This window comes from Rutidosis leptorrhynchoides, chromosome 2 (genome assembly GCF_046630445.1).
Source record: "Rutidosis leptorrhynchoides isolate AG116_Rl617_1_P2 chromosome 2, CSIRO_AGI_Rlap_v1, whole genome shotgun sequence".
NCBI classification, from domain to species: domain Eukaryota; kingdom Viridiplantae; phylum Streptophyta; class Magnoliopsida; order Asterales; family Asteraceae; genus Rutidosis; species Rutidosis leptorrhynchoides.
In genome coordinates, this window is record NC_092334.1 from 526,323,919 (window position 1) to 526,396,007 (window position 72,089).

A 72,089-nucleotide genomic window follows, 5' to 3' on the forward strand; every position below is an offset into this window, starting at 1 on the left:
CCGGTGCGTTAGTGAGACCAAATGGCATGACAAGGAATTCATAACTACCGTAACGAGTCCGGAAAGCGGTTTTGGAGACATCTTCCCCCTTAACCCTTAATTGATGATAACCCGAGCGGAGATCGATTTTCGAATATACACAAGACCCTTGTAGTTGATCAAAGAGGTCATCGATGCGAGGAAGAGGATATCGGTTCTTAACCGTCAATTTATTTAGTTCACGATAATCAATGCACATTCGTAGGGATCCGTCTTTCTTTTTAACAAACAAAATCGGAGCGCCCCAAGGTGAATGGCTAGGTTGGATAAAACCACGATCAAGTAGTTCTTGGATTTGACTTTGCAATTCTTGCATTTCGGATGGAGCGAGTCTATATGGTGCACGTGCTACGGGTGTGGCTCCCGGAATAAGATCGATTTGGAATTCAACCGGTCGATGAGGCGGAAGACCCGGCAATTCGTCGGGAAATACATCGGAATAGTCACTAACAATTGGCACATCATCGATGTGCTTCTCATCGGACTCGACTTTCTTAACGTGAGCAAGGATCGCAAAACAACCCTTACGGAGTAGTTTTCTAACTTTAACACACGAAACGAGGTTGAGTCCGGTGCAACTCTTATCGCCATAGACGATCAAAGGTTCACCATTCTCGATAGGAATTCGGATTGCGTTAAGATCACAAAGAATGTGAGATTTCGTTTTGACTAACCAATTCATACCGATTATTACATCAAAGCTTCCTAGTTCCATGGGTATCAAATCAATTTCAAATTCCTTACCCAAAATGTTTATCGTACACCCCCGGTAATATGTGTCGGCACTTAATAGTTTCCCGTTAGCCACTTCAATGGTGTAAGTGGTATCTAATGGAAGAGGTGGAGTGCTAAAAGAATGAGTCAAAGTCTTGGATACAAAGCATTTATCGGCACCTGAATCGAATAAGCAAGAGACATAAGAATTGTTGAGGAGAAACGTACCCGTGACTAGTTCAGTGTCATCCCGGGCTTCCTCGGTGTTGATGTTGAAAGCTCGGCCGCGCGTGTTGGGGTTATCTTTCTTCTTTGGGCATGCATTTCTATAATGACCCGTTTGACCACATTCGTAACAAGTGCCCGTCTTTGGTGCATTGGGCCACTTTCGAGCAACGGGAGTGGCACTTTTACAATCGTTGGCCTTATGACCAACTCCTTGGCACCGGTGGCAAATTAACTTGCCACATTCACCAAAGTGATGTTTGTTGCATTTGTTGCAAAGAGGTAGATTCCCGGCATAACCCCTCTTGCCGTCGGAAGTGAAAAATTTCTTGGCAAAGTTGTTGTTGCTTGATTGGGGAGCTTCCCATTTTCTTTTGTTGCCGCCCGATTTATCCTCGGCCTTAGGTGCCGGAACTACGATTTCGTCAACCGTTTCAATTAGTTGGCGAGCCATGTTCATAGCGGCTTGATGAGTAGTGGGTTTGGATGACATCACCCCTTGTTTGATGCTTTTTGGAAGACCGAGCATGTAGAGCTCAATCCTTTGAGATTCGGGGTTAACAAGATTAGGACACATCAAGGATAGTTCGGCGAAACGTTGATTATAAGCTTTAAGATCGTTTCCGACCGCTTTCAAAGCTCTTAGTTCTTCCTCAAGCTTTCGGGTTTCTTCGCGCGGAAAATATTCAACAATCATCTTTTCCTTTAGATCGGCCCAAGAGAGGGCATGAGCTTCATCGGTACCCACCGATTGAACATAGGTGTTCCACCATGTTAGAGCAATTCCGGAGAAAGTGTGAGTGGAGTATTTGACCTTGTCTTGGTCCCGACAACCGCTTATGCTAAAGACGGCTTCCGTTTGTTCAAACCATCGGGTGAGCACGACCGGTCCCCCGGTTCCATCAAAAGTGTGAGGTTTGCACCCCATGAAAGCTTTATAGGAGCATCCCTCGTTTGAGTTTCCGGCTCCATTGTTGTTGTTGTTGTTGTTGTTGTTGTGGTTGTTATTATTATTGTTGTTGGATGAGTGACCGGCCATGGCCGCATCTACGGCGGTAGCTATCATCCGTTCGAGAGCTTGTTCGGGAGTTTCATTGCGGCGTACACGACGAGGAGCCATTGTTCCTTCAAGACACAAGAATATCATTGATTAGTATTCTCAATAATACTAACCGTGATATAGAATAAAGATAAAGAGAAGTTTTTCCTCGACTCGCCTTAAATTCTTTATGTCATAATGTCGGAACGTTCATATGAGTCACCGTAATATAATCCCGGAAATTATATTACCCTGATTCATATGTGCATTCTACATCATTTCATATAGTCAAGGTGGCGCGTCAATCAAATTAAACAACGTGAGATTAAGATGAACTAAGAGTAGATATGAGTAGAAGCGTTCGAGTATAAATGCACAAGTAGTCAAGTAATTCCTACTTCAAGTCTATATGCCGGTTGTAGTCTAGACTCACCAATGTACCCTATGACTCGAGGTTGACACTAATGAACTCTAAATCCCTACAACCAACGCTCTGATACCATCTGTAGCGACCCGACCAAATCATGTTTGACGGCGCCATCTACTTAGGTCCCGTTACGTGGTCATAAGTCTTTAAGACAAAGTTTGACCAAAATATGTCGCCTTCATTTCAAAATAAAGATTGTTCCCAAAGTTTACAAGAATTGTTCAACCAATAGTTAAGTTACAACGTTATAATACGAATGAAATCTAGGCGACACGGTTTAAAGTAAAGTCAAAAGACGCTCCATGAAATGCACATATACTCGACATCCAATGCAAGTATCAAATAATGAGCGGAAGCATGTGTCATGTATCGTTCAAGGACCTGAGAAAAACATAGAAATCTGTCAACGAAAACGTTGGTGAAATCATAGGTTTAAGTAAGTAAGTACAAGTGAACCACAAGATTTGCATCAATGAAATAATAGTAATACATTCCAAAAGTTTGTTTCACGAGCACCCAATTATCAATGCTTAACATTTCCTTCCATTGAACCCCATCACTTAGTGCTAGAACATACACTGTTTCTCGAAAATATATTTCATTCGTAAACGGTAGCGAACCGTTTGAATGAGGGTTTGTCAAACCCATATGGATCCATACAACATAAGTTCTCGCTTACACCCGGCAAGTGTAACTAATGATAATCGAATTGAGGATTTTGTTCTAAACTCGTATGTAGAATGTTTGTTTTCCTGTACTTGTGTTCACTTAGTAAAGAAATGTTTATGTTTTCTCATCCCAAATGTAAGTTCAAAAAGAGTAAAAGTGGGACTATGATCTCACCTTGAATGCACGAGTAGTAGAGTACTTCAACAAGTAAATGTGTGCAAAGACAAAGCTAGTCTTGACCTAAACATATAGGTTGTATCAATAACGGTAAACACAAACGGTCAAAGATGTTCAATTAGTCCTACGGCTCGTTACGACTCGATTAATATAGCATGTGAATCAATTTGTCAAGTTTCATGCACGATACAAGTAGTTAAGTATGTTAGAACGATTGTATAATCGTTTGGTTATGTTTGACTAAAAGTCAAACTTGGTCAAAGTCAAAGTCAACGGGGTCGGGTCGGGTATCCGACAATTTTCCCATGATGAGAAATCATTTATGAGCAGAATGGCCAAGTTTCATGTTAATCGGAGTTACGGTTAAGCGAGAAACATTTTGTGAAAGGAAAAATAAAAACAAAAATGAGCTGGGCATATGCGCGGCGCGCAATGGGTTGCGCGGCGCGCACCCAGTGCAATTTCTGGTCAGAACTCAACCAAGAAGGCAAGCATCTGAGATTTCTGATTCTGCGCGGCGCGCGGGTAAATGCGCGGCGCGCAATACCTGGGAATCATGCAGTTTGCAAAAAAAAATGGTCCAAGTCACGAACCAAAACTCAAATTAACATATTTTATGAACCGAAAACATTTAAAATGCATACTATATATCGTTGGAAAGGTAATTTGACAAGGAAAACAACTAAACACGTTTCATCAAACAAAAACATCAATTTCAATAACCGATTTTCCGTCAAGTGATCATTACGAATCCATTTTCAAAGTTTCAAGTTCATCAAATGCATTTTATGATTCGGGCAACCAATTTACATGTATGATATGCCGTTTCGAAGGTAATCATACACACATTGCAACAAAATTCTTATCTACAATATTTCATAGCATTTGGTGCATCAAAAGTTCATCTAAAGCTTATCAAACCCTAATCCAAGTTCACAAAATCACTAATCATGTTCTTGGAGTTTCCTTAATCAACCTATACATCAAAACGAAGCTAATGATACTAGTAACACTTTTAATACATCAACTTTCAACATCTAACAACATGTGATCATCCAAAATTCAAGAACAACACACCAAAATTCAAGTTCATGCTAGTTACACTAAAACAACGAGATCGAGCATACAAATCATATATTCATGTTAGACTTGAGCCATAGACACTAATTAACACTTTTATAAGTTAAAAACATCAAGAACACAAAATCTAGTGATTTTAGAAAGTTACCCAAATGAGATGAAGTTGGTACCAAAATGAAGAGGATGAAGAGAGGATCACAAATATGTAATTTATTTTGTTGTAAGCCTCCTAGATCGAATTTAGATGATGATTGAATGAATTTGGTTTTGAGTGTGTGTGTTCTTGCTAGAGAGAAAGAGAGAGATGGGAATGAAAATGAATGGGTGAAAGGGGTTTGACCCTTTGACCTAGTCAAGGGTTTGATCCCTTGTCAAGTTTAGTCCCTCAACTTTCGTTCGGGTGCGGGAATTACCTAAACGAGATAATTTAAAACGCGTATCAACGGGAGATGTTATAAACATATAACGGACTTTATATTAGTATAACGGAAAAGTAAATGGAAAAAGGCGGGATGTTACAAACTCAAAGTGGAAGTATGTTTTCCAAAATGGTCATCTAGACATCGTTCTTTCGACTGAAATGACTACCTTTACAAAAACGACTTGTAACCTGTATTTTCGACTATAAACTTGTAACGACCCTACTTTTTTCGTTATCTTTTACCGTTTATTATTTAACGATCGTTAATTGTTATTCGTGCCACGTCATTTCTATGACCTATATTATTATTTTTGTAATAATATATTAATTATTATGTGTTATGTGAATATTTGTATTCATATCTTAAGTTGTATGTTTCTACGTGTCGTGGATTTCTATCCGGCGAATCTTTTCAGTTTTCAAACCAACGGTTAAACTTTTGGGATTTTTAAATCCAAATAATTTTAAATATGATATTTTGATGTCATATGAATATATATAGTGTTTATATATTTTATTTTTCACGTGTGCGTAATTCCTCCAAAGATTTAATCGCGTAACGGTGTTTTCGCGAATCGGGCTTCGTTCGGGCTTTCGGACCAAACAAGAAAATTAAGGACTAAAAATTTGGGTTGTATGGGCCCATCCCACAGCCATTTTGGCCAAAAACATGCCCATGGCCCAACCCTTTTCATTTTATTACTTACATTCTTTTTGGAAATCAATTTTTCACATTCATTTCACCAAAATAAACCCTAGCAACTTCTCTCTTCCATTTCTTTCACCCTAGGCCGACTCATAGCTCATTCATACACCAAAAATCTGCCACTACAAGATCATATTCATTTGTTCATCATTTCTCAAGGTTGCTTACATATTCGGGTGTCATATTTCACGATCTTTAAGCGTCTTCTTCTCGATTTTTGATTTGGGTATGAACATGAACCCTAGATTTTCAATTTTCATTTATTTTTACTGTTTTTAATCTTATGTTGATGCTATATTAATTGTATGTTGTTGGATTAATTATTGTATGCATAGAATCACTTGTTATCGCATGTTTTCGGTTTGATTAAATTGGGGCAGCAGTTTATTGGTTAAAATCAGTGAACTTAACTGTGATTTTTGACAAAAAAAAAAAAAGTGTATAGATGAGTCTCTCTCATTTAGTACATAATTTTAGGCTTTTGATTCACCTCTTTTCGAGTTCCGGATCAAAAGTTATGCTTAAATTGGTGCTTTGATGAGATTAAAATATAAAAACGAATGTAATCAGTTGGGGTCTGACTTTGTGACCATTTTTGAAGGCTCTAGGGTGTACTAGTAGGTTAGGATTGATTATTGAGTGAACATTCATGTTCGGGTCATCGAAATCCGAGCCACGGATCACCCGGAATGGCCAAAACTAGATTTTGAGCGGATTGAAGTTCCAAGTTGCTTCATCGCTGTAGGTCACGACTTGGGGACTGATCTTAGGGTGTTCTTGAGTTCACTAATGTTTCGGGTGGTTTGGTTAGACGAGGATATATATAAGACTCGTCGAAAACCGACACCCGAGGCTCAAGTTATGACCCGGCGAACTTTTTAATTAAAACTTATGGTTATAAATTAAACTTATGATATAAATAATGATTTTCATTATTATTAAATTACTTATGATATAAAAGTAATTAAATTAATTTAAGACTTATGATATATATATTTATTATATCATTTATTAATTACTTATGATTGAATTAAACTTTTAATTAAACTTATGATTAATAATACCTTTGTTATTAATGGAAAATACTTATGATAAGTATTAAACTTATATTACGAGATTATTATAATAAGACTTATAATAAGGATTAAATGATTATTTAATTATTATAAGGCTTAGTTATTATTTAATTATAATTTAATTATTAAATACTTATGATTTAATAATTATAATTAAAAACTTATGATATGATTAATAATTCATTATTAATTAATAATACTTATGATATGATTAAAAATCTATTATTAATTAATAATACTTATCTTATGACTAATATTTAATTAATCGATTAAATACTTATGTTATATTAATTATATCATTTAAACTTATGTTAACTTTAATAATTCATTTTAATTTAATTAAACTTATGTTATGACATAATTATACATATTTAACTTTTATTAACATTATAACTTATATTATTATTATAACTTACACTTTTAAAATTAATGTTGACTATGTTTGACCAAGGTTGACTTTTGAGTTGACTTTCGGTTGACTTTGACTTTCGGTTGACTTTTGTTGACTTTCTAATTAAGGAAACTTTCCTAACTTAAAAACTTTCTAAAAATAGAAACCTGCTAAAAATAGAAACTTTCTAAAAATAGAAAGTGTGTGTCCGTATGCTGTTCCGATCAAACCTATGCAGGTGAGTATTGTTCTATGTCTACTTGCAACATGTACAATAGCTATCATACTAAGACTTGACCTAAGTTAGTTATTTATATCGACCTGCTTTATTTATAGGTCGGCGTTGTGATCATTCCTGATCACTTTACTTCGTTTGCTGTTCGCTTATTTGTGTGGTTACTTCGTTTGCTATTAAGGTGAGTTATAGTCCCATTTTTCTATTTTAACTCTTTTGGGATGAGAATACATGCAATTTATTTTATATTTTGGACACAAGTGGAAGTTGATTTAAATTATTCATTGTGAGTTAAACAAAAATATTTCCTAGTCTGGTAACTGTAATCACTGGTTTCTACTGGTGAACGCGAATCCTACGGATAGATCTATCGGGTTTGACAACCCCATTTCGAGCTAGTCGTGCTAGCAATTTATAATCGGAATGTTTAGTACTTCGTATTTAGTTGAAGATACACTTGTTCGGTGTATATTATTTATTGTGTTTGGCAAGGGTAAATAAATGGTTAAGTGGTTACCAGGTGACTCACGGAAAATGGAATAATGTTATTATATGTTTTCTAGCATATAATTTTGTGGTCCAAAAAGGAGTTTTATGTTTTCAAACATAAATTTTGATGGTTTAAATTAAAAATTGTTTGCAATATTAAACCTATAATTCACTCAACATTTTTGTTGACAGTTACTCGCATGTTTTATTCTCAGGTTCATGATTGATTGCTCCCGCTGTGCTTAGAGAGTCTGCATATTTATGATGACAGCTTTTGTTAAACATTAACTTGCATTCTATTTTGATACATTAAATAGTGGATGTTGTTGACATTGTTTTGGTCAACTTTTGGTTAAGGTATTTATGTATAGTTTTTCTAAACTTATACATTTTGGTAGGTTTTCTTTATAGGAAATCATTTTTAAATAAAGAATGCAAGGTTGTTTTATTAAATTCATATAGAGTTTCGATCAAACTGTGGGACCAAGATAACGATGGTCGTCAAGTGTACTTTGACGGGTCGTTAAAAAACTTATACTTTTTCTGTTTAGATTCATAAACTTAAGTTCAATATGAAACCATAACAACTTGAATCACTCAAAACGGATTTAAAACGAAGAAGTTATGGGTAAATCAAGATTGGATATTTTTGCTTGTTGTAACTACGTGAAAATTGGTAACAAATCTATATTAATCATATCCTAGCTAACTCATATTGTATTATACATGTATTCTAATATATTATGTAATCTTGGGATACCATAGACACGTATGCAAATGTTTTGACATATCATATCGACCCATGTATATATATTATTTGGAACAACCATAGACACTCTATATGCAGTAATGTTGGAGTTAGCTATACAGGGTTGAGGTTGATTCCAAAATATATATATACTTTGAGTTGTGATCTAGCCTGAGACGTGTATACACTGGGTCGTGGATTGATTCAAGATAATATATATCGATTTATTTCTGTACATCTAAATGTGGACAACTAGTTGTAGGTTACTAACGAGGACATCTGACTTAATAAACTTAAAACAGTAAAACGTATTAAAAATGTTGTAAATATATTTTGAACATATTTTGATATATATGTACATAATTGTTATAGGTTCGTGAATCGACCAGTGACCAAGTCTTACTTCCCGACGAAGTAAAAATCTGTGAAAGTGAGTTATAGTCTCACTTTTAAAATCTAATATTTTTGGGATGAGAATACATGCAGTTTTATAAATGTTTTACGAAATAGACACAAGTAATTGAAACTACATTATATGGGTGAATGATCGAATCCGAATATGCCCCTTTTGCTTGGTAGCCTAAGAATTAGTAAACCGATCTACTAATTGACGCGAATCCTAAAGATAGATCTATTGGGCCTAACGAACCCCATCCATGGTTGCGGATGCTTTAGTACTTCGATGTTATTTTATCATGTCCGATGAATGTCCCGGAATGATAGGGGATATTCTTATATGCATCTTGTTAATGTCGGTTACCAGGTGTTCACCATATGAATGATTTTAATGCATGCATACTGTTTACAAGAAATGGAAATATGAAATCTTGTGGTCTATTAATACGAATTGATAAATATATAGGCTAAACCTATAACTCACCAACATTTTTGTTGACGTTTTAAGCATGTTTATTCTCAGGTAATTATTAAGAGCTTCTGCTGTTGCATACTAAATTAAGGACAAGATTTGGAGTCCATGCTTGTATAATATTGTTTGAAAACTGCATTCGAAGACATATGTTGTTGTGTATTACTATTGTAAACCATTATGTAATGGTCGTGTGAATATGCTATACTTTTGATTATCATTTTTAAACCTTTAACGATAAATTAAAGGTTATGCTTTGTTTTAAAATCGAATGCAGTCTTTGAAAAACGTCTCATATAGAGGTCAAAACCTCGCAACGAAATCAATTAATATGGAACGTTTATAATCAATATGAACGGGACATTTCAATTTACACGCATAATTTAAATCTTAAAAAACTGTCTGAATATTAATTCATGTTTATCACGAAAAGGATAAAAATAACTCGTTCATTAAAAAAAAAAAAAATTACTCCCAAAATACGAGAACCCTAATCGAATAAATTTCAAATTGTTTATTAACTGTCCCTACTATTTACAAAAAGTATTCAGGTTAATACTTCGTAGTGAGTATATAAAAATTATGACGTTGGCATGTAAAATCTTTCACCAGTAGGAAGAAGATTCCCTGAAGCAACGCAACGCTCCCATCATATTTATTCCCCTTTTTCTTTATTTCTTTCACAATTTCTTGTTGTCTTGTTCTGATTTCCTCATCATCTCTCTAAATCAACAAAATTAAAATTAGGGTTTTGATCCTTTCATCAATTCCATAATCCTAATCATAAAAAGGCGATTGCTTGAATTCATGGGTCAAGTTTTTCGCAAGCTCTTTGATGCATTCTTTGGCAATAGCGAGATGCGGGTACTTTTTTAATTCTGTCTTTACAATTTCTTTTACATAAGAATCTTGAGTTTTATCATGGGTTTGTTATAAAGTTCCCATCTTTGATTTAGTTCTGAACTTTGTTAATCTATGTTTGATTATTATATATTGGTTTCAGCTATAGAAAATTTTTGGGTATGAATGATTTGACTTTATTAGTTTATATTTGTGTGTATGACTTTGTGATGAGGTTGCAGGAGGTAATTTTGGTTGATGTATATATGCAATTATCAATAATTGTGATATGTTTTAGTATCTGAAGTTATCTTATAACTGTAATTCAAATATCTTATCATTTTGGCTACAATTATTTCCTATTTCGGTTGATGTAATCTACATTAATGAGATCCAATAGGGCACTTGTGTATCGATTGATGTATGTTATAGTAATTTTTTTTTTTTTTTGGACAATTAGGTTGTCATGCTAGGGTTGGATGCAGCAGGAAAAACAACTATACTGTACAAGTTACACATTGGAGAAGTTTTATCAACTGTCCCTACTATTGGTTAGTCTTATTTAAAAAATGTACTATACTTTATCGATCTCGTATTTATGAAACTAGGGGAAGTTGTAAACTCGAAGCGTGTTTGTTTCTATTGTGAGCTCCCTTTGGATTAAAGAAATGGTCTAGATTTGAGACTATTTTCCTTTCATGTAGGTTTTAATGTGGAAAAAGTTCAGTATAAGAATGTGATCTTCACGGTTTGGGATGTTGGCGGCCAAGAAAAATTGCGACCTTTGTGGAGGCATTACTTTAATGACACCAATGGATTGGTAAGGATAACAATTATTTATTTATTTGTTTATTTATTTTATTTTATTTTTACATGTGCTATAATTTATTACGGTTAATTTTATATTGAGGTTATTATGTCCAGATTTATGTTGTTGACTCTTTGGATCGAGAGAGAATTAGCAAAGCGAAGGCAGAGTTTCAGGTATTATTAGTGTATCTTGTAAATTAGTTAAATGATTTATAGAAGTTGATCTTTGTTTGTTTTTAACTTCTCGTATTCTTTTCAGGCCATTATCAATGATCCTTTCATGACCAACTGTGTCATTTTGGTGTTCGCAAACAAACAAGACATGGTACATTTACACTTCAATATAATAATCTTTTGCAGCATTATTTCTTTAAGTTAGAATCTTCATGCGTTTTGGTGTCTACAAATATTAATCACATATGATCGTGCTTCGTTATTTCTGTCTAGTTGATGTCCGTTCTTTTCATAATAATCTAAGGAAAATACCCATAGTAAATAAATACAACCTAGATATTGCCTTTAATACGACACCTTTATTGATTATATGTTTATCACTTTCTTCATATCCTGATCACTAACCCCATAAGACATATTAGGCATAAAATGAAAGTCATAACTAGTAAAGTAAGTAGAATCAGTTGACATAGTGATGAGATTATATTTGCTCATTAGATCTCTGAATGCATGCATAAAACAAACTAAAACTAAGCATTTGGCTTATGATGGATATCAACACATAGGCTCATTGAAAAACATTGCTTTTATCCTTGAAAAAGTATTCACTAAAACGTTTTGAAAAAAATCTAGTATCCTATCTCTGTATACTACTATTCGTATCTGACTTACCGACCTATTTTGCAACCGTTACATATAGATATGGGTGCAAACGAGCCTAGCCAGAGCCTCTTATATTAATTGAGCTCGGCTTGTTTCGAGCCTCTTATATTAATATTTTGGTATGTAAATGAAAGGCTCATTAATGCTCGCGAGCTTGTTGGGCCTCGATATTAGAAACTTGAGATCGTATACTAAACGGAGAAGGTTTTCCTTTTCAGGTTCCCTGGGTAGGGCAAACACTTTTTACTCACATGTATAAAGCCTAACCGGGTTATCCCATAACAATTTTGGAACCTTTTTACATTCCAAGATGTGCTGCTAGTTGGGTACTGGGACGCCAACCACTAGGCCATCTTGTGATGGTTTACTAACCAAGCTCCAAAATGTGCTGAAGCTCGGGCTATAGCTCGTTTATGCTCGGCTCAAATCAATCTAAAAACGAGTCGAGTAGCTCGACTCATTCACGGCCCCACATAATAGGACCTTTGTGAATTTTGAAAGTTTCCAAAAGCCTTATGCATCAAAGTAAAACTCAAATTTTATGGTATTCAGACTTTAAGTGAGTTGGCAAGTCGTCGTGACTTCCCGTATGGAGTTGGAACGTCATTTTGACTTGAGTCGTGTTAGTTTTTTTTGTTATAGGTCATAAAATTATCATAACAAGCATGCCTTGTTGGTGTTGATAAAGAACAAATATTACGTGCTAAGATATTCATTACACGTGTTGCCATTGACTTGCTACCTTTTCCAGTTTATCTTTCATGGATTATGGATTTAATACTCTGGTTGTGGTAAGAGGGATATTTGGATTGCTTATTTAAGCGCTTATTGCCTATTTTGACAGCAAGTTAGCAGATCCAAACACCCATATAATAACTGTTTCATCTGCTTGAAGGAATAAATACTTACTAATAAGCTTGCTAGCACCCTTCTTATTTCTAAGCAGATAAGCAATTTCAAACACCTTTAAAAAGTGTTGTACATGACGGTTTATTATTAGTTTTGAGGTGGCGTTTATTCAGATGTACACAATTTTAAGCGTGTTAACGATACCTTAAAGGCTGTCATTAGAAATATCCTTTAATCATATTACTACTAGATCCTTAATTCTTATTAACCTAACATCAACATTCACATGTAGAAGTGAATCAACAAATGCATGAGATCTAAATTAAGTTTAAAGAGGTTCTGTTAAAACATGTTCCAAAGTACAATTAAATACAGTTTTCCTGGATTTAATATGTTATCAGCCATTAGTGTAATGGATTTTGATTATATGTTCAGTTTTGGATAATCAGGTTTGTAGTTACCTGCAACAAATCTGATTATTATTTAGTAATGTAGGGGTCATTTTACATGTTAATCCTTAATTAATGATTTGCTAGACATGAGAAGCACATCCTACCACTGTTTTTGTTAGAATTGGTTATCTGGTTTTATTGATTCAAATCTCATAATCAACGTAAAAAAATACTTTGAAGCGAAAAGTAATAGGTTTCAATACTTGCATATTCCAATGTTCTGTAACTGAAATATTGTTGGGATTTTTGTTTATATACAGAAAGGAGCAATGGCACCAATGGAGGTATGTGAAGGTCTAGGGTTGTACGAGCTGAAAAACCGAAAATGGCATATACAAGGAACGTGTGCACTCAGAGGAGACGGTCTATACGAGGGGTTGGACTGGCTAGCTAGCACTCTGAAAGATATGAAGGCCGCCAGCTCATCGTTCTGATTAACCATGGTGGGCTAATGAAGTCAACCATGTTGATCAATAACCCGACTTTTTCTTTATGTATATTGAGAACAAATGAGCCTTGGATAGTTGTGTCGAGCTTGGCACCCGGTGTAGTATTACTGTTGGCATAATGTAAAAAAGAATCGTCGCTTTGTGGGTGTTTTGTTTAGATCTCTAATCTATATATTATGCAGAAGCAGAGTGGGTGGATTAAGACCAAACCGGTCACTATCATCCCATCTTCGTGCTCAGTTTAGTGCATCACAAGACAGTGTCATAAGCACCTTCTCGTTCTTCTGTTCATCTTGGCGCAGTGGTGTGAGGGTCAACCACATGAATACGACGGATTTTCTTTTCTTTTAAATTTTTAAACTAACTTTAGGGAAGGAAAAAAAAAAAAAAAAATTAAACCCCTTTTTCAATCACATATACTATCTAATATAGTATATATTAAAGGGATGGTAGATTTGCTTGCATCAAATTATATCGATGATTCATATCTATTACTATTAGAGATCATATTATTTCTGACTTTTTACATAATGCACACAATAACCTCACGTTACACGTTACCCGGGAGGGCAAATAATTAAACCTCATACTCTCTATTGTGCGCACCCATCAGGATTGATTCTTGGCCATTTTCAATCCTTCTCTGGCCACCCTAAAATTTGAACCCGAGACTTCTTGCAAGGATGTCAGGGCCCCGACCAATAGACTATCTGAGATCTCTTATATAACACTCGGTAAAAAAATTCGTTAATTCATAATATGTGGTGGATGTAGGTATGTTTGTTATAATTCCGTTTTTAAAGGCAATTCATAATGTGTTGTAGGTCTACATAATGAGAGTGATAGTTTACAAAGTAGTGAACATTTCAACACAAAATTAGTTGTAAATCAACTTTTCAGTTGTCTGTATCAGACAAGCAAAAGTTGCTGCAAAAATGCTCAACCTCCATATGAATATATCATACTTGCATAGTGTGTAGGGAAAAGAGATGATACGGAGTAATATATTTACCATGATACCTCTTCATGTGATTGACACATGAGCTAACGGAATTTTTTAATGGGTGTTGGTGGATGGACTGCTTGACGTAAAAATCAATTACTAATATATAGGGATCAACAACTACAACTAAAACTCTTTTTCATACATATAACTACAACAATTGGAGTAACTGTTAGTATATGTAATCTCTAGTTTTAGTGTACAACGTTATGTTAGTCATGTATCGTCAGCAACATCGTCTCAACAGTTTAAAGACCCTAGACGGAAATAAAAATGGGCCTACATATACGTTAATTTTTTTTACCACACATTGAAAAATATTACTTCAATTTATCTATTTATATACTTGCATTGTATTAAACTATTAAAAACAATATACTTTAATTGACAATTCATTTATTTGATATAATTTAATATATTGAGAAAAATATTTACATATTCAAAATTTTAGGACCCTTCTAAATTCTTGAGCCCTATGCGGTTGTCTATCTTGCCTATGCTCGAAGACATCTCTGATCGTCAGACTTACTGACTTTCCGACTGACAGAGTCAGTCGATCGACTGAAGACACCATCGGTAGATTAGTGTAGATCGGTTTAAGTTGATAGTCGCTCGACTATGTAAGATAGTCGACTGACTGTCGCTGCAGACAGTATATATACGGGTTTAGGGTTACTTTGTCATGTTACACACCATATACAACCCTCCTTTGATTTCCACTATATGATAGAGTTTAGATTGTCTCTAAGATCTCAATATTCGTCCAACACTAACCATAACTCAAGTGTAGAACTCACTCTAAAAACTAGCTTGACGGAGAAGAGAACACCTAGACATATAGGCCATCACCCAATCTTATACTTGAGCGATATGGGATCATAACAATGGATAGATAAGATCTTAGTGTTGCAGGATCGTCGGAGGTCTTAGATTTTCACGGAATGTTTGATTTTGTGTGTATTCTATTTTTTGTCGTTAGTTTTTGTAGCGTTTAGTTAATCCCTTTGGCTTAGTTTCGCTATGTTTCATGGCTTAGTTTCGTTATGGTAGTGGTGTGATGGTGTTGAGTGGTGGTGGTGGTGGTGGGTGGTGGATGGTGGGTGGTGGTGGTTGTGATGGGTGGTTGGTGACGTCAGTGACAGAGCTTGAACCTAACAATGATGGGGCCAAAAATCTAATCAAAACATGGTCTTAATATATATAAAGAGATGCATTCATTTTGTTTAACCAATTATTCAAGGTCATTAATTTTTTCCTAAACTGCTAAATTTTAAATGAGATATGCAGGTACTCTTTAACAAAATAATATACTCCCTCCGTCCCAAATCTATTGTCCATTATTCCATTTTGAGATGTTTCAAATTAATTGTTCAGATTCTTTTTCAACCAATCAAAAAAGGTTAATTTAGAGAGAGAAGATATATTATTGGTGGAGAATGAAGTTAGTGGAATTTTCTAAAACTGCATATTTTTTGTCTAAGTACAATAGATTTGGGACGGAGGAAGTATATTGTATATAGTACCATATACAAATAATACAAAAGTTTAAGAATTGATGAAATAATAATAAATCTAATGAATAAGTATATGCTAGACGTTCAAACTTCAATTTAGTGGGGTCACCATTTGAACTTAACAAAAATTAGTCCCTAATATTATAGAAATTGCTAGTGAGGTGGGACAAATTTTTTTGAGGGAATCATAGCACCCCCTGTCCTTATTATCCTCCGTCACTAGGTGGCGGGTGGTGGCGGCGGGGGTTGGTGGGTGGTGGTTGATGGTCAGTGGCAATGGGTGAGTGGTGGTAGTGTCAGTGTAGCCGATGATTGTTAAATATCAACCACCGTGCCTTTCTCTTTTCTAATCAATGGTCTAGATTATCGATGACAATGGATCGGATATGGATCGGATGATGTGAGATGACTCGGAAATTTCTGACCAAATTTAAACTTAATCCTTAAATGATTTAATGTTTCCGACACGATAAGCAAAGTCTGATAAGTTAAATCTCAAACATTTTGAACTGTGTTCATGTATCCATTTAACCTCGACCAAATTTTGACGAGTCACGAACGATTGTAAACATAAGATATGTATGTATATATATATATATATATATATATATATATGTATATATTATAACTTGAAAACGTTAACAAAGTATTAAGTGTATAATACTTTACATTAAACGTATTTGTCTCAATATATGTTTTACATGCTTATCGACGGAATTAAAGGATATTATCAAACGATCGAAGTAGAAGATATTTTGATAGCATCTAACAATCACATAGCGATTACGATTGTTACGGGTCTCTGTTGTGAGGTCCACTTCGATTTAGAAAATCTTTCCCTTTTGATTATATTTGGAATTAGATATATAAAATAACTTGCAACGTGTTTATATTGTATATATATATATATATATAGATATATATATATGGGTTCGAAATATATAATTTTTTAAAAAAAGGTTTATAGCACTCGTTTATTGTTTCATAATTAAATATTTCAAAATAATATATATTTTACGATGTGATAATATATAATAGTAATTTAGATATAAAACGTTTTAATATTATTATTTATATTTTAATTGATAACGAGATGTTGATTTAAGGAAGCAAATGACCAAAACACTCAAATGATTAAGTTATACTTCGGGTAATATAGTTTATCATTGATTAAGTCTAATTATTGATAAATGTACACGTCGCGAAACGTAAAATACAATTTTTCTAAGCGTACGAAAGGACGTTCGAGAAACCAGAACCGAGACATAAACCGGGCTTAAATGTACGAGACAACGGAGCTAAAATTACAAGTCAACTATGCACGAGAATATAATATAATATATAATTAATTAAAATTAATTATATATATTATATATAAATATAAAATTATGTCGACAAGCTTGCAAGCAAAAATTTCTGAGCTGGAAGTGCGCACCTTCACAATCGCGGAGCTGTAAGGCATAAAAACTCCGCGATCGCGGAGCAGTCAAAATCAGAAATGGCTATAAAAGCCCGAATTTTCTTTGCTGAATCCATCCACCTTCTATCTCTCGATCTCTCTACATATATTATTATTATTATTATTATTATTATTATTATTATTATTATTATTATTATTATTATTATTATTAATATTATTATTAATCTTATATTTAGGAGTATTATTAATATTATACATAAAATACTACGACGAGGTCATGAGCGAGTTATTTCAAAACAAGCTTTTGAAGCGGGATAAAGCTAAGGAAATTATGAGTTATAACTATGGAGGTTATGAGTATAGTTCATGGGTTTTGTTCGTGTGGCCAACCTAGCGTTTATCATTTCCGTTGCGTTTGCGTACTTTTCCTGCAATATTGAATCACAATATTGATACGTGAGCATTCATATCTTATCTTTTATATATTAATAGTGTATCCATGTCTAGGGCTCGAGTATATATGTTTATGCATGATTGTACGCTAAATTTCGTCGTTAGATAGTTTTATGATGAATCACGAATTTAATACATATACTACTGATATAAGGTATATGATATGCATGTTATTGGAAAGCTGGCGAAAAATTAATAACTTTTCATTTAGAAATCGCGTGATTTCGATGAACGAATTAAAAGATATGATCAACTGAATTATAATTGAATTTAATTGAAATTGCTTTTGAATCTGCAATTAATATTTAAACAACTTGTTTATAAGATTGATAAATTGGATTTTTAGATATTAATAGTCGAGTAAATGAACTCTTATATAAGACACGTCTCATTTTGTTGAACAATTGTCAAAGTTGACTGTCTTATCATGTTTTAAAGCTTTATAAACACTATAATCTGATTTTACAAGTATTGGAAAACTATGTGAAATAATAAACATGTATAGATTTAAAGATCATATTGGGTCAGATTGACTTTTGAGATGACTTTTGTTAACTTTTACATGTCGGTCTCGAGCATTAGGATTGTGATACACTATGACCTGACCTAGCTTGTTAGACATGTATTGACCAACATATGTTCTCTAGGTTGAGATCTACGGTTATTATGCATTCCGAGTTTCGGTCACATTTCGGTGAATGACCTTATGTGCTGCTAAGGTGAGTTTCATATGCTCCATTTTTAATTGCTTTTGCAATCTATATTTTTGGGCTGAGAATACATGCACTTTATTTTCAACGCAATGGATACAAGTACATACTAAATTCTACACTGAGTTTGAACCGAAAATCCCTTAGCTTTGGTAACTAGTAACTGCCGGTTATAAGAACTGGTGGGCGCGAGTAGTTATATATGGATTCATAGGGCTTGACATCCCCGTCTGTTCCAGGTATAGAAACCCTAGCCTGAACTATAAAACAGACGTATGCTATTTGAGTTTAGTACACGATGGATTGCGTGTATTGTACATGTTGGTTGCATGTATGTTAAAACAGGGGTACTTATTATAGACGTTAAAGTTTAGTTACCAGGGTGCTCAATCTTGTAGAATAATTTGATAAACGTTTCTGGATGAAACAACTGAAATCTTGTGATCCACCTTTATATACAGATTATGCGCAACATTAAAACTATGAACTCACCAACCTTTGTGTTGACACTTTTAAGCATGTTTATTCTCAGGTTCCTAGAAGTCTTCCGCTGTTTGCTTATCTGTTATACAAGCTATGTGCATGGAGTCATACATGCTTTATTCAAGAAAATGTTGCATTCACAAAATCATCACCAGGTATCTTATTTGACTGCATTATCAACGGATGTAGTATTGTAAACTATTAATTACGGTGATTGTCTATATGTAGAAATCATCAAACGTCAAAAACCTTGGAATATGATATTCAATTATGGTATGACATTTTCAAAAGAATGCAATGTTTACAAAACGTATCATGTAGAGGTCAGTACCTCACTGTGAAATCAATGAATGATGTATTCGTCCGAAGGGATTTGGACGGATCGTCACAGTTGGTATCAGAGCTTGAGGTCACAGGGAACCAGAATTTACATTAGTGTGTTTAACTGGTAATTGTTAGGATGCATTAGTGAGTCTGGACTATGACCGTATCTGTTTTTACCGAGTTTTGCTTATCATTTCTTGTCGGAAATTACATGCTTATCATTCTTAAGTCTCGACACGTTTTCTTGCATATATTGCATGAATAGAGTATAGAAAAAAAAATTCATATCTTAGCGTATCTGTTACTGTAAACTTTTCCTGACATCTTCCGAAAATTTCTCCGTAATTTATGGGATTTTGGTATTATATATACATATGTAAATTATGTGTTGAAGAATACCAATCTAAATCCTATAATCTATCTCATATCAAAAATCATCTCCCTAATTATACAAGATGGATCCCGCATCAAGTTCGAATTCCTCAGATTCCGACAGCTATTCCGATATGGAATTCGACCTGAGCTCCGAAAGCAGCGTAACCGGAATGGATCAACCAATTAGTCATCATCTATTCTAGATGAATTGGGGATGGGTTCGTAACTTACTTAATCATTGGAGACAAGAAGAAGGTGATCCCTTCCATCCACCACATTGCCCTAGTGGCGAAGAACCTGAAGCACTTACCGGTGAACTTGTCCGTAATACCATTTTCTCTCTCATTTCCCGAGTATCTCGTCACGATTATATACTATCTCAAATTCTAGATCTTATTCGTCCGCTCGTCCGAACCGACAATCACCCCGGTGTAATAGAAGAAGTCAACGAGCTTCGCGCTCAGGTAGTGACTTTAGAGAATATGGTGTAAAGGTTACAAGCACCACCAGCATCACCGGCATCAACAGTACCACTATCATCAACACCAACAGTATCATTACCACCACCAACAACAACATCCGTATTACACACCTCAACATCACAATCTGTCCCACGAGCATCAACGTCATACTCACCATAGATACCAAGGAGTACCAACAACAATAAACGATGAAGTATTGATTCATAACTTCATCGAAGAAATATTCTGCAGGGAATATGTAGTATCTAAAAGTTTTAGAGATTACTTATTCTAGTTCTAATTGTAAACCAGATGAGTGAGCGAATAGAAATGATGAAATAAAACCCTGATCGGAATGGTGCACGATTTACAAGCTAGATCTGCTTTACCAGCGGCATCAACAGTACCGCCAGCATCACCAGCGCCGTTAGTACCGTCAGCATCGTCAGCATCAACAGCATCTACAACATCATAAGCTCCACCAGATCCATAATCACCGCAAACATCATCACTAATCAACAACGCGTATATCGTATCAACGAGTTATGAAGTATTAACTCATTCCCTCAGAAGAAATTATATGTATATTTTATATATATATAAATTTTGAGATCAAAATAAATCTTTTCGTACTAAGCTATTACGTGTGAATCTTAACTAGTAGGTACTACTCGGTTAGTTCATGTTACTGATATGCTATGATGTACATTCTTCGTTAACCACAATCTCCGTTTCAACTCAATGAATTCCATTTCATAATAAACCTAGTGTATTTCAACTACATGTTTGATTTTACACTTTTATCTTCGATGTACTCGAAACTTTCTTGAAAACATCATTTATATCTTACGAAGTTCATAAGAATTCCACGAGCACCAACATCCTTTACTGAGGAATATCAATAAGAATAGATAATGAAGTATCAATTACATTAGTGAAATACTCCGCGAAGATTATGTAATCTTTAATGTTTTAGAGATTATTTATTTCTAGTTCCAACCGAAAATCAAATGAGTTTAATAGTATATTAACTCATTAAATCTGTATTACATCTGAAGAAAATATAGATATATATTTTCATAAAGACTGTAGTAAAATTCTTCTGTACAAAATATTACCTGTGAAATTTTTAACGGGTAGGTAATACCCGAAAAATATATAAGTTCACAATTAATATGCTACACTGTACATTCTTCAATTTTGATTCAAGAATCATTAACTATATTCACTACATTCACAGCGATATACATTCTTCTATAAGAATCATAACCACCATTTTCATACAAATTCGATTACACATTCTGATTTTTGACAGATCAGAATCCGAGTCAAGATTTAACAGAAGATATCACTATTAGATTTTCACATCTTACAAAACCATACTTTGAATTCAAAACTGTGCTAGATCCTTTGACATTATTATTACCGAAAATAACTTTGTAATTCCTTTTTAAAGTAGCCAGTTTTGTCACACCTCCAACAAATCAACTTCAATTTTTCATTCGAATAAGCTTTATTATAACGATTACCCCTTCATCATTGTTACAGGGGAACCTTTTATATCTCACGACATTAGCAGTAAACTTACCAACAACTTCATTGATCTTAGACCTTCCGAAAAATCATTATACTCATTGAAACTCTATCATGTACTCATCCACATCTTGTAACAATAATTGCCATACCAATTATCGAGAATTAGCGATCAGTATTTTGTATCTTGCAGTGTTTCTACATCAACAGTTATATGCATACATATAACAATTATCTCTTAGAATTATGATCTTCCATTATGAAATTCTGAAACACACCCAGCCTACGAATCATTTCTCAAAATTTTGAAAAATGCTGATGAAGTAGCAAAAACTGTGAACGACCTTAACAGCCAAAAGTTTGATGATAAAGAATAGTGTGTTGGCAAAGCTCAGAAAAAGAGAAGGTTTGGAACTGGAAAACGGATTGAGCAAACTATAAAGGAGGCTGTGGACAAATCACAAAGACTAAACCTGCCTTCAAAGAATCCAAATGATTCAGTGTCTGCTGAAGTCTTTAGCGAATACCATACTCCTTACTTTAAAACCTTTGTGGATAATATTCGTCATCATCCTCTGATCTTAAATATTCTAAGATATCATCGTATCTTTCATTATAAAGATCCTCGATATTTCTGAAGATATTTTCATAACGATTCTTACCTGAAATCATTTATCTCTTCACGCCATCTGTATTACACTAAAAAGAAAACTGATTAGGTTCTATATTCTATAAACCTTCAAGTTTTAATTATGAATGTTTTTGAAGTAATGTTGGGAACTGAATCATGAGTTACTATAATATAATGACACTTGATCAACGTAATTATATTACAGTAAGTCATGCTGAGTTTCTAATGAAACATGATGATTCACAGACGATAATGTCATCATGTGCCATGTTACACGACTCTTACATTCTACATAATCTCCAAACATATTAAGAACATATCTTCTTGATAATTCTATTTTCTGGATATTCTGGTAATTTGAAAAATTAAGATCGTGTTATTACAATTTCCTTTTTAGAACATTAACTATGTTCATTCCAAAATTCATATCTGCGAATTCTGGACCATTACATACGGTGCTTAATGGATAGAAGAAAAAACAGAGCATGAAGCTCCGAAATAGAAATGGGGGTATAAATCGCAGCAAAAAGGAGAGAGCATTAAATGTGGATGTCAATGATTATAGAAAGACAGAAGCAGGGACTCTGAAAAATAAGGAAAGATATAAGGCCCGATGACAACACATAAATTACAAACCGTGTATATCAATAAGTATTGCAACGTAAAGACACGGGAGAACTAAAAATACTATAAAGCCAAGAGTATAGTAAAAGTGAATAGATTCCTCCAGCGGCAGATGAAAAAGAAGAATGATAGATATGAAAGTTAGGAGTATATCAAGAATCAGAACTGGATGAAGCATGTTGACGAATACTTTAAAGTATGAGTTGAGGGAGGAAGAATAGAAGGTGAGCTGTGGAAATAAAGAAACGAAGGGAGTGGATTTATAACGAAAAATCTGACAGAGCAATCGTGACAGGTTATCGCATTTAATCAAAGAAGATCCTAATTTCCTTAATTACCGAAGAATCAAATCTTATTACGAAGATTTTCTCTAAATCCCTTAAACTCCGGAAATCAATCCTATCTACGTCAAAAGATATGACGAATCTACATTTATTCATTTCACTCTTTTGTAATAACTTCACTCGTACTCTTCACAAAATCAAATTGTTTTATCTATATTACTCAATGATGATAAAACTCTAATTTTTAGCTCGTATGCGTCATGAAAACATACTTATTGTCAGCCATGACCATTCCAATCAAATTTTGGGACGAAATTTCTTTAACGGGTAGGTACTGTGATGACTCGGAAATTTCCGACCAAATTTAAACTTAATCCTTAAATGATTTAATGTTTCCGACACGATAAGCAAAGTCTGATAAGTTAAATCTCAAACATTTTGAACTGTGTTCATGTATCCATTTAACCTCGACCAAATTTTGACGAGTCACGAACGATTGTAAACATAAGATATGTATATATATATATATATATATATATATATATATATATATATATATATATATATATATATATATATATATATGTATATATTATAACTTGAAAACGTTAACAAAGTATTATGTGTATAATACTTTACATTAAACGTATTTGTCTCAATATATGTTTTACATGCTTATCGATGGAATTAAAGGATATTATCAAACGATCGAAGTAGAATATATTTTGATAGCATCTAATAATCACATAGCTATTACGATTGTTACGGGTCTCTGTTGTGAGGTCCACTTCGATTTAGAAAATCTTTCCCTTTTGATTATATTTGGAATTAGATATATAAAATAACTTGCAACGTGTTTATATTGTATATATATATATATATATATATATATATAGATATATATATGGGTTCGAAATATATAATTTTTTTAAAAAGGTTTATAGCACTCGTTTATTGTTTCATAATTAAATATTTCAAAATAATATATATTTTACGATGTGATAATATATAATAGTAATTTAGATATAAAACGTTTTGATATTATTATTTATATTTTAATTGATAACGAGATGTTGATTTAAGGAAGCAAATGACCAAAATACTCAAATGATTAAGTTATACTTCGGATAATATAGTTTATCATTGATTAAGTCTAATTATTGATAAATGTACACGTCGCGAAACGTAAAATACAATTTTTCTAAGCGTACGAAAGGACGTTCGAGAAACCAGAACCGAGACATAAACCGGGCTTAAATGTACGAGACAACGGAGCTAAAATTACAAGTCAACTATGCACGAGAATATAATATAATATATAATTAATTAAAATTAATTTAATTATATATATTATATATAAATATAAAATTATGTCGACAAGCTTGCAAACAAAAATTTCTGAGCTGGAAGTGCGCACCTTCGCAATCGCGGAGCTGTAAGGCATAAAAACTCCGCGATCGCGGAGCAGTCAAAATCAGAAATGGCTATAAAAGCCCGAATTTTCTTTGCTGAATCCATCCACCTTCTATCTCTCGATCTCTCTACATATATTATTATTATTATTATTATTATTATTATTATTATTTTTATTATTATTATTATTATTATTATTATTATTATTATTATTATTATTATTATTATTATTATTATTATTATTATTATTATTATTATTATTATTATTAATCTTATAGTTAGGAGTATTATTAATATTATACATAAAATACTACGACGAGGTCATGAGCGAGTTATTTCAAAACAAGCTTTTGAAGCGGGATAAAGCTAAGGAAATTATGAGTTATAACTATGGAGGTTATGAGTATAGTTAATGGGTTTTGTTCGTGAGGCCAACCTAGCGTTTATCATTTCCGTTGCATTTGCGTACTTTTTCTGCAATATTGAATCACAATATTGATACGTGGGCATTCATATCTTATCTTTTATATATTAATAGTGTATCCATGTCTAGTGCTCGAGTATATATGTTTATGCATGCTTGTACGCTAAATTTCGTCGTTAGATAGTTTTATGATGAATCACGAATTTAATACATATACTACTGATATAAGGTATATGATATGCATGTTATTGGAAAGCTGGCGAAAAATTAATAACTTTTCATTTAGAAATCGCGTGATTTCGATGAACGAATTAAAAGATATGATCAACTAAATTATAATTGAATTTAATTGAAATTGCTTTTGAATCTGCAATTAATATCTAAACAACTTGTTTATAAGATTGATAAATTGGATTTTTAGATATTAATAGTCGAGTAAATGAACTCTTATATAAGACACGTCTCATTTTGTTGAACAATTGTCAAAGTTGACTGTCTTATCATGTTTTAAAGCTTTATAAACACTATAATCTGATTTTACAAGTATTGGAAAACTATGTGAAATAATAAACATGTATAGATTTAAAGATCATATTGGGTTAGATTGACTTTTGAGATGACTTTTGTTAACTTTTACATGTCGGTCTCGAGCATTAGGATTGTGATACACTATGACCTGACCTAGCTTGTTAGACATGTATTGACCAACATATGTTCTCTAGGTTGAGATCTACGGTTATTTTGCATTCCGAGTTTCGGTCACATTTCGGTGAATGACCTTATGTGCTGCTAAGGTGAGTTTCATATGCTCCATTTTTAATTGCTTTTGCAATCTATATTTTTGGGCTGAGAATACATGCACTTTATTTTCAACGCAATGGATACAAGTACATACTAAATTCTACACTGAGTTTGAACTGAAAATCCCTTAGCTTTGGTAACTAGTAACTGCCGGTTATAAGAACTGGTGGGCGCGAGTAGTTATATATGGATCCATAGGGCTTGACATCCCCGTCTGTTCCAGGTATAGAAACCCTAGCCTGAACTATAAAACAGACGTATGCTATTTGAGTTTAGTACACGATGGATTGCGTGTATTGTACATGTTGGTTGCATGTATGTTAAAACAGGGGTACTTATTATAGACGTTAAAGTTTAGTTACCAGGGTGCTCAATCTTGTAGAATAATTTGATAAACGTTTCTGGATGAAACAACGGAAATCTTGTGATCCACCTTTATATACAGATTATGTGCAACATTAAAACTATGAACTCACCAACCTTTGTGTTGACACTTTTAAGCATGTTTATTCTCAGGTTCCTAGAAGTCTTCCGCTGTTTGCTTATCTGTTATACAAGCTATGTGCATGGAGTCATACATGCTTTATTTAAGAAAATGTTGCATTCACAAAATCATCACCATGTATCTTATTTTGACTGCATTATCAACGGATGTAGTATTGTAAACTATTAATTACGGTGATTGTCTATATGTAGAAATCATCAAACGTCAAAAACCTTGGAATATGATATTCAATTATGGTATGACATTTTCAAAAGAATGCAATGTTTACAAAACGTATCATGTAGAGGTCAGTACCTCACTGTGAAATCAATGAATGATGTATTCGTAAGAAGGGATTTGGACGGATTGTCACATGATGCTATATTCACATCCATATCCATATCCATTTAATTTTTCCTCATCCATATCCATATCCATTTAATTTCAGTTCATCCATCCATATTCATATCCGATGGATTAAGCGGGTTAATGGATGCCCGTTAGATATCAAATGAAATGTTAATCTAACGATGTATTCATCAATTTAATACAGATTATAACAAATGTAAATATTTAATCTTTATGTTTTTGATTTGTTACACATGTTTTGATTGTAATTTGTCGCCAATTGTAAATATGTAACTTTGAATATTGTTAGTAACATTTTAATAATTGTGACTATCACAACTGATGTGGTAGCGTGGGGGTACGTGATAGTACTATATTTTACTACGAAATACGTTACAAATTACACAAGTTTTAATTATTTATTTACAAATGGGATATACCTAAACCTTGCTACAACACTATAGGCCGTGTACCTAATCGTAGAGTAGTATAGTTTTTAGTAAGTCCGGTTCGTTCCACAGGGAGCGGGCTTATTGCACACTATATTTTTAAACAACTATATTTGTACAAAATATATATAATTATATATAATAATATATAAAAGGGGGTTTACCGTTTAATGACCGGTTTGTCGATTTATATTTTAAACGAAGCGTATAGTAAATGATGATATTTAAATAACAATATAAAATAAATAACAATAATTAAAATGACAATAAATAAAAGTATGAAGAAATATGAAATAAAATATATTATGCTTATTTAAGCTTCCGTAACCATGATGTTTGCCTGTTAATTTTAAGTTTTATGCCCATGGGTTAATTGTCCTTTGTCCTGGATTATTTAATATGTCCGTCTGGTTTTTGTCCACAACAGTCCATCATTCATAAATATAAAGTGCGAGTGTCCTCGTCAAATTATCCTTATACCCGAAGTTAAATATTCCAACTAATTGGGGACTTAAACTGTAACAAGGTTTTAATACTTTGTTTAATAATTACACCAGGATATCGACTGCGTGTAACCCAAGGTTTTAATACTTTGTTATCAATTATGCCAAGTGTCCTTGTACATAATTTCACCCCTGTTTTAATAATTCCATAGACTATTAATCCATTCCCGTGTCCGGTTAAATGAACGATTATTCGTACATATAAATACCCCGCCCATCGTGTCCAATCGAGTGTATATGGTTATTTATAGGGACGTCCAATTGTAAATCTTTATATTAAAATTAACAAACTATCATTTAGTTAAACAGATATAAAGCCCATTAATAGCCCATAGTCTAATTTTCACAAGTGTCGTTCTTTTGTCCAAACCTCAATTATGGTACAAAGCCCAATTACCTAATTTTAGTAATTAGACCAACATCATGATTACTTCGTTTTAAATAAGCATAATAATAATTTAGTTATGAGACATTAATTTAAAAAGGAGAACATAACTTACATTGAGTATTTATCGCGTAGTGTTACACGGACAGAATTTCGACTTCAAAACCCGTAAAAATAACCTTTACATAACCCGAACTAATCTAATATAAAACTACCCTATAATATATATATATATATATATATATATATATATATATATATATATATATTATATTTATTTATTTATTATATATTACGGAGTATTATTATTATTATGTTTTTTAAACTCGGCAGAATTCGTTGATATTTATAGGACATTTCTGTAATTTCAAACTCCGCGAGTTGCGGCACTTTTACCCTTCAAACTCCGCGAGTCGCGGAGTTCGTAAATCTAGCTCATCCCAGTTTGGAACCTAGCTTGTCGACATAATATATATATATAAATATAAAATATAAATAATTAATATAATTATTTATATATTATATTATATTATTGTGCATAGTAGACTTGTAATTTTTAGTCCGTTGCGTCGGGCGTTGATAGTTGACTCATGTCCCGGTTCCGGATTTTCGAACGTCCTTGCGTACAATTTAATATCTTGTACTTTGCGTTTTGTAACTTGTACTCTTGTCATTTTTAGACGTTTTTCATCAATAAATTGAACCTTTTGAATTGTATCTTGTACATTTGAGCTTTTTGGACGTTTGTGTCTTCAAATCTTCGTTTTCGCCTTTTGTCTTCGCACTTATTTATTTAAACAATTACAATGAAAATATAATACAATTACATATGAAAACCTATTATTTAGGAGGGATATTGCTATGAAATATATGTTCCTTTTTAGCCTTATCAAATATCCCCACACTTGAGCGTTGCTTGTCCTCAAGCAATACAGAACTTGAAATAAAAACATACATGAATCAATTTTTTATTCATCACACTTTGTACATCAGTGATTTTGATATGGTGGTATAAATAATGATAGTAACGATAGAACCATGGTTAAAGGTGGGTGTGTCATCCACAGTTGCCTCGGGTTTAGGTCAACGACACTTGCAATCAAATAGCCGATTTACTTTCGATTTCCAAAGCAAAGTGCACATTTGAAAGGTGGTTTAAAGTCCCACGTGACAAAGAAAATTTAGATCCTTTAGGAAATTGGATCTTTATGAAAACATTTGATCTTTGAAAATTCAATCTAGCTTTTACCCTAGATAAGTTTTCTGAAATAACCCTTCACCGGTGTTGCAAAATATTTTTGTGGGTTTTGTGTGTTTCAGATTTGAAAATTTTAGCTCAAAACTTATGGTTTTGTGACACCCACTTGCTAACCTTGTATTAGGAAAGCAACACGTCCAGTTTACTTGTCCCGTATATTACCTTTCGGCAAACTACCGTCCGGTTGTAAAGGAAAGCGTTGAACAAGCAACTGTTAAGGCAATGTCCCCTGACATGCTTTTAATTATGGTCTATAACGTGTCGGACGCAATTACTATCCTTTGTAGGAGCAATAGTAAAGCTCACCCTTATAATTTTTCGGTCTGGCACAAGGTCCTGTCTTCGACCATGCTATGCAACCACCGTTCTTACGGTTGACACCCGCTTTGGTTCAGGTGACCTAATGAATTCCAGGTGAATTCCTAGGATTTTACGTTCAATGGTAATGAACGCATTGAAAATAGGTTTTCAGAAAACAAATCGGTTTGTAATTTTGATCAAAATATTTTCTCGTTCAAGCTCGAGTTTAGATATCATCGAATTCCATGAGTTTGTAGTTCTCAATCTTTAAGGTCAATCTCAAGGATTGAATAATATCAGGCTTAAAAGCTGATTTTTAATCTTTAAGGGGATTATCCTTTCTGAGGGTCTGATTCATTAGTCTTATCAAGCTAATTTGCACGGCGCCCTCCCCATTTTACGAGACAGATCCTCTCATGGTTAGGATAAGTCTGACCACATGGCGACCCTGTTTGATGCTGAGGTCCGTGGATTTCCTGCTGATTTTAGAGATGACTTTTCTAGATTTTTCGTCAACCTACAGCTGGTCTGGACGACAACTTCCTGACCTAAATCAAGAAGCGCGTGTCTTTTTCGGAAGACTTTACTTCCTTTTAATGATGGAATTAATTCATCGTGTAGATCCATCTCTCTTTACAGTAAATCGGGTAAAACAGTTAATTTAGTCCAAAATAAAAGCACTTGCAATAACTTTACAGAAACATGTGATAGATAGTTTTTAATTGAATAACTTGGTATATTCTCCCCACACTTGGCTTTTTCTTTGCCTTTTTATTCTCCTTTATTCCATTTTAAATGAATTCAAGCGTTTTAGGTTGTTTCTCAATTTATGTCCTTTCCGAGGTAACAATAATTTCGGTATTAACACCTAATTTTCATCGTTCATAAATATGTATAAACATGATTTTGAATTCATTTATTTGAAAATTTTTAAAATTTTCACAAAATTTGGCAAATAAACTAAGTGCAAACTCGAGAGAATTTATTACCTTTCCCCACACTTGAGATCATGCAATGCCCTCATTTGCATGAAATCAGACTATAATTATAAATTCACGAGGGTGATAAGTGTAGAAAAGTGATTAAAAATACCCAGTTTGTAATTACAAAGCTCGTCGAATGATAGATGGTGCGCCTCATCGTTCATTCCTTCTTGTTTTATCACACATGTTTTTCTTCAAAAACGGTTGCTTTTCTGAACTGTTTGCTAAACATTGAAAATACGTCTTTTACCCTAACTCGTCATGCATTTTTTTTTTATTAACGAGTTATGTACTAACCCGAACCCCGAATTTAACGTTAAGTGGGGTTAGACTTCCCCATAATTAGCTGACGACATGTGAAGTCGGTAGAATAAGTTCCACGAATTAAAATAGTGAGCCAGTTATTTACATCTCGGGTGGTATAAAATATATCAATGGGTTTAAAGTTTAGACCCACCCGATCGTCACTACTTGATTCTTTTTTAAGTGTAGCTTTTAGTAAATGGATATGTCTCTTTTCCGGTTCTTGGTTAAATGGATCGATATACACCGACATACATATTATAGGGCGAACAATTCCTAACATTTCCTTCCGTTCATTCTCGGGATCAAAGGTTTCACCTCTATTACCCAATTGGGTGAAATTCGAGGTGTCATTATCTATTACAGCTCGTAGTTCATCTTTGGTAGATGACTCGTCTAGTGAGAATATTGGGTTGGAAGGTTGTGGAATGGTGAATTTCGGGATCGAATTAGATTCTTCTTCATTAACGGTACTTATTGGTCTCACCATTTTGGTCTCGGGGGTAAAATTTTCAACGTTATTGTTTTCCCAAGAGTACCAATTTGTCACCCTTACTTCTTCTTCATTCAGTGATTGATCGATGATTTCGTCGGTAGAGGCTAATGTGTCGATATGTTGTGAAATTGGTAAGACTGAATGAAAAGTATCATCGGGATAGTTGGTGATTTCGGAGCTCTCGAATTCATCAAAATTCGATGATATGAGATTTTCTTGCACACGACTCCTCAGATCCACAGGTGTGTAATCTGATAGAGTTTCAGCTTGCCTATTTACAAACTCTCTCATTTGTTCATTTTGAGCATCGAGTTCTTCGAGTTTGATTTTCATATAATCTAAAGAATTTTCAGGCACATAATTTTCCTCGTCTTCTGGTTGTTGAGTTTGGATATATTCTTATGAATAATCCCAATTAGAATTGTATTCCTCATAATCGTTCCATTCAGGTTCCATGAGTGCATAATTTTCTATAGGAACGTAATAATAACATTCCCATGTTGAGTGATAATCTCCACAGATTTTACAGCCAGTTATTGTTTCGTCATTCGTGATCCAAGATTGACCGAACGAATTGTCCTCAACATCCTTTTGAGAGTATTGATTAAATTGATTTCGGATGTCATAAAGAGTTTCCAAAATATTCTCGAGATTTTCCATAATGCGCTTATTACCAAATTTTAGCTACAATGTGGTGCATTTACTTAATTATCCTATTAGTTATAAAAATAAAAATTATATAAGTTATCAAATTAATAGACTTTTCTGCTTTTGCCCACGTTTCGAATAGCCAATAGATGCAGCAGGGAGCCAGAACCCTTTAAATCGGAAGCTCACAACTCAGCCACTAACAAATCCAACTATTACTACGAAGCAGAAAATTTGGATGTCTATCAATTTAACCACTTAAAATAATTTTTCGTTTGGAATTATTAGAGAAGAAGTAGAGAAAATTTCTAAGTCCTAAAAACTAGCGTGTCGAGAAATAAGAAAGAAAAAGAGTGCGCGTCGAAAAAAAAACGTCGAAAAATAAAAATAAGAAAGAAAAACGTCGAAACTTAAAAGTCTAAAAATTAAATCTAAAAAGTTGCGCCTAAAGGTATTAAAGCTTAAAGGAATTCTATATCCAAAACGGCAATAACTTAATTAGGCACTAAAATCTAAAAACTGCGTCGCAAAATTCTAAAGCGCCTAAATTTTAATCTAAAGAAAAAGCACTTAAGGGCTTTTACGGCAAAACCTAAAAATCTAGAAATAAAAATAAACTACGGCAAAAACTAAAACTTAAAACTAGCTACGAACAATAAAAATACAAATATTATGCTAAAAACAAATAAAAATAAACAAAAAAATAAACTTAAAGTTGTAAAAAGTACAATTTTTATAAAAATATTATTTTTATCTTTATTATTTTATAAAAGTATTAATTTTTATTTATAATAAAACTAATTAAAATACAAAATACAAATTAATTTAAAAACTAAAACTAAATATTAATAATAATAAATTAAATAGGGTTTATAAATAATAATAATTAATAATATTCCGTAATTAATGCGAAATAGGGTTTCTGGTCAGGCTGGTCAGGGCAGCTCCGCGAGTCGCGGTGATCCGTACCAGAAAACCTCCGCAAGTCGCGGAGATTGAAAAACGGGGGGGTTTTTTTTTTTAAATTTTATATTGTTTTTCTAAAATGATATATAAATATATTTATACAAAAATAAATTAAAAATATAGCGTTTCGCCGATTTCCCCGGCAGCGGCGCCAAAAACTTGATGTGGTAGCGTGGGGGTACGTGATAGTACTATATTTTACTACGAAATACGTTACAAATTACACAAGTTTTAATTATTTATTTACAAATGGGATATACCTAAACCTTGCTACAACACTATAGGCAGTGTACCTAATCGTAGAGTAGTATAATTTTTAGTAAGTCCGGTTCGTTCCACAGGGAGCGGGCTTATTGCACACTATATTTTTAAACAACTATATTTGTACAAAATATATATATAATAATATATAATAATATATAAAAGGGGGTTTACCGTTTAATGACCGGTTTGTCGATTTATATTTTAAGCGAAGCGTATAGTAAATGACGATATTTAAATAACAATATAAAATAAATAACAATAATTAAAATGACAATAAATAAAAGTACGAGGAAATATGAAATAAAATATATTATGCTTATTTAAGCTTCCGTAACCATGATGTTTGACGTGTTGATTTTAAGTTTTATGCCCATGGGTTAATTGTCCTTTGTCCTGGATTATTTAATATGTCCGTCTGGTTTTTGTCCATAACAGTCCATCAGTCATAAATATAAAGTGCGAGTGTCCTCGTCAAATTATCCTTATACCCGAAGTTAAATATTCCAACTAATTGGGGACTTAAACTGTAACAAAGTTTTAATACTTTGTTTAATAATTACAACAGGATATCGACTGCGTGTAACCCAAGGTTTTAATACTTTGTTATCAATTATGCCAAGTATCCTTGTACATAATTTCACCCCTGTTTTAATAATTCCATAGACTATTAATCCATTCCCGTGTCCGGTTAAATGAACGATTATTCGTACATATAAATACCCCGCCCATCGTGTCCAATCGAGTGTATATGGTTATTTATAGGGACGTACAATTGTAAATCTTTATATTAAAATTAACAAACTATCATTTAGTTAAACAAATATAAAGCCCATTAATAGCCCATAGTCTAATTTTCACAAGTGTCGTTCTTTTGTCCAAACCCCAATTATGGTACAAAGCCCAATTACCCAATTTTAGTAATTAGCCCAACATCATGATTACTTCGTTTTAAATAAGAATAATAATAATTTAGTTATGAGACATTAATTTAAAAAGGAGAACATAACTTACATTGAGTATTTATCGCGTAGTGTTACACGGACAAAATTTCGACTTCAAAACCCGTAAAAATAACCTTTACATAACCCGAACTAATCTAATATAAAACTACCCTATACTATATATATATATATATATATATATATATATATATATATATATATATATATATATTTATTTATTATATATTACGGAGTATTATTATTATTATGTTTTTTAAACTCGGCAGAATTCGTTGATATTTATAGGACATTTCTGAAATTTCAAACTCCGCGAGTTGCGGCACTTTTACCCTTCAAACTCCGCGAGTCGCGGAGTTCGTAAATCCAGCTCATCCCAGTTTGGAACCTAGCTTGTCGACATAATATATATATAAATATAAAATATAAATAATTAATATAATTATTTATATATTATATTATATTCTTGTGCATAGTAGACTTGTAATTTTTAGTCCGTTGCGTCGGGCGTTGATAGTTGACCCATGTCCCGGTTCCGAATTTTCGAACGTCCTTGCGTACAATTTAATATCTTGTACTTTGCGTTTTGTAACTTGTACTCTTGTCATTTTTAGACGTTTTTCATCAATAAATTGAACCTTTTGAATTGTATCTTGTACATTTGAGCTTTTTGGACGTTTGTGTCTTCAAATCTTCATTTTCGCCTTTTGTCTTCGCACTTATTTATTTAAACAATTACAATGAAAATATAATACAATTACATATGAAAACCTATTATTTAGGAGGGATATTGCTATGAAATATATGTTCATTTTTAGCCTTATCAACAACCCTTATCATAGTTAATAAGTTAAGAATTTGTAGGTCATATGTATATGTATAACGATATGTAGATGTATATGCATACATTTTAATACATATATATGTATGTAAAATGCATTTCGGGTGATAATGGATATATATCCGTGGATAATAAATTGTGATTCATATCCGATCCACGAAATATTTAGATAATCCATATCTATATTCGTTAATCGTACTTTTACATCATCCATATTCATTATAAATGGATCAGATCGGATAGATGTCCATGAATGTAACATCTATTGATATCCTAGTCTAGATTTAGTTTCTTTTTTTCTCCCTTTATTTTTTGTTTTTTGTTTTTTGTTTAGCCATGATCATCATGCTCATATATATATATATATATTCCTAGTTTTATTTTAATTAACAAAAAAAAAAAAAAAAAAAAAAACCTACAGTAATAAAATAAATATGGAGACAAACAGTTTGGCGAGCACGTACAAATCACACCTACCACTTTTCTTCTTTATTTCCACGCCTCATTTCTCTCTCTCTCTCTCTCTCTCTCTCTCTCTCTCTCTCATATTGTCCTACTTTTTTACACCGGAAATTTAGCTTTATTGTATGGCCGCTAATTCGCAAAGCCGATCAATCGCGAGCTTAGGGAAGCGATTCGTTAACCAGATCCGTACATCATCTGCTGTTGACTCAAATCTAATTCTTAGGTATACACATACACTTAACTATTTTTCATCATACATTTTCGTACTTAAATAATTTGTGTAACGAGCTACAATATGCTTATTTCATGATTATGAACTTAATTATGTTTCACAGTTGTTCGTCAGTTGTTAGTGATTATATAATTGAACCTCTCAGTTAAATATACATATACAGATATATCTATATATAGCTCCGTATGTCGATATAACCGTATCGAGCTGCAACTTTCATGATTATCAGGTGAGTAATTAACCGTATCTGAAAGTTCGGAGTACGTGTGTGTTTAATTGAAGTAATATTTTATAGATCGAAGAATATATATCAGAAAAAAAATCGTTAGGTATGTGTGTGTATTGTTAGGTTGAGGTATTTTAATTTTGTATATATTTCTATTTATATGATATATTTTAATCGTGTATTAATATGAAATATGATATGATATACTACATATACACATATATGGATATAGATGTTGATATGGATATCGATATATGGGGTTATATGGTGCATATAAATCGATTATGGATCAGTCAAATAGTCAATATCTGTGTGAATTTTTCTGAAACTCGAAGTTCTTTGAGAAATGATTCATACGCCAAAGTATGCATAAAAGTTTAGAATGAATTAGGTGTAATTGTTTAGGCACATGTATTGTTACTCAAATTTTGCTACAGTAGATATAGGAACCGTCTGGTATATTTGTTAAATTATTTGAATTAGTTTGATTGAAACAGAAGAATGATTATGTAGCATTAAAGTTCAAAAAGGAAAGAAAAAGTGCCGTACACTTTTTAAAAGTTTAAGGGACAGTGGTCATGACATATATCCAATACTTATCCAAATGCTGGGGCCATTTTTCATGTCGTTTTGCTTGCTACCATCAAAAGTGGGTGGCATTAGATAAGCTCCGGGACCACAGTTTGTTGGATTATGGTTGAGTGATTAAGACCTTCTAATATCTTTATATCCACCCCTATGTCTTGGAGAATCTATGTACTACGTAGTTTAAGAATCAAGACAACAAAATTACATACAGTAATAATTTGCTAATACATACATTTTGTAAATTATATTATAACATTATGTTCAAGTTGCAAGCTAATTTAATTACCTGCAAATAAGTAACAATTGACTATTCATAGAGTTTTTATTTTTAAAGCAGGGGCCATTTTCATACACTTATATTCGAAGAATGTTATGCAGCATTAGACCTGCATTTACGTCTATTTTTAGGCATACATATAATCTGTTTTTAGAGGAAGTCATCTCTATGTGAGAAGCTATGTATTTGAAGTTAGAACTCGCTCCTCTCTACATATTTGAGCAAGCAATCTTCCCATAACAGCTTGTCACTTTAAGTGTTATCAATAATATAGTATAAGCCTATCTGTGAATCAATTAAGTTTTCTAACTACCACTTGTTCAAGGAATAGGGTGAATTGGTGATTTGTACTTTTTAATTTCGTACTATATTATTTAAAACAACTGAGTTGTTTTTTAATGAAGCTAGTGGTTAATTGCATATTGGAAGCCATAACTGATGAAGGTTTGTGCTACTACTGACCAGTTCGCCCATTTAGCATATTTCCTTTCTAGCCAAATTTGAAACTTTAAATATACACGACATATTAACTTGTTACTCTGTCAGAGAGAACTATATATTCGAAACCAGTCACTTTAAGTTAAGATTGAATAAATAGTTATTACGTTTATGATATATTTCAGGAGGGCAGTGCATGTGTCGGTGTACGACAAGAACGTAGACGAGCAGGTTCGACCAACTTTGGTACCAGAAGAACCACTAACTCGGGCTGTATCTGAAACCGACTGGATACCACACCCCAAGACAGGGGTCTTCGGACCAGCAGATGGTCAAAAGTTGGCTGTGTCTGAGCCAAAAGCAACGATTGGTTCTGTGTTGGAGGAGAAGGCCTTCTACCGTCCACTTGAGAATCTCGAGAAACCGGCTCACCCATGAGAGTTACTTAAATCCCAACTTCCCTAAATCTAGCAGTAATATTGGGAGGTAGTATTATGTTATGTATATGTGTTGTGTAGTAAGCAAATAAAAAGATATTGTGGTGTAGTAAGGCAGTGAGTATGATATGTGTGATGTAGCTATATATGTTGACGTTTTATGGAGCATAAAATATGCGTGGGTGTTTGTTGTTAACTTTTTACTTGGAATGCGTAGTAATATTAACCAACTATTTCTTTAAAATTTACCCTAAGTTTGAGATGAATATTGTACGTGTTCAGATTTGGTATGTAATGGTTTTTGCCGAGAATGGTTGGACAAAACTAGTAAGGATAGGGAGGCAGTTCAAGAGCTTTTTAAAGAAGCTCTGGCAGGTGGTTAACGTCTTTGATGGCTCAAATACTGTGGTTCCGGATGTTGGCGTTTCGAGTTCATCTTTGCCCGAGGATCCTATGATTTTCTCGTTCAAGTCTCGAGTTGGAAAGACGACCACTTATAAACAAGTTGAAGGAAAATTTCAACTGCCTATCACTAAAACTTAGAAGGGCGTTCGTAGTGTGGCTGTGTGGATAAGTAACATGATGGTCGTGTTTGTTGGTTGGCAAGTTTTTAGTTCTTTGTGTTTTGGTGTTTTAGTTTATGTTTGTGTTTGTTTGCGGTATCGTTTGTTTGTGTTTGATTGTGTTTGTTTAGTTCGTTGTGGTTCGTACTTATGGGTAGTTGGTCCTATCATGTATTCATTGATTTCTCGATGATAAAATTTTCGTTATTTTTGAAAAAAAAAGAAAAAAAAAAAGTTAGTAGGCAGAAGAAATAGTGGTGATTTGAGAGGAAGATTTATCGGTAATTAGTGTAGGGATTATCATCATGCAATTCTTAAGAATTTAGGGATGGTCAATATTATTAATGAAAAATAAAAGTAATTGAATGCAAACTACATGGATGATGGTGTAAACTAGTCCGGACCGGTCCGCGCGTTGCGGCGGGGAATTTTGGCCTGCGTATTTATATTTAACGTAGCGTTGTGTATTTACAGAGGGGAACACGACCCATGTGTTAAGCGCCGTTTTAGATGTCGTTGTGTTAAGCGTTTTTTTAAAAAGTATCCGTTTCGAATGTAGTTAGTTTTGTTTTGTTCAATAAATTTTTTCGAGTGTAACGGTGCTGTCGAAAAAATTTAACTCGCGGCGAACAGAAAGAAATGTATTGGAGATAGCGCGAGGTGTTTAGCGTTTTTTGAGAAGTGTCCGTTTCGCGTATAGTTAGTCCCGTCGGGTTTGTAAGATTTTTTCGAGTTGAACGGTGGTCTTGGAAAAATTTAACTCGCGTCGAGCGAGAAGATAGGGCCCGTTACAAATTCGGGTGGAATTAGTTTCTTTTATTTTAATAAAATTATACATTTACACTTTTTACCCTTGAAAAAGTGTAAACTTGAGGGACCGTTATGTAAATATAGTCGAATGAGAGGGACCGTTTGTAATGTGAACGCAAACTTAAAACGACAATCGTATATAACTGAAACGACGTAAACCACCACCGCTTTTAGTATATAAAACTAGTCCGGATCCGGCCCGCGCGATGCGGCGGGGGCTTTCGGCCTGTGTATTCATATTTAACGTAGCGTTGTGTATTTACAGAGGTGAAAACGGCTCATGTCTTAAACGCCGTTTTAGATGTCGTTGTCTTAAGCGTTTTTTAAAAAGTGTCCGTTTCGAACGTAGTTAGTTTCGTTTTGTTCATAAATTTTTTTCGAGGGTAACGGTGTTGTCGAAAAAATTTAACTTGCGACAAACGGAAAGATACGTGCTGTCGTTATGTTAAGCGTTTTTTTAAAAAGTGTCCGTTTCGCGTATAGTTAGTCCCGTTGGGTTCGTGAGACTTTTTTGAGTTGAACGGTGGTCTTGAAAAAATTTAACTCGCATCGAGCGAGAAGATAGGGCCCGTTATAAATTCGGGGTAATTAGTTTATTTTATTTTAATAAAATTATATGTTTACACTTTCTACCCCTGAAAAGGTGTAAACTTGAGGGGCTGTTGTGTAAAGTGAGCCGAATTTGATGGACCGATTGTAGTGTGTACGCAAACTCAAAACTACAACCCGAATGAACTGAAACTACGCTTTTAGGCATGCCTTTTAGTATGTAAGGGTTAAATAGGGGCTATTGTGTAAAGTGAGCCGAATTTGATGGACCGATTGTAGTGTGTACGCAAACTCAAAACTACAACCCGAATGAACTGAAACTACGCTTTTAGGCATGCCTTTTAGTATGTAAGGGTTAAATGCCTTTTAGTATATAATGGTTAATAATTAATTACTACTGAGTATTACCAATATAACTAATAGACAAAATTTGTCTTATTTGTTATGAATAGTACTATTTAATTTTTCATTTTTTACAAACTAACCCCCTAACTTTATTAAAATACAAATCGAACCCCCTACTTTATACATATATTATAAATTATTATTTATCCCATCACTAACACCAAAAACACCAACCACGCTTTACCGGCTTCTACACTGGCTCAAACAGTAGGACCCACATAGGCCACTACTGTGCTACAATTTTTTTTTTTTGTCTCCAACGATAAAAGAAGCAACTTTCTTAAAAGGAACAACCCTTCAATGCTACCAAAAGATGTCGAAAAATATTTTTTTTACAAAACAGATCAACTAACTTTAACGCTAAAAGAAGCAACTTTCACAAAAGGAACAACCCTTCAATGTTAGATGTCGAATTTTTTTTTTTTTACAAAATAGATCTACAAAAAGAAAGACTTTTTTTTCAACTTCATTCAAAACGGAGCCAGACGCGAAGCGAGGGCTCCACAAAACTAGTTTATTACATAAGTGAATGTATTCAAATTTCCAAAAATAGTACATATACCACCTTTATAAATTATACCAGGCTCCTTTGAATAATATGAAACCTCGAATGTTGTAGCATATTGTTTAAGATCACGTCAAACCATGATATCTTTTATCCTATAATAAGTTAGAAAGTGTTGGAGACATAAAAATAGAAAATAAAGAAGAGATGTCGATGTGTCATACATACAAGCACACTAAATATTAAGAAAATCTAAAAATTCAATTTAAGTGAATAATATAAAAACATAGTCGGTTACTAGATTCAGTATATATAGACTCATCATGGTATCTACATCCAACATTACAATGGCTAGTAAACTCATCATAAACAAGTACCTGGTTACTCCAACTCCTCCATCTACTTCTTTGTGCTCTACTTTCACTGCTGGCAGGTGACTTTCGATAGATTCACAGTTTTTACTATTTTTCTCTAATTATTTAGTTTTTTCATTTTCTATCGCAAATCTATTTTGAAAACAAGCTAGACCAGGATGTTATCTATAGAAATGAAAAAAAATGAACTTATATGTTAGCATCACTGGTTTTTTTTTTTCTTTTTCCTCTCTCTCTCTCTCTCTCTCTCTCTGATTGTCTGAAATGAATAACTAATTTATGTGAGGTATAAATAATGGAGCAACAAATATATATATTGTATTATCAAATTAATCTTCTATGTAGATCGATGAAAGAGCAATTAATAATAAACCATAAACTAGTCGAAACGAGAATTCACATTTATTTAATTTTTTTTTATTGAAATGTCTCTTTTTTAATTTTTTGGGTAAATTTTAAATAATTTAAAAATAAATACTCTTCCATGACTCTCCATAAGTTAATTTAAAAACACACGACCTTATATGACTCCGTATATATTTATATTTATAGGGTATGAGTTTCAAAAGGAACTAATTTCCTTTTTAAACAGCGAAGTTTGATTAATGAACCAGAACTCTAGTTGGAGAGAGTTAAAATGCCTTTAAAAGCTAGTTCGAACAACTGGTTACAATTTTGCCTCTTATGATTTATCCAAGAGCAACTAATTTAATTTAGAGAGAATAATTTTTTTTTTTACAAATATGTTGTGTGATTATGTAATCTGGGAGAGTCTGATTATATATTGATTGATTGAATTCTTTCAAAAAAAAAAAAAATTAATTCTCTATAATATTTTATTATATGAATAAAACAAGTAGGAGGCTCGGGACGTTGCCACTGTTGTTTCTATAAAAAGTTGTTAAAAAATAGGATAAAAAAGGAGGAGGGGTAAATCGTAATGAAAGATAGGCGAATACTAAAAGCGAAAAAAAAGGAGGGGTAAATCGCAAACGAAAAATGGACGAGGAATAAAAGTGGACTAAAAAAGTTTAACCCGACCGGTTTAACCCGGTCGGGTTGACCCGATGTTACTGTTGATTTAATCTTGTGGAATGATAAGTTGTTTATATAAAAAGTTGTTAAAAAATAGGATAAAAAAGGAGGAGGGGTAAATCGTAATGAAAGATAGGCGAATACTAAAAGCGAAAAAAAAGGAGGGGTAAATCGCAAACGAAAAATGGACGAGGAATAAAAGTGGACTAAAAAAGTTTAACCCGACCGGTTTAACCCGGTCGGGTTGACCCGATGTTACTGTTGATTTAATCTTGTGGAATGATAAGTTGTTTATATAAAAAGTTGTTAAAAAATAGGATAAAAAAGTAGGAGGGGTAAATCGTAATGAAAGATAGGCGAATACTAAAAGTGAAAAAAAAGGAGGGGTAAATCGCAAACGAAACATGGACGAGGAATAAAAGCGGACTAAAAAAGTTTAACCCGACCGGTGTAACCCGGTTGGGTCCGATGTTACTGTTGATTTAATCTTGTGGAATGATATATATAACCGGTCGGGTCCGATGTTACTGTTGATTTAATCTTGTGGAATGATATATATGATAAATGATAAATGATAAATGATATGGATAATGATAATATATATGATTAAAAAGATATAAAAGATTTTTAATGTAATACATCATGACAAAATTTCTAAGTATATCAAATTGAGGTTTTTTTTTTCTTTTTTCCTTTCGTTACTACTCCCTCCGTCCCTATATTATTGTCCACTATTCCATTTTGAGATGTTCTAAATTAATTGTCCACTTTCATAAATGGAAAGGAAAGAAGATATCTCATTGGTGGATCTGGAGAGAGAAAATATTTCATTGGTGGAGAAATGAAGTTAGTGGGATTTTCTTAAACTGTGTGTTTTTTGTCTGGTGACAATAAATATGGGACTTAGGGAGTAATTAATTAATTTGATAATGTATTTCAGGAGGAAGTTGCACGAGTCGGCTTACGAGAAGGAAGTAGAAGATGTAGTGGAACTAGAAGATCAAGTTGAGGTGGAGGAGATCTCACATAAACCCGAAGAATACTGGGAACCCGACCCGGATTCCGGAGTATTTGTACCATCAAACGAAGAAAACGCTATAGAGACATGTACAACAGAAGAAACAGTGCTGGATGAGCACGCATTTTACCGGCAAAAGGAAGATATAGAAGCGCCATTACCGGAATCTTTTACCGGAGTAATACCTCCGGTTGATCCTTTTGCTGAATAGTTGAATATTACTAGGCAACTAGTACCATAAACTGATGTACCAGAAATCAGGTTTTCATATAATCTAGTTGTAGGTTTGGAAATAAAAAAGCAGCTATAATTTTCATTTCTATTTCTACATATGGATAAATTTATACACGCCTTTAAACTGGTGGTATGGATCAATGGATACACGCCTATAAACTGGCGGGCCCAGGACACAAGATAAGCCCATTTTAAGGCCCGTGTGGTAGTAAGCTTTACCTAAACTCCTTATGGCCCATGCCCAATGCCCGATGCCCCATGCCATAGAATTTTGTGAGGGTTTACAAATTTCTATTTCTAGTTTCTAATTTGTGATAGAAGATAGTAGTAAATAAGGTGTTGGGAGAGAGTATTGAGTAATACTAGATGAGAAAGTCCGTGCAAGCAAGCACGTGTTGTACCATGGTTCAACAAATTTGTCATTCAAAGAATTATATTACACTTAAACTGGAAGGAAATTATTCGTTCAAGTATTTTCAATTACTTCAAACATTTTGTCATTCATAGAATAACGTTACACTTAAAGCTAACACTATAGTTAGTTAACTATTGAAGTTTTAAATTATGGAAAACCCATCAATTGCATATCGCCTCTTGCAAGGGTGCAATCCGGCAACATACAATCTTTTCTCAAAAGTAAGCCTACTAGCTATGTACTCACTTGTGTATGACGAGATTTGAAGAATGATAGCTACTTAGATTCCTTATTACAACCTATACGATTAAATACACATATATACACTATCAATTAATAATCCCGAGTATTACACTTAAGAGCCCTTAATGATACAGGTTTGACCCATGTTAACTCTTCTATCATCAACATACTTTTATTTCCCAACCCATTATAATCTTGCCCAAAAGAACCATCCCTAAAGCTTGCTTACATAGACATTTTGACCAAAACACACTCCATTTTGTAATTCACAACTAGAAAGTATCACACTTGGATAGAATATTGTTAAGTAAGTTTATACACATTGACCCAAAATTTACATCTTTACAACTTGTAGTAGTACTACAACTACATACCCAAATTACCCAAAATCCTCATTTGATTCCATGAACCCAAATTTTACATAACACTTACAAAATCTTAGCTTGTTAAACACTAAGATGAAGATACAACACCATACAAGACTATACAAGTCCCCAATTCCATCATTAAACCCAAAGTTTAATTACACAACTAAGATGAAGTTTCTTACCACAAAAAAAAAAAAAAAAAAAAATGGATGATGATGGAGATATACAACTGTAAATCACTCTTGGTGTAGTCAATTAACACCTACAAGCCCCATGCACCTTCCAAATCAATTTCTTCACAGTTGAGCCCCATCTCTATATCTCAAAAAACCCCAAATTACCACTTTTTTCTCACTCTAAGCTCTGGAGGTGTTTTTGGTGTGAATGGGAATATTCTGCCCAAAAATCCTAGCTATACAGATTTAATTACGAAATTACACTTTCATCCATAAGATCTCTTATTTATTTTAGCATTGTGCCAGCCTGCCATAGTGCGCGACTTGCACCCTAATTGTGCGTGGTGCGAAGTCCTTGAAATTTTAAGGATGTCACAAATTCTGAACAAAACATGTCCAAATCTATCAATCAAATCATCATAAAATCACAAGTTACATATATATAGTTTTAGCATATCAAACGCAAGGTTGTTTTTTCAAGATGATGTCTTGTATTATTTTTGTTATAATCTAGTTAACTTGTGTATTAAAAGAAATATTATGTTTAATCTCAATCTTTTGAAGATTATTGAAGGTGATAATCTCATATTAATATGGAGGATGATATCATATTCGTCTCTCTAATATATTTTTAACTATTGATTTTAATTTCAACATTCGATTTGAATTCCTATCATTAATTTGGCAATATGAATAAAATTTCTAACACGCAACGCCTTTCCTTTCTTTCATAGATTCTCGCTTTTTTAATTCAAGTTTAGCTCGTGACTTTTCATTTTGATATACGTATTTCATGCTCGCTCGCTCGCTATCTACTAAATGAGTCTTATTGCCCTTTAAATTCTTTTAAATTTTATCAAGTATTATTATTATTATTATTATTATTATTAGTATTATTATTATTATTATTATTAATTTTTTTTTTTTTTTTTTTTTTTTTTTTTTTTTGAAAGGCATATATTTTATTACAACAAAATTTAATTACAGTACATATCCCACACATGTGGTACTCAAGTTTACAATATAACACACTATGATCAAAAGATTTGATCAGTAAGCAAAACTAGCCACACACTGTCACATTAATACATGGGGTGATCAGCAAAACCACATTTATCATAACAGGATACTAACATGACGAATGATAGGATTAGGTAATCAAAGCTTGGGGGTTGTGTATCCATGTAATCAAAGTATTATTATTGTTATTAATATTAATTCATGTATAAGTTATTATTGTTATTTTGTTGATTTTTATTTTTTAGAAAGACAAACAAACACATTCGATACATACTTTACTCAATCTTAATAGTTTATTTTATTTAATATCATTTATATTGTGAAATTGCGATTTATAAACTATAACCTAATTTTTTAAATGGAAAAAATATGTTCACTAACTCTTTCTAATAAATTGTGAAATTGCGAATTAATTGGTCTCTTGACTAGAGGGTGCGTCAATGTGCCTAATTCATCCAGTTACGACTTACGGGTCTCGTCACTCGGGAAACTCATCACCCAGGAATTTTACTAGCCAGTGAGAATCAATATGGTTGTCTACGTAGGTTTCCCACTGCAAACTTAAAAAACTCTTTCTAATAAATTAACTAAATATATGTACATACGTTTTATATATAATATGAATATGAATATGAATAATTTCGATAGATTGATAAAAAAAAATAGCCAATATATGATGTATTATATCACTACCTTATAATAAAGCTATATAAAAAAAAAACTCTTCTCCAATGATAAGAAGTCGAGCCAATCAATCTTATGATAGTGTATAGTTGTTGACGTCTCGACTTCTTTACCTTTATATAGCTGTTGCTTCTGATTCTTTTCTTTTGGTCAAATTGGTTTTGTTTAATAACGTACCTATGAATGATCAACACAAACCATACAACTAATCAAGTAATTCGACACATGTAATATTAAATTTTGCATAAAAATAATACAAAGTCAAAAGTATAATTGTATATCTCGACAAGTATAGATATTGCTTGTACTTCATGCACAAAAGCTTATACAACATATATAATATGATTGTACTTTTATGTTCTATTCAATTGTCATTATTTTTATTTTAGAGATCTTTTGTTTTCAAATTTGAATTAAATTATTTTTTGTGTTAAGTAATACTTAATAAACATTATATCGGTAAAAATATATTCAAAATCCAATCCATTGATATAAATTTAATTGAATAATACGTATATAATACAAACAAAAATGCTTAGAGTCAATGTGAAAAAAAGAGGCAAAACAGTGCAATTAAACTCGGATTGGAGAGAGTATTATTATTTACTTAGACTTTATATGCACACTATGACAACCGAACCAATGTTTTATTTACAAAACATGAACAAAGGAAGATAATATGTAGAGGGTATTCATAACATGAGCTAAGTGTGTAAGCGAACATGGCATAAAACTTGAATAGATCTAAAATTTTGAAAGTAAGAATCCATGTTGATGCATTTATTTATATACAGTAGTGGATTGTGGATTATTATTGAATCAAAAATTTTAATTTGTAAAGATAATGAGCTTAAAAAGATAAGTGTATTATAGTATGACCACAACTATTAGATAACTCAAACCTACGTTAGCAAGTTTCATTTATCTTCAATATTTAGCTCAATTATAAGTAAATTTATTAGACTTATATGTAATATCAAAGGTTAATCAATAACTATGTTTTCAAAAATTTGTTAGGAGAGGACATGTGTTTTAAAAATAATTTTATTATAACGTAAACAATTATGTAAATTGGATTTAGAAAATGAAGATTGAGAGCATTTTGAGATGAGAAAATAGTTCTCTGAATATTAAAATTAACCAACCAAATGTAAGAGTTCAATATAAAAGCTAATATAACACTACTCACCAACTAACTGCTAATTACATATTTTGACATAATTTAAATGTAATTACAAGAGTAAAAATATTTGTGTCTTTGTAAATATTGAGAAGCCAACATGTTGACTTTAGCTTTGACTTCTTCATTTGCCTTGTATGTCTCTTTATCCCCCCACAAGTTGGCAATGTGTATGGATCACATATGCCAAACTTGGATATGCAATTGTGAAACAAGAATTTGCTGAGAGGCTTAGTAAGAACATCTGCCACCTGTAATGTAGTTGGGATGAAGTGTGTTGAAATTGTGCCTGCCTTGATCTTGTCCCGTACAAAATGGCAATCAATTTCAATATGCTTTGTTCTAGCATGTTGTACAGGGTTGGCTGCCAAAGCAATAGAAGATGCATTGTCACAAAAAATAGAGACTGGACTGGTTTTAGGTATCTGCATGTCATGTAATAAGTTTTTAAGCCATGTAATTTCACAAGTGGTGTCTGCAAGTGCCCTGTACTTTGCTTCTGTTGAGGATCTAGATACTACATTCTGCTTCTTAGATTGCCAAGAGATAAGACAAGATCCCAAGTAAATACAGTAACCTGTTATTGACCTTCTAGAAGTAACACATTTAGCCCAGTCACTGTCACAATAAGCCTGTAGAGTAAGAGTAGTGGAGTGTGGAAAATGCAAACCTTGACCTGGACAAAGTTTGATGTACTTTAACACTTTGTATAGAGCTTGCAGGTTACTAGTTCTAGGTTGTTGACTATATTGGCTTAATGCTTGAGCTGCATAGGACAGATCAGGCCTTGTGATGGTTAAGTAGATGAGTCTACCAGCTAATGTTCTGTAAAGTGTAGCATCTGGCAATAAATCACCATCATTGTTTGATAGGTTGATATTAGGATCAAGTGGGACTTTTGATGGCTTTTCATCTAAAACCCCTGCTAGGTCAATGAGTTCCAAAGCACATTTTCTTTTGATCATTGTGATGCCATTTGTGTTTCTGAGAAACTCAATCCCTAGATAGTAATGTAGGGGTCCAAGATCTTTAATACTGAAGGTTAGATCAAGTTGGTGTTTGACTTCATTAATTTTGCTGATGTCATTGCCTGTGAGAATTAAATCATCCACATAAATGACTAAGGCCAGAAATGTGGATCCATGATGATATGTGAGCAAGGAGGTATCAGCATAACTTTGTTTGAACCCATAGTTGAGAAGAAAATCTGTTAATTTGGTGAACCACTGTCTATTAGCTTTGTAAGTAACTAGAGGGGGGGGGGGGTTGAATAGTTACTTAATACGTTTTTAACACTTTTTCGATTGATCACCAAATTCGATTTAACTTTGATCAACTAACTCAACTCAAACTTGATGTGTGTAGTGTATATGTTCAAAATGATAAATGAAGTAATATAAAGAACATATACACAAGGATTTATAGTGGTTCGGGTGGATGTTAACTAATCTACCTTAATCCACTCCCCGATTACACTAATCGGGATTTGTTGCTTCACTAAGCACTTTTCTCCAAACCCGATGGAGATCCGATTTACAAGTCTTCAACTTCTTTGGTAGACAACAAACCTAATCTTTCTATCTCTTTGAAAGATCAACTCCAACCTAGATCAACTTGTCTTCACCTTGGACAAGTATTAATCTCCAAATAAGATTAATCAACTTCCTAAGTCCCTTTAAGGAAGTAGATCACTAAGCTAGCCTATGCTTTTACTAATTGAAGTTACAAGACTTGTACACTTTGCAATGATGATCCTAAGACAATACTAGGACATACATTACATTAAGTAAACTCACAAGATAAATGATTTTGATTAGTAAGTTTACAACAACCCAATTCTATATCTATAAGATCATAGAATCTTCTCTTGCTTGATCACATTTGAGTAGTAATTGATGCACTTGTGATCACTGGAGATAAGCCTTTGAAATATGCAAGAGGGTCAGCTTCAAAGGCTCTTAAATGTTTGCCTTTTATAGTGGAATTCAAAAAGTAGCCGTTGACACACGGTTGTCATCACGGTCGACCGTGGTGCGACCGTGCGTGCTCCAGTCTAAAATTGGTATCCGTTGTATAGCCGTTTGACTCAAATTTGAACACCTCATTTTGGTACCTTTACTCCTTCTAGCACCTGCAAAAGAAACCAAACATCCTATACAAGTACTATGTGCATTAAGTGTGTGAGATTTGGTCTTAATGCATGAAATGACTAATCATTCCAAAAGTGGCAAACCCAACATTCTTGGAGAAGTGTCTTGATTGATATTTTGGGAAATCTCAGTTTGATCAAGACTTAATTAGTCACTTTAATGCCCTTGGTTCAATTCTAAAGACTAGTCACTATGTCATTAACTTCCTAGTTTCAATTAATCACAAGTCATGTTCTTTTTGAGTTTGGTTAGAGATTAATTGAATAATGTCTCTATAAGATAATCATGAAGTATGTAGAGACATCAAGGTTAAGTCATAAGCAATCACCCTTAGTTACTTAGACTAGACCAAATAGACAATTGACTATACTTTCATTGTGAACCATTTTACACTTAATCTATTGGAGTAGGTTAGTTACTTAAATCGTAACTAGTGAGCACATAGCAAACATATTAATCAAGTTGACAAGTTTATGAGTATTAATTGTATTGGCAAGTAGCAAGTAATACTCACATTGCAAGAGATAGTTATTCTAGGATCAATCATATAGATACTTGCACAACTTGTAATTCAAGCTTTAACAAGTTTAAGTGCAATATAACATATTGCTTGATTAATGTGTAAGCACACATTAATGTCCAACACATGCACAAGGGAAGAGCAATCTCTAGTTGGGACTTGGTGACCATCCTAAATGTATCTAAGTGTGTTTTAGGATTACAAGTCATTTTTAGTTTAACCTTGAGAGCATTGTTCCTCATTTAGCCTTAATTAATCACTAAATCAATTCTAATAACAATTATTGTTCTAGTGACCTTGGCTTAAGTGTGTTGGTACTTGATGATCATACTAAGAATATCTAGATAAGAATTAAGATCACAAGTTGTTGATTAACACTTATGTGTTATGCCTAATCTTGGTTAATTTGTCATTAAAGTGTCATTAGGCGTAATTAATCACAATTAGTGTTTTTATGACCAAAACTCAATTGAGTATGGAGAAGCCATCTATTCTAAGCATGTTGAGAAAGGTTTCATGAATTATAAATGTCGGGAACTAGTCAAACTTTATTTGGTCAAAAACGGTAACAGATAAAACTGCGGTCGCACTGCGGTTGACCGTGGTGGCGACCATTCAACTTGTTTTCACAAAAATGCGTTACAATTCAGTTTGGGGTTTCATGGTTGACTATACGGTCAACCGTACCTCGACCATGTGTTTAGCTGAACTTTTAATTTCATTCTTTAACATATGTTTGACTTGGTCGTTTGCAAGATAAAGTATGGATTAGTGACCTTGCGTGTTTTATGTTAAGATGTTAGTCATTACTTATGCATATGTATGTGTCATCATCAAAACATATTCTTTTTGTTAATCATACTTAAGTTTATCATTTAGTGCATTAACCCACATTCAACCAACAAGCTTTTTTGAGCCCATAGAGAGATTTCTTCAGTTTACACACAGAATTAGCTGGTATTTGTTTGTCATACCCTTGTGGTATTTGCATATAGACTTCTTCATTCAAGTCTCCATGGAGGAAGGCATTATTGACATCTGGTTGTTCAACATGCCAGTTGTGATGGACTGCAGTTGCCAATAATGCCCTAATGGTAACCATTTTAGCAACAGGGGCAAATGTTTCTTTATAATTCAAGCCTTCTTTCTGTGTGTAATCCTTTGCTACTAATCTGGCCTTGTATCTTTCTATTGGACCATCAGATTTAAGTCTGATTCTGTATACCCATTTGCACCCAACTACAGATTTGTTGAGTGGAAGAGATGTGATTTCCCAGGTATTGTTGCTTTCAAGGGCCTTAAGTTCAGTGTTCATTGCTTCTTTCCATTTTTCATTTTTAGATGCTTGATTGTATGTGTATGGTTCCACTGATGCATTTATTGAGCATATTAGTTTTATAGTAGATTTGTTTAGGATGTTTGTATAGTTTATGTATTTTGAATAATGGAATTTGGAAATGGAATTTATGTTTTGTAACGACCCGGATTTTTTCGATCATTTTATACCTATGAGATTAATATTTACATAAATTAAACCTTACCAACATGATAAGTAATCTAAATTGTTGAGATTTATGTTTTTAAAAAGAGTTTTACACAACGTTTGACCGTCCAATTTGACCGATGATATCACGAACTATATAACAAACGATAATTATACGTTTGTGTATATATATGTATTTATATATATTTAACATGATCTAAGAATGGTTTAACATCTTATTGTGTACTAATAACAATAAGTTATAAGTATACTTTGAGACTACTAACTTAAGTTTTCAAAATGATAACTATACGTAACGTTATTTGACATATATACCTTTAACCTATAATACTTATACAAGTATCGTATAAATATGTATTTAATCACTTTTAAAGGGCTTATATACATAAAACAATATAAGTATATTTACAAAACATAGCTATATTTGAATTCTCGTTCCGTTTCCTCAAAATTTCTACACGTATACCTAGAGTATATGTACTCGTATCATACCCAGCTCCTATAAATATTTACTATTAGTATATACACATCACAATCACTTTATTAGCAGCCATGAGTCAGCCAATTTTGGATCTTAGCATGCATGATTAATCAATTTGGCATATTACAAGACTTTTGCACAATATTACAAATTTATACATCTTTTCACAACTATTTATACTCCATTCCAATTTCATTTTTACTACACATTTTCTCTAACCAAAAACACACTCTTAGGAACCTTAAGTGTTCTTCACAATCTCAGCAAATAACCATGAAGATCTAGCTTCAAAAACAAGCCTTAATCATCATAATAAATTCCTTACAAGAAAACTTCAATAATCCTTCCAAAAATACAAGTTTACTTCCAACCTTTTGATCCAACTCCACCACTCTTTTGGTTCTAGGATTTTTCTCATCTTTTACAGTAACTTTGTCCAAGTAACTTGAGGTAGTAACCTTGTTCATAACCTTATTCGATTCATATTTATATAACTATCTTATTTTGTGTTGTAAAATTTTAACAACAAGAACATAGTTTGAATGATTTCAAACTTGTTTGCAAACTAAATAGATCCTTCTAACTTAACTTTTAAAACACTTCAAGACATGTAATATATCATAATTATATGCTAACTTAACAAGATATAACTTGGTTTTTCAAAGAACATCTTAAAAACTGAATCTACGTCGTCGGAGTGCAACCGGGGGCTGTTTTGGGTTGGATAATTAAAAACCATCTTAAGCTTTGAATTGGAAGTTCATGTTCTGGAAAAATGATATTTCTTATGAATATGTTAACACATAAAAATTTCATGTTTTAACTCAAAGTGTAAGTATTTTTAGAAAAATTATCATTAAATGTTGTTTTTATGATGGAAAATGATCACTTTCATAAGTTTCACCAAAGTTTGACCTATAACCTGTGATTTTGAATACAACCTAAGGTATTTTCAGTTCATATTCTTAAAATTTGATTCGATTCAAGGAAGTGGCAAGTTGAACCAACAAAAACGGAGTTGTAATGAGGAAACTACGACTAAAACAAGATCGGGTATCCGAAGCTAGTTTAGCTACGAAAATATTTGGAGAAAAATTAAATTAATCATATATTTTCTAATTAATATGATATTTCATATATATTTACTTATGATTTGATTTTATATATTTCAGGACCACCCGTAAACAACACGAGAAGATTAATCATAAGACCTCATGATTGTACGCAACACGTCATTTGACAACACGGTACTTTATGTACGCAACACGTCACTTGACAACATGGTACCATGGGTCGAGATTAATTCTGATCAATACGAATACGATGGGGTCTTTATTTATTTTATTTAAGCAACTAATTGTGGACCACTAACATCGGAATGCTAACTACGGACTAAGAAAATATTAAAAGTATATATATATATATATATATATATATATATATATATATATATATATATATATATATATATATATATATATATATATATATATATATATATATATATATATATATATATATATATGTAACGATTACTTAAAAAGAAAATATGTTGATATATTATATATGGTTAGGTTCGTGATATCTATCGGAGACCAAGTCGTGATAAATACCTTCAAGGCAAAAGTGAGTATATAGTCCCACTTTTAAACTCTAAATATTTCGGGATGAGAATACATGCATTTTATGATTTACGTTATGGACACAAGTGATTAAAAATATATATTCTACGTTGAGTTGTACCACTGGCATACTTCCCTGTAACTTGGTAACTATTATTTACATGAGGTATTGTAAACGCGAATCCTGTTGATAGATCTATCGGGCCTGACAACCCCAACCGGACTGGACGACCAGTATTCAACGGTTGCACAGTACTTCGTTTCGGTGACTACACTTGGTACGGTGTAGTAAGATTTCATAATAAAGGGAATATGCGACGTTGATTAAATGTTAAGTATGGTTATCAAGTGCTCAACAACTTAGAATATTTTTATTAAAACGTTTATATATGAAATCTTGTGGTCTATATTTATAACGCTGTCGGCATTAAACCTATATCTCACCAACTTTATGTTGACGTTTTAAGCATGTTTATTCTCAGGTGATAACTAAAAGCTTCCCATGCAACATGTTGAATTTAAGCAAGATCTTGAGTATGCATATTTGTGTCAAAAATAAAACTGCATATCGGAGGATTTGTAATGTAAAATATGTTGGAAGTCGTATTGTTATTATCACATGTAAAGTTTGTAAGTCTAAGATTATCGCTAAACGATAATCATTATTAAGTTGTTTAAACCTTGTATTTGTAATAAAAGCTATGGTTTGTATTGTAAAAACGAATGCAGTTTTTGAAAAATGTCGCATAAAGAGGTCAATACATCGCGATGAATTCATATGTTATTGTATCCGTCCTTATGGTTAAGGTCGGGTTATGACATGTTTGCTTGTGTAGTTTGTAGCGATAGTCTTTGAGTTTGGCAGGTGGGTTGTGAGCTCTTGAAGATTTTCTAGTGGTTGTGTTGTTGGAGGTGATGGTTTGAGTGTTTTGTTAAGTGGAGGTGGCATTGTTTTGTGGTTCAGTTTGTTGTGGAGAATGGTTATTTTCTGTAGTATGTTCAGTATTTGGTTGTTGATTTTGTGGTTTTGTGGGTTTTGTAGGTGGTGTATTGGTTGTAGGTGTGATATTTGGCATTGTTTGTGTGGTGTTATTGGTTTGGTAGGTGGTGGAAGTGTTGTCAGTGGTGACTGTGTCAGGGTTGAAGTGTTCAAAGTTTGATGGTTGAGTTGTGAGTTGTTTAAAGGGAAATATGGTTTCATTGAATGTCACATCTCTTGTGACAAAGACTTTATGTGTTTCTAGGTTGTATAATGTGTAACCTTTTTGTGTTAGTGGATAACCTAGTAGAACATATGGGATGGATCTTGGTGCAAATTTATCCGAGGAGTGGTGGTGTGCATTGGCTAGGCATCCTATGATCTTTAGGTGTGTTATGTTTGGTGGTGTATTGTAGACTCTTTCATAGGGGCTTTTGTTTTGTAAAGGTTTGGATGGAAGTCTGTTTATGAGGTATGTAGCTGTTTGGATACAATATACCCAGAGGTGTATAGGTATGTGGGATTGGAATCTTAATGCTCTAGTAACTTCTATAAGTTGTTTGTGTTTCCTTTCTACCCTTGCATTTTGCTGAGGGGTGTATGGACAAGAAGTTTGGTGTGTGATGCCATGTTGGTTAAAGAAGGTTGTGAGACTTTCATTTATGAATTCAGTCCCATTGTCAGTCCTGACAGTTTTAATGGAGGTGTTGAATTGGTTAAGGATGTAAGCATAGAAGGTTTTGATTTGAGTGGTGACATGGTGTTTGTTGGTATGATGTATGTCCAGGTTGCCCTGGAATAATCATCCACAATGGTGAGAAAATATCTGCAATTATTCATGGTGCAATGTTTTTATGGTCCCCATACATCAATGTGAATTAAAGCAAATAAAGATTTGACATGTGAATTACTAATAGGAAAAAGTAAAGCATTTTGCTTAGACAAAGGACATATAGTACATGTAGATATAGTATCACTACACTTTATTATAGAAGGAATATCCTTTATACATTTCATTACATGTATAGATGGATGACCTAGCCTTGAATGCCAAAGATAGCTTCAGCATTTGTGTTGCTTGAGGTTGTGAAGGTATGGTTGATAGAAGGGTTGTGGGTTGGTTTGCCTTGTGTGATGATGTAAAGGCCATTAGAGATGGTGCCATGAGCAATCTGTTTGTTGTGATCCTGAAAATAACAGGACAATTGTAACAACCATGCTTTTTCCGTCACTTTCGTTAACTTTCTGTTAGTTTATTTAACGACGATTACTTGACTTTATGTTTTTATGTGTATTAAATACGTACTTGATCCTTGGAGGGTTACGATAATTAATAGGGGTTAATATTAATTCGAATAAATATTTCAGATAAAGAAATACGATAAAAATGATACGGTTTTGATAACTGTTTTTTGAGCAATGAAACACTCGGGTTTATGTTAATAATTAATTTATTAATTATTAACTTTTGAAAATATTTAATTTATTGGGTTTTTAATAAATTAAACGTTTGGGTGCATTTTAACGATCGGTTTAGCATTCCGGGCCTTCGGTACGACTAAACGGCACTTGAAACGGACCACGAGTACAAGCTTTTGCAAGACACGAGCTCGGGAGTAACCCCATTTGGCCATTCGGCCGATTACTCCCATCCCTCCCCTTTTTATTTTAATTGTTGCAACATGAGGGACCTAATTGCTAAATTAGTGAACTAGGGTTAGTATAAATACAAGTACTAAACCAAAATTAAGTAAAACCCTCATAAAAAAAAAAAACTGCAGTCGACTTCTTCCCTCCTCCCTCTCTTGCTCACATCGACACCCACCATTACCATCACATCTTCATCTTTCAAAATTAGCAAAAGTGTTATACACGAATCGCGTTCATCTCATCGTTCTCTATCCATTGATATAAACAATTTTGTGATCATAGGTTGTATTACTCGGCTATAATCCGTACAAGTTAATTGTCCACTTTTCAATCCGAGCTTTATTCAAAGATGAGTCTACAGTCTCGCTTTTTACATGCTTTCAGGGATGAGAATACACGCTGTTATACTTACATTATCAAGTGTTTTTTGTATTGACACGAGTACTATATATGCATATTGAGTTTGTTCACAAAGCCTCTAGCTTGAATACTTTTAATACCATCGGTGTAAGCACAATTTAGATGGACGGATCCGTTAGGTTGACAACCTCACCCTACAATATTAACTGTGGTGCATTTACTTTGAACATTAGATACACTCGAACAAGTGTATAACATTTTATGAGGTAAAGGCGGGTATAATGGTTTCTATACTCGGGTCATTGCTAGTATTCAGGTGCTCATAGATTATACAAATGTTTCGCAACTTGGAGTTGTACTTGTAAAATCTCGTGGTCAAGGAACTTAAACTATTTTCTGATAACTATTTTTAGATACTATACAACGTTATGTAAAACTGTGGTTTATGAACAAATGAGATAAAACTTGACATGGTATTGTCTACAGATATTTGAAACTTGACATGGTAGTGTCAACAAACTTTTGAAACGGGACACGTAGTTGTCTACAAACTTTTAACATTAAACCTTGGTGGTCTTCCACTAATAAATGTTTTGGGAATATTGTTTCTTAAACATTCTGTATTGTTTACCTAAAACCTGTAGATTTACTCAACATTATTGTTGACCTGTTTTTGTATATTTTATTCTCAGTTATTAATTGCTTCCGCTGTAGAATATTGCTGTTACGTAGAAGTCAAGCTAAGCACCGGGACCAGAGTTAACATTCCGTTAAAGGGATTTTTGACGGGGTGTTACATATGGTATCAGAGATTTGGCTATAGGGAACTAGGATACATTAGTGTGTCTAACCGTAGGGCGCATTAGTGAAGTCTAGTCTATAGCCGTGTGTCTTGGATGAGTTTTACACATCATACCTGCACTATTTGCTTCACAATACGACATGTAGGGCTACACATTACATCACGTACATATACACCCTATACCCATATGATATGGACTTGAACTAAGCACTATACTACGAACCACATACGTACCCGTGACACGAGGTTTAACTAAATTAAGTTGACTACGCCATCTTGAACTTATGGAGTGATGTCGAATGGAAATGTGAGATAGCGTAATGTGATGACTGGGATTACATTACGGTAACTCATATAGAAGTTCCTACATCGCAAAATAAGGAATTAGGGCCGAGTCAAGTAGGTTACTTGGATAAACAACGTTTAAAAAACAAACCGTGTAATCCCAAATGTGAGAAGAAACTTACAATGTGCAAACTAATTGTTAATATAACTTGTAATCATGACACAACTCGTCACTGCTTGACACTGTCTGTCACCACCGATCACTACTGGTCACTACAAAGACACAACTTGAGCACACTCGTCATCTCATACCGCTACTCAGTACTGTTTATTACTGCTAACTACTACGCAACACTGCCTCTCACTGCTAGTCACGACTGATCACTACTTCTTACTACTTGTCATTACTAGATACTACTTACTGCTACCCCTTGCTACTTGCTACTACTCAATACTACTCATTACTACTTACCATTACTAAGTACTACTCGTCACCACTAACACCTCCACGCTTTACTACTCGCTACTGTGCATCACAACTCATTTTTGATACGTCTCTAGAGGAGGAATTCCTGGGAATAGCCGCACAATACGTAGTGGATATTGTCTACTTAACTTCCAACTTACTTATCATTCAGCCACCCGCGGTTTCATGATTTTGCTTCCCAACACGAGTCTACCGACTGATAACCATTATACATTATTGGATGCGTCAATATACATGTGTGTATACTTATGATGCGAGTATACTATCTAATAACTTATCCGTCACTACTATCATCACTGCTCATCACAACATATCGCTAACACCACCACTCACTGCTACTAGTAAGTACTACTTGTCACCGTATCCCTTCTCAATCCGTTCTAACGTGCTTTCCTTAAGCAACAATCATTTTTATTATACCTAAAAATACCACCAACTGACTTTGAACGCATTGACACGAACTACACTTCACCTGTTTCCCGCGAGACACATACGTTTGGAAGTTTACACTAGCTCTTCTGATTAAAATACCAGATTTTATTTGAGTTACCACCACACCTTGTTCAGTATCGTTCTTCATGAAATTCGTCACGAGTTTGTTCTTACTCATCGATCATAATGTTTATATATATTTTCAACACCCGCACTAATATAAGTTTTAACGTTAGAGAATTTGGTCACAACGTCTATAACCCTGTACCTTCATTAGACAACGTGTACCCTATAGAACTATTAAACTAGGAAGTTTTGACCTTGTGGTTGAAACAAACCGGCTATTTGATGATATAACCGAGGAAACTGCGACCAGAAGGCTATTCGAATTTCTCTCACCGATGATAATAGTGTATGGAGAATAGATCAGTACACCATCATGTTACACTAATTACTCGAAGGTCCAGAAGTACATGAGATGAGAATGTCTCGCAATTCTGGCACATGTGAGTAAAGATGAGCCGACATTTAAGAGACCCGAATATTTCCTGACTATTAGAGATTTCCCTGAGGTTACACGTCCATCCCACCGTGAAGTCGAATTTCGGATTAATTTGGTGCCAGCAGCTGCACCCGTTACGCGCACAATATACGAACTTGCACCTTTAGAACTACAAGAGCTTCCCATGGTGAAGAACATCAGGGTTATAATGCCCTAATTTGTGACAGGTACTAGAAGGTGGGTCACATAGCCATGAATTCCCGAGTTGGAGCTCCGATCTTGTTTGTTAAAAAGAAGGATGGGTCGATGAGATTGTGTATCGACTACAGAGAATTGAACAAGTTGACAATCAAGAATCGGTATCCGCTACCGAGGATTGATGACTTATTTGATCAACTACAGGGATCTAGTTGTTATTCGAAGATTGATTTGAGATTCGGGTATCACCAATTGAGAGTCAAGGAAGTTGATGTCCCGAAGACGGCGTTTAGAACACGTTATAGACATTATGAGTTTACAGTGATGCCATTGGTTTGACGAATGCACCAGCAGTGTTCATGGACCTCGTGAACCGTGTGTGTAAGCCATACCTAGATAAATTCGTCATTGTGTTTATTGATGATATATTGGTGTACTTCAAGAACAAGGAAGAACACGAACAACATCTACGTTCGATATTGACTATGCTTAGAAAAGAGCAGTTGTATGCAAAGTTCTATAAGGGTGACTTTTGGTTATCAGAGGTACAATTTCTTGGCCATATTGTAGGGGCCAATGGAATACAGGTCGATCCAGCAAAGATTGAGTCAGTTAAGAATTGGGAAACTCCAAAGACGCCAACTCAGATCCGACAATTTTTGGGTCTAGCTGGTTACTACAAGAGATTCATTGAAGGGTTCTCTAAGATTGCCCGACCATTAACCGCGTTGACTCATAAGGGCAAGAAGTATGAGTGGTCAGAACCGCAAGAAACTGCATTTCAGCTGTTGACGGAGAAGTTAACAACTGCACCGGTATTGTCTCTACCTGAGGGAAGGGAAAATTTTGTTGTTTATTGTGATGCCTCACATCATGGAATGGGTTGCGCACTTATGCAATGAAATAAGGTTATTGCTTATGGATCGCGTCAGTTAAAGATTCACGAGCAGAACTACACTACGCAGGACCTTGAACTAGGAGCTGTTGTCTTTGCACTTAAAATGTGGAGACACTATCTGCTTGGAACCAAGTTTACTATCTTCACCGACCATAAGAGTTTACAGCACATATTTGATCAGAAACAGCTCAACATGAGACAACGACGTTGGATGGAACTACTTAACGATTATAACTGCGAACTTCAATACCATTCGGGCAAAGCGAATGTTGTGGCGGATGCTTTGAGCAGAAAAGAGCGAGAGAAACCCCTCAGGTTTAAAGCACTTAACATAGTTATCCGTACGAATCTCACATCACAAATCCGTGAAGCACAACGAGTGGCCGTGAAACAAGAAAATGTCGATGTTGAATTTCTCAGAGGAATGGATAAGAAATTTGACATCAAGGAGGACGGAACACGGTACTTTGATAATCGAATCTGGGTACCAAAGTTTGGTGGATTGAGAGAACTAGTGTTATAGAAAGCATACAAGTCAAGGTACTCAATTCATCCGGGATCAGATAAAATGTACCAAGATTTGAAAGCATTTTATTGGTGGTCAAATTGAAAGCTGACATTGCTACCTATGTCGAAAAGTGCTTGACTTGCGCTAAAGTCAAGGCTGAACATCAGAAGCCATCAGGATTATTAACTCAGCCAGAGATTCCCCAGTGAAAGTGGGAAGGTATTACCATGGACTTCATCACGAAACTGCCGAGAACGGTGGGAGGTTACGATACTATTTGGGTTATCATGGATCACCTCACTAAGTTTGCACACTTCTTACCGATAAGAGAAACTGATAAAATTGAGAAGTTGGCTCAGATCTACATTAAAGAAGTCGTCTCTAGGCATGGAGTGCCGATATCTATTATATGCGATCGCGACAGTAGATTTTCATGACCCGTCCTAATCCATCAGGACGAGTACATTATACTTGGTTACATCGTGAGGTACTTGACCTCTATATGATACATTTTACAAACATTGCATTCGTTTTTAAAAGAAAAACTTTCATTACATCAAAAGTTGACGGTGTAGTGACCTGAAAATTTTTGACTACTTTTAAATCAAACTCTCGATACGATATTGTATTTTCAACACGATAAGTAAAGTCTGTTAGGTTGGATCTCAAAAATTTTGAACTGTTTCATATATTCAATTGACCTTCGACCACTCCCGGCGATTCACAGACAACTATTTGTAAATAGTTACACATATATATATATATATATATATATATATATATATATATATATATATATATATTACTTGTAAATATATAATATTATATTTAGTTGTTTAAAAGAATATAATTAATATATTTATTTACTTAAACTTGTTAATTAAGATTTGATATATATATATATATATATATATATATATATATATATATATATATATATATATATATATATATATATATATATATATATATATATATATATATATATATAATGTGTTAATTGAAAATGAATGATTTCTAGCCTAATTAGTAAATGTCAGTAACACTCGGTTGATGTTTTGTTAGTTTTAATATAGATATATTACATGTTCATGAAGGACTAAAATAAAAGTTGAACTGTAAATCGATTACGAAGATGTTAGATTTGTTAAAAATATTTTTACCTTTTTAAGTTTAAATATTAGTACTCTGTACATATAAATTGGAACAGAAAATAAATAATTATCGAACCTTTTTTATCAGGTTTCAAACAGTTAATGAGTGAAATAATTAAATATATTTAATCTAAAAATTTGGGATTTTTAGGGACTCTTTTATACGTTAACTGTTTAGCAATTGACACGATATAGCATTCCGTGACAAACTGTCGGTAACTAAATAACAAATCATTTGGATACTACTGTACTTAATTGATAAATTTAGTCTACTATGCGTGTTTGATTCCTACAATTTTCAAACTTGAAAGTTAATTATATTATATTTATGATATCACTGTGTTTGAATGAGATATGCAACCGAATTTGTTTGGTTTCATTTCTTCAATCATATATGTTACAGGTACATAACTTTATAAATATAGATATAGAGGAACACCCTATATTTCCTTCTCTCTAATCCCTGCACAACACCTTCCACCTTAACTCCTCTTCATCGTCTATCAATTATGAAACCACCATTTTCTTTGTTACAAAGCCACCCATCACCACCAACAGCTACCATAACCGAGCCACCATACATCCCCATTAACCGCCTACGGCCACCTCATCTTGATAACAAGCACGTTTTTAAACACACGATCAAAAACCATTATTTAGACCCTACTATGGCTACCCTACTACTCCTACTTCAAACAACAGTTGCTTCCTAATGGCCATAAAGGATTCTGTTGAGACTATCATAAACTCTACACCATCATCTAGTTTTAAACAAACCACCACCACCTTGAAACCGTCTTCGGTCACCATCACCAAACCATGAATACAAGTTATCTCGTCCGAACCATAACTCAAAACCCATTGGTCCGTTAATAAACCAAGACCAAGAACACCTTTATGTCTTGTTTTGTGTCAAGCATCATAACCACAATCACTAATATCTGCTGCTGCATCTGTCGTCTGTTTTAAACCATGGTAGAGCACCACGAAGCCTGCAGCTGCTATGTTTTGTTTTTCTATTTAAAACCAAACCCACCTTAATCAAACGATCATGAACGTCGAACATTATCTTCACCCTACCATCAAAACCAATTCGTTTTCCCCGTTTCGTTGTCAACCCATAAACCATAACCATCTCCACCCATTTGAATCACCACCACTTTCATTAACCCAAGAACCACCTTCGTCACCTTTTCATCACCATTGTTACTCCTGTTCGAACCAAACAAACCCCAAACAATATCATATATCACGATTACTTATGCTGCTAAACTTATTCTGTCAAGCACTTTAACAAAAGGAAAAGGTGTAGAATGTTTCACAATTTAAAACCTTGCCAATTTGGTTATAAATATTAACATGTTGCATTTAAAAATTGATCAAGTGGGACAATAAGAGGCTTGGTGGCCGACCAAAAGGGAGTGTATAAGGGACGTTGCTTTTTTTTTTATCATGTTAATTAAGTGATGATGGGGAATAATTGAAGACTCCAGCTCGTTTCATAAAAGTACAGCGTTTTTTTTAAGTAATGGAAAGTGAGTCAATCAATTGGCTTTAGAAGCATTAAGGGTCCAGTGGGGATTTTAAAGAAAGCCGCTAGATTTTTCTTTTAATGATACGGGCCTTGTTATATTTTTGGGATTATTTAATTAGTGGGTTTAGGAATATATATTTTTGGGCCAAGTTATATTTTTGTTTCGGTCAGGCTGTTAAGTACGAGGCCTGTTTCAATTTCCTATTTCATGTTTGGGCCGAAGGAACTGATTTGGGCTGCGACAAATAGTTGGGTTGTTAGATTTAGGTTGTTATTTCTTATCCCCAGCGAGACCCAACAACAATTTTAGATATTAGGATAGAAGAGAAGAATTGATGATATTGATGCATGATGATTCGGGATAAAGAAAAACGATGATTATATTGTAATGGTGATGATACTATGATGATGAACACGATGGTGTATGATTATAGTTAAGGTTATAATTAATTTGGTTTTGATCATTTGAATTTTGGGAAGAAGGAGAAGAAAATGGAAACAGAATGCTAAGGGTTAAATAGATTGCGGTTATTAATTAAAACAGAAAAATGAAACAACTTAGATGGTTAAGGGGTGTGTCTGATAAACGAGAGGTCACGGGATTCAAGTTTGATTCATGCCTTTTTTTTAGGGAAAGCTTTAAAGGTAGTTACTTATTTATTATTATTATTATTATTATTATTATTATTATTATTATTATTATTATTATTATTATTATTATTATTATTATTATTAACATTATCATTATTAATATTACTATTAATATTATTATTTTTACAACAAATATTATTTACGCAAAATATATTCATTACCTATATCATAAATAAACTAATATTACATAATATCATGTTTTTAACTAATGTAATATTATTTAAAGTAATATAACATTTATTAAATTTTATAATATATACGTATTATAACAGATTTCAAGTATTAATATGAAAATATATAAGGGCATTAGTCTTAATACGATATAAACTTAGTTGAGTAGTATTATATGTGTTAATATAAATACTTGATATAGGTTCGTGAATCCAACGCCAACCCTATACTTGTTCAATGCCGTCATATGTATTTTTACTACAAAATACAGTACGGTGAGTTCATTTGATTCCCTTTTACTCTTTACATTTTGGGACAGAGAATACATGCGCTACTTTTATAACTGCTTTATTAAATGCTTTTTAAAATACATTTTGAACAGCGAATACATGAAATGCTTTTATAAATGTTTGACGAGATAGACACAAGCAAAACATTCCTCAAATGAATTATGTGGACGTGATAATTGCCACAATTTATATGAATATTTTTCCCCTGATTATTATTGCTTGGTAACCTAAGAATTAGGGAACATCACAAATTTTTAGAATTAGTGCACGCCTAATTGACGCGAATCCTAAAGGTAGCTACCGGGTTTAACATCCCCACCCAGAATGTTCACTAGACTGAAGGGCTAGTGGGCGTGGTGTTTAGTACTTCAAATTTTATATGATTATTATACAGACGAGATGTTCTGTTTTGGGGATATTATTATGCGCATTATATGTTTAGGTCGGTTACCAAGCCAAGCTATGAAAGCAATGAAAAGTGAATGTTATGTATCGAGAGAATGATTTTATACACATGTTATGTGTATGTTATTTTTGTGCATGAGATATGTGTACGGTTACTAAGATTTATGAAAGATGATTTCGTACACGAGAAAGGTGTACTGTATTTAAAAGATATCGCATGTACATTACAGGTGGGTATTGGATTCGGGCCCATTTATACCATGCAGCATTTAAATCTTGTGGTCTATCAAAATGATGAATTTTATTATTTTATGATAAACTAATGAACTCACCAACCTTTTGGTTGACACTTTAAAGCATGTTTATTCTCAGGTATTAAATAAATCTTCCGCTGTGCATTAGCTTATTTTTAAAGATATTACTTGGAATCATTCATGACATATTTCAAAAGACGTTACATTCAAGTCATTGAGTTCAGTAAAGATTATGATTAAGTAAATGACAGATTAGATCATTTATAGGTGGATATTACGAAATGGTATGCATGCCTGTCAACTTTCGATGTAATGAAAGATTATCTTTTAAAACGAATGCAATGTTTGTAAAATGTATCATATAGAGGTCAAATACCTCGCGATGTAATCATATGTTATTGTATCCGTTCTTATGGATTAGGACGGGTCATTACATGTGGTATCAGAGCAGTGGTCTTAGCGAACCAGGTCTTGTATTAGTATATCTAACTGATAGTTGTTTAGATGCCTTAGTGGGTCTGGACTTCGACCGTGTCTGCATGTCAAAAGTTTTGCTTATCACTTAGTGTCGAAAAATTATTTGCTTATCATCCTTAAAGTCTAGACACATCTTACTGCCTCTATTGCATAGACAATGTATAGATAAATTCATATCTTAGCGTATCTGTTATTGTTACCGTTGCCTGACAGCTTCCGTAGATTCCTCTGTAACTTATGGGATTTTAGTATTATATATGCATATGTAAATTATGTATTGTAGGGTACTAATCTACATCCTATAATCTATTTCTTATCGAAAATTCTTCATCTGATCGTACGAGATGAATCCCTCAACCAGTTCGAGTCTCTCAGATCCCGATAGTTATTCCGACAGCTATTCCGATATGGATTTCAACTCAAACTCCGAAAACAGTGTAACCGGAATGGACCAACCAATCAGCCATCATCAATTCTAGATAAATTGGGGATGGGTTCGTAGTCGACTTAATCCATGGAAACGCGAAGAAGGCGATCCTTTTCACCAATCGAATTTACCTCTTGGCGATGAACCTGAAGCACTTACCGGCGAACCTATCCGAAACACCATTTTCACCCTCATTTCCCGAATACCTCACCACGAGTATATTCTATATAAAATTCTAAACCTTATTCATTCACTCGTTCCTTCCGACAATCATCCCGGAATAATAGAAGAAGTCAACGAACTTCGCGCTCGAGTAATCAATGTGGAAAATATGGTGCAAAACTTACCAGCTTCAGCAACATCACCGGCACCAACAATACCATCAGTAATAGCACCAGTATCACCAACAACCCAAGTTCAAACATCACACGCCTCAACATCTCATTTTGAACCTCGAGCATAATCATCGTTCTACGTATCATTCTACATCAATTATCTTCGTTCTTCATGGCGATTATGTAATCTCTAATGTTTTAGAGATTATATATTCTTGTTCTAACGGTAAATCAAATGAGTCTAATATCATATTGACTCATTAATAAAAATATATATGTATATATATTTTCATAAAGATTGTAATAAAAAAAAAATTCTTTTGTACAAACTGTTAATGGTGAAAATATTTTAACGGGTAGGTAATACCCGAGGAATATTTAGATTTCACATTAATAAGTTACACTGTACATTCTTCGAATCTGATTCAACGATCATTTACTATCCTACTTACACCCACAGATATACGAATCCGTTCATCACAGAATAACCATTTTCATTCAATTTTATATTTGGATTTTGGCCTATCAGAATCCGACAAGTGGCATAATGAAGAAAACATTGAACAAAATAAAATTTGTTAGAAACAAACAAATTAACTATGAGAAATTTTGTTAAGAATCCACGCTAACAAAATCCTAGCTAACTGTTCCTAGCTAACTGTTAATTCCCTATTACATTATCGCAATTTAATTATCGCAATTTATTATCGCAATTTTTATTCTCGCAATTTTATTTATCGTCATTTAATTTCTGTTATTTATTTTACGCACTTTAAATATCGGGACACGTATACAAGGTTTTGACATATCATATCGACAAATCTCTATATATTATTTGGAATAACCATAGACACTCTATATGCAGTAATGCGAGAGTTAGCTATACAGGGTTGAGGTTGATTCTATAATAATATATATACTTTGAGTTGTGATCGAGTCTGAGACATGTACACGGGTCACGATACGTATTAATTAATTCGAATATTATATATTAAACTATATATGAATTATTGGACTGTTAACTGTGGACTATTGACTGTGGACTAATCACATTGGACAATTAAAATGAATTAAAATATTGATTATAACATATGAAACTAAACATTTCTTCAAGTTTGCCACTTGATTTCATCTTAAACCTCATTGGTATTTTGACGGTTACAATCTGCATTCAAACCTTTCATAATTCTTGAAAACACCTCAATCGAGAGGATGAACCAACTGCATCTCATCTACGGAAGAAAAGATTTATGCATATAGTTATGCACCTGAAAAAAATTCTTGGAACCTGAGTAAAGGTTTAACACGTATCTGTCCTAGCTCCTTTAGCATTGTTATTACAGAAAATAACATTTGCAATTCTTTTCACAATAGTCAGTTTTGTCACAGCTCCAGCAAGTCAACTTCGACTTTTCGTTCGAAACAATCTTATTATAATGTTGATATATATGCTTGCTCTTTTATTGTAACCGGAGAACCTTTTATATTCCCCCATATTACTAGCAGATGTATAAGCCACCTCGTTGCTCCTTGGTTTAAATCTCTCAGACAAATCACTATATTTATCTATTGAAGTCTTATCATTAACTCATCGGCATCTTGTAACGATAATTACCATACCAAATACCGGGAGGCATCAATCGATAATCTCGAATTCCTCAGCGATTCTATGACAACAATTATATATATAAGTATATATATATATATATATATATATATATATATATATATATATATATATATATATATATATATATATATATATATATATATATATATATATATATATATATATATATATATATATATATATATATATATATCTCCTGGATTTATAAAACTTCAATTCTGAATTTCTGAAAAGCGCTTTAGTCTATGAATCAGTTTTCTGAGTTTTGAAAAAGCTGATGAAATCTTTAGCGAATACCTTGCTCCTTACTCTAAATCCTTGCGGATAAATTTCTACATCATCTTCTGATCTTAAATATTTTAAATTCTAAAGATATCATCGTATCTTTCATTATAAATATCTTAGATATTTCTGAAGATACCTTCATAAATATCTTTATTCGAAATTATCTATCTGAAGATGTTAGATTTGTTAAAAATATTTTTACCTTTTTAAGTTTAAATATTAGTACTCCGTACATATAAATTAGAACAGAAAATAAATGATTATCGAACCTTTTTTATCAGGTTTCAAACAGTTAATGAGTGAAATAATTAAATATATTTAATCTAAAAATTTGGGATTTTTAGGGACTCTTTTATACGTTAACTGTTTAGCAATTGACACGATATAGCATTCCGTAACAAACTGTCGGTAACTAAATAACAAATCATTTGGATACTACTGTACTTAATTGATAAATTTAGTCTACTATGCGTGTTTTATTCCTACAATTTTCAAACTTGAAAGTTAATTATATTATATTTATGATATCACTGTGTTTGAATGAGATATGCAACCGAATTTGTCTGGTTTCATTTCTTCAATCATATATGTTACAGGTACATAACTTTATAAATATAGATATAGAGGAACACCCTATATTTCCTTCTCTCTAATCCCTGCACAACACCTTCCACCTTAACTCCTATTCATCGTCTATCAATTATGAAACCACCATTTTCTTTGTTACAAAGCCACCCATCACCACCAACAGCTAGCATAACCGAGCAACCATACATCCCCATTAACCGCCTACGACCACCTCATCTTGATAACTGAAAGGACCCGTTCATATACATTATAAACGATTCACAATAGTTGATTACATCGCGAGGTATTTGACCTCTATATGATACATTTTACAAACATTGCATTCGTTTTTAAAAGACAAACTTTCTTTACAACGAAAGTTGACGGCATGTACACCATTTCATAATACATCCAACTATAATTGGCTTTATAATAATCTTGATGAACTCAATGACTCGAATGTAACGTCTTTCAAAATATACCATGAATGACTCCAAGTAATATCCTTAAAATGAGCTAATGCACAGCGGAAGATTTCTTTAATACCTGAGAATAAACATGCTTTAAAGTGTCAACCAAAAGGTTGGTGAGTTCATAGGTTTATCATAACAATCATTTCAATATATTAATAGACCACAAGATTTCCGTTTATAAATATATGTACACTCGCAAGTGTATAAAAGTATTCTATAAGTTGTAGGCACCCGGTAACAAGCCTTAACGTTCATGTTTTACCCTCTGAAGTACACCAGATCAGGTGTGTTTAAAATAACCTCGAAGTACTAAAGCATCTCATAGTCAGGATGGGGTTTGTCAGGCCCAATAGATCTATCTTTAGGATTCGCGTCTACTGTACATAGACAAGTAGTTTAATGTTACCAAGCTAAGGGTATATTTCTGGTTTAAACCCACGTAGAATTAGTTTTGGTACTTGTGCCTATTTCGTAAAACATTTATAAAAGTTGCGCATGTATTCTCAGTCCCAAAAATATATGTAAAAAGGGAGTAAATGAAACTCACAATACTGTATTTCGTAGCAATTATGTATATGACGGCACTGAACAAGTGCAGGGTTTGTCTCGGATTCACGAACGTATCAATATTGTGATTCAATATTGCAGGAAAGTACGTAGACGCAACAAAAATGATAAACGTTAGGTTGACCTCACGAGCAATACCCTCGATCAATACCCATAACCTCCATAGCTATAACCCATAATTTCCTTAGCTCTATCCCGTTTGAATACTTATTTTGAAATCGTCTGAGTATAACTCCGTCGTAGTATTTTATGTATACTAATAATATCTTGAAATAATACAAAGAAAATATATATATATGTAATTCGATTGAGAGAGTTTAAAGAAATATATTTTCAAGTTTCTATGAAATAATGAAACCTATTCAATTCTATTTATAATAGATTTTTGAATTATTAAAGTGAATTAATAAAGTATGAATTATTAAAGTGAATTATTAAAGTATGAATTATTAAAGTGAATTATTAAAGTATAAATTATTAAAGTGAATTATTAAAGTGAATTATTAAAGTATGAATTATTAAAGTGAATTATTAAAGTATGAATTATTAAAGTGAATTATTAAATTGAATTATTAAAGTATGAATTATTAAAGTGAATTATTAAAATATGAATTATTAAAGTAAATTATTAAAGTATGAATTATTAAAGTTAAAGTAAAGTAAAAGTAAAGTAAAGGTAAAGTTAAAGTATAGTAAAAGTATAAAACTATATACGTATAATATGCGTATAAATATATATAATATTAATTTAAATCGTTATATATATTTAATAAAATAAAATATAAATATCGTTATCTTTATCATACTGGTTAAGTAATGAGTTGTCAAAAGTGGTTCTAGATATTTATAAAAGATATATACGTTTTAATAATAAAGTTCTTTTTAAACTGAAAACGTCTTTGTACGTTTGAAAATAGATTAATAGAATATTATGGAAACCAATTCTCCACTAACTTTTGTCTAACTTTCGTAAATGACACTTTTTGTTTTTATTTATAAATAGCTTTACAAATTATTCTGAATACCGTTAAGAGGAATAGATTTTCTCAAATCATAGTGGACCTCTCAACAGAGACTTGTAATCATAATTCAATGTTTCTGATAATTCAATCATTTAATATATTTTTTTGGTCGAAAATCATATTGAAACAAATACGTTCGTGTAAAGTATTATACGTTTAATACTTTATTAATATTCTCAAGTTATAATATATATATATATATACATATACATATCTATTTATATATAACGGTTCGTGAATCGTCGAAATTTGGTCGAGGTTATAATGAATGTATGAACACAGTTTAAAATTCTTGAGATTTAACTTAACAAACTTTGCTTATCGTGTCGGAATAATATAAAGATTAAAGTTTAAATTTGGTCGAAAATTTCCGGGTCGTCACAGTACCTACCCGTTAAAGAAATTTCGTCCCCGAAATTTGATAGAGGTCGTCATGACTAACAATGAGAATGTTATTATAACGATTATAGAGTTTTATCATGTTCAAGAAGAATGGATAAAATAATTCGATTACTCGAAGCGTGTGAGTGAAGTTATCGTAAATGAATGAAATAAGATAATAGTGATTCGTCGTATCTTTTGACGTCATCACAATTGATCTCCGAAAAGAAAATCTTTGTAATCTATATTGGATTTGATTATTCGACGATTAAGGAAATTATGATCCTCTTCGAATTAATGCGATAATCCATTTTGATTTCTCTGTCGGATATTTCACTATAAATCTACCTCATTTGTTTTCTTACAACTGACACCTTCTCAACTCATATTTTAAAGTATTTGTCAATATGCTTCATCCAGTGCTGATTCTTGATATACTCCTCACTTTCATATCTGTCGCTCTTCTTTTTCATCTGCCTCCGGAAGAATCTATTTAATTCTACTATACTCTTGGTTTTATAGTGTTTTTAGTTCTCCCGTGTCTTTATATTGCTATATGCATTGATATATACGGTTTGTGATTTCTGGGTTGTTGTTGGGTTTTATATCTTCCCTTATATTTCAATGTCCTTGCTTCTTCTATAATCATTGTCATCCACAGTTAA

The 72,089-nt window shown here is 33.1% G+C and overlaps 3 protein-coding genes across 3 annotated transcripts; all 3 read left to right on the forward strand.

The window, feature by feature from the left end:
- The first annotated feature begins 10,034 nt into the window (after positions 1-10,034).
- Positions 10,035-13,587, forward strand: LOC139892920 (uncharacterized). The gene is made up of 6 exons (XM_071876049.1): positions 10,035-10,168; positions 10,605-10,695; positions 10,849-10,964; positions 11,069-11,128; positions 11,214-11,279; positions 13,353-13,587. Exons 1-6 carry the CDS (start codon positions 10,112-10,114, stop codon positions 13,524-13,526), a joined length of 564 nt encoding a protein of 187 aa, XP_071732150.1. The 5' UTR covers positions 10,035-10,111; the 3' UTR covers positions 13,527-13,587.
- Positions 13,588-35,710: 22,123 nt separating this feature from the next.
- On the forward strand, positions 35,711-38,040 carry LOC139892921 (late embryogenesis abundant protein At5g17165-like). Its single transcript, XM_071876050.1, has 2 exons — positions 35,711-35,869; positions 37,593-38,040. The coding sequence occupies exons 1-2, from the start codon at positions 35,769-35,771 to the stop codon at positions 37,843-37,845; spliced, it is 354 nt and encodes a 117-aa protein (XP_071732151.1). The 5' UTR covers positions 35,711-35,768; the 3' UTR covers positions 37,846-38,040.
- Positions 38,041-41,023: 2,983 nt separating this feature from the next.
- Positions 41,024-43,425, forward strand: LOC139892922 (uncharacterized). Its single transcript, XM_071876051.1, has 2 exons — positions 41,024-41,109; positions 43,026-43,425. Exons 1-2 carry the CDS (start codon positions 41,024-41,026, stop codon positions 43,312-43,314), a joined length of 375 nt encoding a protein of 124 aa, XP_071732152.1. The 3' UTR covers positions 43,315-43,425.
- The last annotated feature ends 28,664 nt before the right edge of the window (positions 43,426-72,089 follow it).

What these genes read in the sequence shown, in the direction of transcription:
- LOC139892922 (XM_071876051.1), top strand. Translation starts at nt 41,024, where the DNA reads ATGGCTAGTAAACTCATCATAAACAAGTACCTGGTTACTCCAACTCCT. An exon ending in TCTACTTTCACTGCTGGCAG is followed by an intron (nt 41,110 to 43,025) that starts GTGACTTTCGAT and finishes AATGTATTTCAG; the next exon opens with GAGGAAGTTGCACGAGTCGG.
- LOC139892920 (XM_071876049.1), top strand. Translation starts at nt 10,112, where the DNA reads ATGGGTCAAGTTTTTCGCAAGCTCTTTGATGCATTCTTTGGCAATAGC. An exon ending in TTAATGACACCAATGGATTG is followed by an intron (nt 10,965 to 11,068) that starts GTAAGGATAACA and finishes TATTATGTCCAG; the next exon opens with ATTTATGTTGTTGACTCTTT. An exon ending in TCGCAAACAAACAAGACATG is followed by an intron (nt 11,280 to 13,352) that starts GTACATTTACAC and finishes GTTTATATACAG; the next exon opens with AAAGGAGCAATGGCACCAAT.
- LOC139892921 (XM_071876050.1), top strand. Translation starts at nt 35,769, where the DNA reads ATGGCCGCTAATTCGCAAAGCCGATCAATCGCGAGCTTAGGGAAGCGA. An exon ending in GACTCAAATCTAATTCTTAG is followed by an intron (nt 35,870 to 37,592) that starts GTATACACATAC and finishes GATATATTTCAG; the next exon opens with GAGGGCAGTGCATGTGTCGG.